Genomic DNA, 72,089 nt, shown 5'->3' on the forward strand with positions numbered 1-72,089 from the left:
GTTTCAAACAACAAAGTTTCAGGGAAAGTTKGTTCTGTACACATGAAAAAGCCACTGCAAGAGTTAATATCCCACCTGCCATACTCTGAGTGTTTAGCTGGGGTTTAGATGGTGTTAAATATCTGCTTGTTAGTTAATTCTCACCCACTAACAAACCTGAGGACTTTCAGTAAAATTTCAATTGATCAAGAGCATCAGAATCTGAGAAATCTAGAGTTCTTTGATGATGATTGATGATGAAGGTAGATTTATTAGATGCTGAAAAGTCATTACTGAAAGCAAGAAGTTGCAAAACCTTTTTCAACAACTAATGTTCTGATCCTCAGCCCTTTTCTTTGAAGAAAGTAGTCATGGCTTTCCTAYCATAGGACGAAACTTTTCACTTTCCTATGGAAGATACAAATGGAACAGGAAAGGGATGGATGGGAATAAAATTACATTCTGTCCTCCCAGCTGTCACTGACTTTCTTTTTTTTTCCAGGCAACTCTTTAAACACAAATGTCTTTTTGTTTTTTTGGGTTTTTTTTTTTTTTTTCTGAGAACTAAATTGATTACTTTTTATCTTGCCCTTGAGGGACATGAAAAACAATCGCTCAAAATCCTTTTCTTAAGGACCCTTTCCATGTTTAAGCTCCCTGCCAGTTTTCTCTTTTCCATACCAAACCAGCCRCTTCTTTCAAGTCTTCGCTTTGTGTCACACGTACACTTTTAAGTCTCACTCCGGGTGCTCTGGCCCTTAACAGGTGGTGGCCCATAGCAGGCTCAGTCGATCTCGGCGGTGCGAGCCCGGGCACAGGCGATACCTTTGGTGCCTCCAGAATCTGCTAYGACACCTCCAGGAGCTATCAATGAGGAATTCAAAGCTAGCTAAATGGCTTTGTACCTGCCCTTTAAGGGATGCTCTCCCCGTCTCCAGCTCCCGTGCCCAGCCCGGCCGCTCCCCACCACCTTTGTTCGGACCACGTTCCACATGTGTTTGGGCAGCCCCACGGCCCCGATCCCTCGGGTGCTCGGCACGGCGGAACGCTGCCTGTGAAAAGGGCGAGCGCTCCTCAACGACAGCACGGTGCGCACATTCGGCACGGGGCTCTGCCTTTCTTTCTTAAATCATTTTGYTCGGGGTCTTTCTGGTGAGCCCAAACAAGGCAAGCCGAAGCGCTGCCSTTCCCCGAGGGGCGGGGGAGCTCCTCACCTGCGCCCATCCCCGCGGCGGCGGGGCGGGGGCGCGGCGCGGCGCGGGGCGGGGCCGGCTCTACTCCGCTCCCTCCCGCGGGGGCTCGGGCATCTCCGCGCCGGGCGCTGCGAGCGGCAGCCGCGCCGGGATGGAGGGCGCGATCCTCGCCCGGGAGCTGGCGCACACCGCGCTGCTGCTGCTGAGCCTCTTCCCCGCAGGTGGGAGCCGCGGGCGCGGGCGGGCGCGGAGCCTGGCGGGGCCGGGGTCGGCACGGGCGGCGGCGGGGAAAACTTCGGCGCTGGCGGCCCCTGCCGCCCGTGGGTCGGGAGGCAGCCCYCCGTGTCCCCGGCGTCGCCCCGCGCTGCCCTTGTGGGACGCCCCGCCGGGGGAAATAAAGTCCTTTGTTTGCCGTACGCGGGTATCCGGGGCTGGGAGAGGGGCCGGCAGGGAGCCCCTCCACCCCCTCCSTCTCCCCGGCCGGGCTGTTTTGGCAATAAGCTGTGGTGATCAGTACAAAATGTCCCCGCGGTTAAGTGCTCGTTGAACAATGGGCAGGAACGAGCCGCCGCCGTCAGGTGTCCAGCGCTGTGCAGCGGGGTGCAGCCTCCCCGGGGTGGGGCAGGTGGGCTCGGTGCCCTGTGCGCCCGCCGGCGGGCCGGTGCCCCGGGACAGGGCTCGCCCCAGGACACGGCATCAGGGCCGGGCTGCTCCGGCACTGACGGTCCCTCGCGGTGTCCAGGAGGGCGATGGGTGCCTTTCGGGCCCTCGGGAGGTCAGCCTGTGCTAAAACTTTGGTTTGTCGTAGGTTCCCTTCCATTCCTTTATGAAAAGAGGTTTTTCTTGCCTGACCTTACAGYCCTGGAGCACAGGTCTAATGGTTTTGAATACTGCATCTGGCTGCCGCGCTGGGCAACTTCGCACATGGCTTTCGGAGCCGCCGTGTATCTCGCACGGTTTGTAGGCTTAGGAAGCGTTTGGGGGTGACCAGGGGAAGATACTGTGAGGAGTTCTGTGCTGAACCCGGGGAGGAATTTGGCCCTAGGCACCGAAGTCAGAAAGGAGGTAACGTGAGAAAAAGGTTATTTTGCTGCTTATGTGAGAACGAGCTGAGGATCGAGGGAAGCGATGCACAGCGATAGGTGTTTGACGTCTGCTGCCACCACCAGAGAGGAGCCTTGCAGAGCACTCTCTGTCAAACAGACGGGGAGGGCTCCTCCAGCCTCTGCCCATGGGAGCAAATACAGCTAAAACACCGGGAACTAACAATAGTGACAATTTACGCTTCTTCATTCTAGAGCACTTAACTTGAGGATGTGTTAATAGTTTTGTTTAGGTAACTTTTTGTGTTTGGTGCCTTTTGTTTATTGGTAATGTGAGAAAGTAGTATCTGGCAATTTGGCTATTTCGAAGTACCCCCATACAGCTGCAAAATGCTGTGGCCGCAGGAATGGGAAAGTCTCCTACCTATGAGTTATTCYTAGAAAGAAATTTAAAATATGTTGAAATGCTTAATACCTGCCAACTTTCTTTACTTCATGTATTTCTTGCATGCATTTTAAGGTTATCCTTTATCATATAGTTAGATTGTCCTTAAGGAAGTCTTGGGAAACAGGTCACACTGGCAGCATCTCCTAAAAGACAGAGGTGCAGGTTCCAGAGTACTGGAGAGGCAAGGGGGGAGCCTTTCTTATGGTCCTTCCTCTGATTCTGGGTTTATACASTTGTGGGAGACTTCACCTCTGGGACACATCAGACAAACACTTGCATGGAGAAAAACACACCATGTTGTAAGCAGAAATAACTTGCTGCAAAAGACAGCTGTCTTTGGGTATGCGTGTGCATCATCTGTGTGTCATACAGATGTAGGTGTATTCTGGGCTACTTTTGTGGTGCTGGAGGAGGTATCCAGAGTGATGGTTTGTGTCCTGGCAGCAGCATAGGAACATCAGAAGTGACAGGCAGGAGAGAGCTGATGTGCTGTTCTGGATTGCTTCGGAGCTAGTGTGACCCTGCGCTACTTTTGGTTTTGCCTCAGTGTAGACACTTGGCTGGAATGATCTCCCACAGTCCCTGTTGAGACCTACCTATCCTGTTTATCAGTGTACAAATTTACTTTCCTTGGCTGTTGGTCAAAACTCCTTCCTTTGGTTGCAAACTGGGAAGGAGGATGTAGAAAACAGCTTAATGTARCTTCTCAAAGGGTAAACCATTCATCTCTTCTGTCCACAGTCCCTTTTATGTTTTTCTTGCATCCTAACATCCTTCCACATTTCCTTCCATTTGRGTTTGCCTAGTCCTCATTTTGATGCAATATTCTGGAACCAACTTTTCTCCCTGGTTTTCCTTTCGTCCCTCGAGGCTCACTTTGTCCCCCACTATCCAGTACTCTGCCAGCATATCTTGCATTTCCATCCTGTGGTCATGGAAGACTGGACATGGTTCCTTTGAGCATCCATCAGTGCAACCTTTTTTTTTTCCAATCAGCTGCAGAGTAATAGGAGACTCTCCCTGTGCCCAGAGGGAAGAATGTCTGTTTTCATGATGCTCCCTGCTATCAGTCAGCCATGAGGGAGGAAGCTTAAAGGAGGAAGGTTGAATTTGATGAGGATTCTGATTGCTGTCATTCGGTCACTGCTTTGACCCCCCTCAAGCCATCTATACTGCTCTCTCCTTCTCCTTTTCCACCCTCCCCCGTGGGAGTGCAGAGTCTCCTGTGCAGAAATGTGGCCTGAGGCCACTGCCAGAGGCAGGATGGAAATGTCAAAGATTGCTCAATATTCAACTCTTTTTCTTTGCATTACCACTGGGAACCCTCTCCCAGCAAGTGCCTAAGTGATTTTTGTCCAGGCTTTATAATAAAGAATGTGTCAAATTTGGCAAGAAGTGAGACTCCCATTTGCATCCTGTTTAAATACCATTCATAGAGACTGAAGGCATTTCCATGTGCTTATTTTGCCAGAGAGAGCCTCTTGTCAACAGATGACTGCAGCTGTAGTGTTGTTGGGTTGTATTGGCTCTCTCTACGTTTTCCATCTCTCTTCAGCTCTCCCAGAAATCTCTCACTGATTGTCCAAACAGTAACACTTCTTTGCAGGTGCCTGAAATAATCAAAGGATCCTGAGTCACCTCCAGAAGGGATATGCTGCACCAGGACACAGGTGGAGTTGGAAGGGATATGTCTTTAGCACATGTAAACATGAGCTAGGACAGGTCTTGGGRGGAACATCTGTGTCCTATTCCAGTCAGTAGGAGTTCTCCTTGTGATGCTTGTCCTTTTTGCTTTCTGGTCTGTTCTGAGAGACTAATGGTATCTTTGTAGTCTTTGGATTTCTGTCTGAACTATAATTTTTTGTTACTGGAAGCTATTAGGAAGATTTTTGAGGCATATCTGGAGCTGTCAAACTAAATACAAAATACTAGGCATTTGTAGTTTGAAAGAAAGCTGCCTTCTAGTCTGAACAGGAAACAGTCTGATGGAATCTGAAGGTAAGGAACAACAAATTCTGGATAAAACAAGAACCACACAGAATCAAAGTTTCAACAACATATATGTTTATCTACAATACACAGGGACTGATATAATCTCRTATCAGTCAAGTAGAAGAGAGGCAGTAATTGCTCAAGGTTAAGCCACTTTTCAGCTTTTTTTCTCTGTCCACGAAGATGAAGGCCATTGCAGAGATCAAGTGTTACACATTGTCTTGGTCTATGGATGTGACACATGATTTTACAGATGTTGTTTTCTTTTTCGTCTAGTACAAACATCTTTCAGGATTTTGACTCATTTCCTTAAGTCTCTTTCAGCTGTTCAGAGAATGGCTGGAGGAARTGAGGTCTGATATCCTAATGAGTTGCATTTACTGTGAGTACCTTCTCACTTTAAGTATAATACTTTTTAAAAACTTCTGAATGTCTTTCTGACTGTTCCCATGTACAAGAAACAGCTTGCRGATGTTTCTGTCCTTTAGAAACTCAGCTTCCCTGGTTGAGACTCTTCAGCYGTAACAGAGCTTAAGGTGTTCATAGTAACCGTACGCGGGAGAGAAGAGCTGATGCTAAGGCATCTAATGAAAGTGTGTTACATCTTTTGGTCATTCATTAGAAGAACCTGAAGAGAATGCACMTAGGAATTATGAGATCTTGACATAAAAGGAATTTTAAAATTAATAATATTCTTCTATATTATTGTATTTTAGAGTATTGTGCTCAGCTTTTTCAGTGACTTTTAGGAAACTTAGATTTTTTTTGCCAGTAGGACCCTGTTTGACAGTGAATCCTGCAAACAGTCATAAATGGATGTAATTTTATGTGTGTGAGCAGTCTTCTTGGCTGCTTGCCAAACCTAATGACAACTGAAGTGTATTGTTTGTCCACTGGCCAAGATTGCTGCCGTTAGTGATAAAAGCGTAAGGAGAGTGTAAACATCTGTGTTCGAGGGGCGAATKTGACTCCTATTTTCTAGGGGATACCAATTAGAAAGCACACTAAATGTTATTCTCTCAGTGGATTTACTCTAGGGGATTATATTGATTTATTCTGAAAAAACAGGTTTTCAGATTTAATGGATTTTTAATGATATTTTTCATGCTACAAAAGGTTTTTTTTTTTCTTCCCAGCATGTAAGCTCTTGATTTTAACAAACAGGCATGTAAATAACAGAAAAGTTTCTAATGTTGCTACCATGCTACGCAACTTCTGGGGCACTCCATAATGATCATTCCTGGAAACTGAACTAAAATGAAGCATCACTAAATGAGCTACACGTTTTTTTGTCAGCAGGGGGGGCTTACTGCATTAAATGTCTATAATTTTAAATGTCATCTTGACAGTTGAATCTGTAATCATGGAGACCATGAAATATCTGATACGGAGAAGAATTCTGTGGTCAACTAGGCACTGACAGTTGTAAATCTAATTGATAAGGAGGATGCATGGGCTGATTTAAGTTAAGAAGAGATGAAAACTGTAGCAGGCAAATGTGAAAATCAGAGAGATGCATTTCTTACATGTTCTTTGGAAGCATGGCAAATGCCAGATTAGTCCTACATCTCCTGTCTTTTCCTATCAGTCACTGTGTTAAGCTAAGCAGTGCTCCTCTGCTCATGCTGCATCACCATGTTCCTCAGAAGGGATCAGAGGGCTGGAGCACATCTCCCATGAAGATGGGCTGAGAGAGCTGGGGTTCAGCCTGGAGAAGAGAATGCTTCCAGTACCAAAAGAGGGCCTGCTAGAAAGCTGGAGAAGGATTTTTTACAAAGACATGTAGTAAAGGAAAAGCAAGAATGGCCTTAAAATGAAAGTGGGGATATTTAGGTTGGATGTTAGGAAGAAATTCTTTACTCCGAAGGTGGTGAGACACAGGACCAGGTTACCCAGAGAAGCTGTGGGTGTCCCATCCCTGGAAGTGTTCAAYRCCAGGTAGGATTTGGCCCTGGGCCACTTGGTCTAGTGGAAGATGTCCCTATCCATGTCAAGGGGTTGGAACTAGATAATCTTTAACGTACCTTCCAAACCAAATCATTCCACGATTCTATGACATGGAGTGGATTTGTTTTACAGAAAGGCATTGTGCAAAAGCCACATAGGAAAAMGAAATTCAAGTTTGTTTTTATAACCTGTCATTCAGAGCCTGCATGCTTTGAAGGGGTGGAAAATCCCAGTGAGCTGTGTTATAGAAATGTTTTGGGTGTTTGCATACCTAGGCCATTCAGAACCAGATTCCTGCAGGCGGGTATCATGAGATTTAAAACTTGCACTTGGCTCTCCTACTTAATCTGTTTTTTGTTCAGGAGTTAATGGCTGCACTGATGTAACATGTTGAAGGTTTTTGTCCGCAGCCCTCAGGACTGGAAACTTCGTTCTTTTCTGAATGAAATCTGAGTTTCTCATGCATTCATCTTCCTTCTGCAGCTGGGTTTCTAAGAGACATGTCAAATCTTAGGAGACTCCCATAGAACTCTTGAGTAAGGCTGGAGTAGACCTGCAGAGATCTGCTCTGTCCCCAGCTCTTCCTTGTGGTCAGATGGAGCAGATCTCCCCATACAGACTTTTGTTCTAACCTGCTCTAAGGCAGATTTGTGCTGATGAGTCTACCACCTGTTTGTTTTTTTTTTTTTTTTTTTTTTTTTTAATAAATAGTTGTTAAAGGTCAAAAGCTTCTTCAGATACCTAATCTCCCTTGCTGGTTGCTTAATTCCATCCTTTTACTCCCCTGGTGTTTTGGACATAATGAGCTGCTGATCATCATCCTTTTTGTAAAAATATTTTATACATCAACAGTATAAAGCCTTTGGCTTCTCTCTTCTGTGATAAACCTTTACCAACATTTTCTTTTGGAGTATCTTTTGTAAATCGTCCTCTTGCTCTTAGCTCTCTCTGACTTATTTGCACTTCCTCCAGATATGATGTGTAAAATTGACATCTGACTGCAGATGAGAAATGCARTGCTCCCAGGTTAAATAAAATAGTTACCTCCCCTTGTACTATGTGCTTCAATTTCATTCAAGGCATTGTAAATCTGATTTTAATCATGATTTAAATCAGCCAGCAGTAAGCCTCATTTTAACTGTTTTGCATTTGTACTTAATCATTTTGCAAAGAAAGGTTTAACCTCCTTTATTACCAGTGAGATAGAGTTTTAATTAAATATAGCCTTTGCAGTTAATGTTATACTTACTTTGATTAATCACTCTGCCTGTATTTAAGCAATTATGTAGCTTGTTATATATACATTGATCCTGATTCTTCATGTGTATGTTTTAGTAAGAAAATAGAAAATGTTGACATTTCTCGTATTAGATAATTGATTTTTACTGATGATTTGCATTGATTACAATGAAGGAAACAAGAATTCTGAAGCGTTCTTCCGTTAGATAAAAAATAGTACCACATAGAAGCCAGCCAATTCAGAAGAAAAAACTCATTGAGAAATGTTTTGAAATAAAGAATTAATGCCTGAAAGGCCTATCTGTAGTCAAAACTGGTGGTTTCTAATCACTATGCTACAAAAATTTAGAACTAGTCCATCTCATTCTCTCTTTATTCTTAGAATGGCAATGGAAAGAAACATTCATGATTTTTTTCAACTCCAGATCAGTAGCTCCTCTTTGAATGGACTAGTTGCTTAACTGAGTGTTACTGAATGAACTGAAATTAAAAAAAAAGTATTTTCTCTGCACCTGCTAGGAAACTCCAGATGCCAAAGGCTGGTTTATTGCTGCAGCACAACCTGCCTAGAGGTGCTCAGGGACTGACTTCTATGAATCCAGTAGTTAGATTGTCTTTAAAATTTTGACAGCAAATATACAGCTTGAATAAGTTTTTGGTTTTTTTTAATGATTAGGGGAGCCATAAGTTTATATTTATGTTGTTGTATTTTCAAAATCCCGCAGTATTTTTACCTTTTAAAGGGAAAATGTGCATTATAAAAAAGCTGTATTTTTGCTTTTTCATGTGTTATTAAATATGCAGCTTAATAGGGTATATATGTGTATGTATATATATATATACCTTATATACAATTCCATGCTAGGACCTGATCCTCAGGCTTTCATTCTCTGCTGCTCAGTAGCTGGCCAGTTCACCTCTTCACTTTTGATGCTTGTTTGTTTGCTGTTTTCTGTGTCATGGAAGTGCTTTCTATGCCTGGATGAGCGTAACTTTTTAACTTTAAAAAGAAATTATATTAGCTTCCACAAAATAAAAGCTTCCTCCCAGTACTGTTCATTTTAACACAAGCTGTTAAAGTTTCCTATTCCATAGCACGTCTGACTTCCAGGTATTATGCATAAAACTGCTGACTTTGCAGTAGTATTAATATTATCATGTCTAGGATTCGAGGTATGCAGTACAATGAAGGAGGTCAAATGGAAGGACCATTTGTAAGTACACAGAAGTAAGCCCTGTGTTTCTGATCCCCTCCCATCAGCTAGATATATTCAGAAGAGATGCTGAAATGGGATTCCCTGTTTAGGCTGGCACTCGGGCTCTACTCACATTAAGTATTCCTCTGTGTATCTCTCTCCTGGAGCAGGAAGGAGGACTACTCTTCCATAAGCAGCTACCTATGTATAGCAACTTGCAATAAGGCTTATAAATAAACTAGAAAACAAAGTGCAATTTATAAGCAAAAACTACAAGTCTTCTGCTGGTACTGGAGATGAAGTCCAACAGCCAAGTTACTTATCTCATTGTCAGAAGACTGAGGAAATAAAACTGAATTGTCAGAAATATATCCAAGTCTCTGAATTCAAAGCACTTCTACCTAAGGCAACATCAGTGACAGGTGTTGCTGGGTGTTAGTGTGATTGTCTGAGGTGAAATTTTTCACCTGAGGGTGTTCTGAATAATGTGCCAATGAGTCCTCCAGAAACTGGCCTAGTCATAGCTTCASAAGACATGTGCAAAGATACTTGTCTAATATGCTGGATACCTCACTAGAAAACTGCTTATTAGATTGTCTGTAAAACAATGCTTTTACAAGAATTTTTTTACTAACATCTTCATAGAAAAGTTTGTGTGTTATTTAGACAAGGGAAGTCTAACTTATTGCAGGCTCATCAAAAATCTCTGAATAGGTATGCTTAATTTATAGGGACAAATATGGAAATATTCTAATACCTGCTTCTTAAATGGATCCTGTGCCATGTGCCTGCATGATGTGATGCAATGACTTGTATTCTGGTAACACAACTATATAAATTACCTTATTACCAAATTCAGCATTTTTCTCATTAATTTGTCAGCTCTTTCAGTGAAGGAAAAGGKAATATGAAGTATTATGGACATGAAAGATAGCTGTGTCTTTTCTGCAAAATTTGGTGAACATGTTAATCTGAAAGTCTTGTTTATTGCTGTAATCTTCTAGGCAAATGTACTGAACTAAATATCTAGAGAAAGTAAGAAGCAGTGCTCCTCTTTGTGGTATTTAATGTGGTCCATCATATGAGCAGTGATAACGTAATTATGCAATTATTGGTATATTTTCCCCTCTGGAGGCCTTATGTAGATGATTACCAGTGCACCTTTTAATGAAATTGCTACTATTTGATAAAATTACTGCCAAGACTTGAAATAATTAGAATTCCCATTGCCAAAAGTCTTACATCTCCTTCCTCAGTTGAGCCTTTTCCAAACAGGCATTAATTCAGATTGCAGAACGATTCTCTGTTCACCAGTTCTCTCATTTCTCTTCATTAAAACTACCTTTTCACTGCATTTCAAAAAACATGCTTTCAAGCCTATGTTGCTCATTACAGGGAACATTCGTTCAAAATGGAAGTTGAAAGACACTGCACCTTTTAATGTAAATGTCAGCAAAGAGAAGTGAGAAGAAAGAGCCATTAAAGGAATAGAAGGGGCGCRTGACAGCTGACTATGAATACACTGTGCATTAGTGTGCTTCTTCGTTCCTTCTAATCATTCTCCACACTTACTTTATAATTTGTTTATTTATGTGTCTAACAGCTGACAAAACTAACTGTGGGAACAGCTGGTTAATAAGTAATTTTGGAAATTAGAGGGGAGAAGGCAATAATTCAGTAAGAGTAAGGATCAGTCTAAATGTATAAATCTCAATTCTAATGAGTGTTGTGGCATACACTTGCTCTTTTTTTTGCAAATCTACTTGTGTCTGTACATGCATAAATATTTAGCTGTTCTCTGTATTTCTCTTAGAATAAGAATTATCAGGTAGTTATAAGCCCAGGCCATTCTAGTTAAAAAAAAAATAAAAAGTAACTGGGAGGTCAGTCATGCTTTGGGTTTGGTGTAACTCGTTAATACATTGCCTGTAGGTTCCTTCATGGTGGGAAATTTAGTTAAGGAGACCATAGTGCATCAATGTAATGAAGTTAATTAATCACCTCACGTAGGTTGTCACACATAGTGTTTCAAGATCAGTGACTGGACTGCTATAGTGCACGTGGTACTCTTTCAAAAAACAAACCCCAAAACAACAGAAAAGGCCCCAAAGCCACGACTTACTCAAAAAAAAAGAGGATTCAGGGAGTTGTCATACTCAGCCTTGGAAAGAAACATGGTGTTTGATCCTGCTGTAGCCATCTAGTATGTGTGTTAAACTAAAATTATATTTAGCTACATGTCTGCATTTGACAAATGCCTCTATCTGCAGAGTGAGAGATGCCTGTCAGAAAGGGCAAGCTGCTTGGCAGGCAGGAACAATAGCCCGTTTGCCTGGCTGGAGTTTCCTCACCGCAGCTAGGGAAATAAAGGCAGTGGGAAAGAGGAAGGTCCGTCTCTGTCTCTGAAAGGTGCTGTTGCTTTCCCCAGCCCCTGGCCTTGAGGTAGTGTTGCACTTGCATGCACAGGGCAGCTCTCACATTGTTTTGGAGGTCATGTGAGGAGTCTTCTCCGCTAAGCMTGCTTCTGAAGAGCTGAAACAAAGTGCTGTTAGCTACATCACTGATTGCTGTGACAAGACCCCCTGCAGGAGGATCTGCTGGCTTCCGCCCACAAGCCAGGGATTGTCCCAGGTGCTCATGCTTATCCTGTATGGAGATCCTGTGAGTGTCTCTCTTGGAGAGTAGGATGTACAGGAGCTAGAGAGCTGGCTGGATTTGTTTTCTTGCCACCTGTCTCTGATGCTGACTCTGGATTCACCACATCTTGTTTGGAGGTGTCATCACCTCTCTCCACATGTAGCTGAGTGTCCCGTCAGTCTCCTGAGCTGTTTTCTCTGCAAGTGGTAATCAAGTGCCTCATATTCTGTGAAGTGCCCTGCCAGGGCATGAGGTGTGTCATGAGGCAGGCCCGTGTAAGATCGGCCCCAGACTGTGGAGCTGAAAGCTTACCATGGTACATCACTGCAAAGGGAGCGTCTTACAGCCGAAGTCTCTGTGGTTCCCCACACTCATGCCTCCACAGATGATAAAGACAGCCTTTGTTCTAAAGTCCGGCCACTTCCTCTCTYGGGTTTGCCGTGGGTGAGAATCAGCTGGCTGGTTCCACACTTGCTCTTTGTGTAGGAGATCTCCATTTCTCCTTGATGCTGTTTGCAGATGGAGTCAGCTTGGCTGTGCCTTTGAATACTGTGCTGTTGAGCTCCTGCCTCCTGCTCTCCACAGTGCCCTTCCTCTGCCCCCTTCCCTTTCGGGATGAGGGGGCAAGCAGGGCTGGATGGGAAGACAGGAGTTGCCCTCATGCAGCTGGGTAAAAGTCAAAGCCCGCATTAATCCTCTCCACTGGTTTTCTGCTTAGTAACGTGTAGCTTCTGAGAATCCAAAACTTCAGAGCGAGTACAAGCTCATGAGCTCTGCGTTTCTGCTTGGGAAACATGGAATTGAAGAGTGTGTTGGTCAGCAGATAGCACCGACCCTGTGAGATGGGTTAGGAACAAACTGTTTAGTTCTGCAGGGAAACCAAATCAGCTTCGAGTTCAGTATGTGTCCAGTGACAGATAATTTTTCAGTCTCTGAAAATAAGTTGGGGCAGAGGAGACAAGGATTTGTGTCATTCAGATATGCTGAGAGTCCATGACACTTGCAGGGACAATCATGTCCTGGGTATTTTTTGGTCTATATCTTTGAGGAAGACATTAGTGTGGGTGTTGGTGTGGATGGTTTCTTTTGCAAAGTAAGAGGCTGTACTACCAGCCACCCTTCCCCCCACAGCCTGGCTSAATCGGGATCTGATGTAGCTTTCAGATCAAATAATTTAAAACTGACATTTGCCATTGCTAAACTTTTATCTAGCATAAGGGAGAGCGTCTGTTTWGTGAAGTGGAACAAAACAAGTAAGCATATAGCATCTCTCCTTTGAAAAAATCTGGGAGATTTTATACATCAGAGTAAATTCAAGTTGTTTCAGTGCAATAAACATGCAAGTTTGACACTTTACTTTTTTTCCTTGGGGCATGAAACAGCAGGACAAAGAAAATTTAATTGAAAGGATTTTACATTCATGTCCATCACAGCATATGTCAAGTGTCATAATGGCTTTAACAAATAAGAAACAGAGCTGGAAAAGTCATATTCTTCAGTTAGACCTGTGTGTAAATTCTCTAGAGAAGATTGAGCAGGCTTCTGGCKAGGACCTCTGCACCTGTGTATAGGAGATGTTTTTGCTTTTGCTCTTCTTTCAGACCTGCAGGGGACTTGTGTGTCTGAAACCATGTTCATTTTTTYCAGCAGTGCTGGGTATGCTGAAAGAGGATATTACTTCCCTGCAAGCCATCTCTTGCTGATATCCCTGGACCATTGCATCTACAATAGTGCCACTACTTTAACTGATAAAGCATATCTCTTGTTTCTGCTCTCTTATGTTGTTGTAGATGAGAAACCACGGTGACTGAGGTCTGTGTGATAGCCCTTGAAATTAAGCCAGTGCCCAGAATGCATAGGCACTGAAAAGAAAACAGTCTCTCCAATTGTATCCAATCCCCACAATCTTACCCAAAAGCTGTGGACATTKTGTCCCTTGAAGTTTAGCTCCTCTGTGCATTTATGATAGAAAAATGTTTTAGAAGACTGCTTTAGAAATCATGATTCAGGATCAGGTCATGGTCAGGTCATTGTTTTCGTTGTGCAGTGTTTGTACATGATGATGACAACTGTGAAGGATATGGACAACTGCAAGGGGAAAAAGCAGAAGCTCAGAAGAGCCTGCCATATTCTTTCAATGTGTCCCAGCATCTGGGGAGGCAGGGTGAGGGATACACCCTTGCTGAGCAGCAATGAACCTGTTGGCAGGGCWTTGCCAATCCCATGGACTTGGCAGAGTGGCTGGTACTGGATGTGAGCTGTGACTGTGAGGTTGTGACTGTACTGTGAAGCCATAGTGTGCCTCCATCCTGGGAAATGTTTGAGGCAACTTTAAAGTGAAAGGGTGTGGGATAAGGCACAGGGTTTTTTGTTYTATTTTTCTTTGGAAGTAATCTGTTGTGTTATAGAGCTGCCACAAACTTCTTGTTCCTTTTAATGTTTAGATAAGAGTTGAAAGAGGAAGTGGCCACAGAGAGACTAACCTGTTGGCTGAAGGTTATGCAGGAAATCTGTGGCAGAGCTGGGAATAAAATTCATAGTGTTTGACTCTTCATCTTATTCCACGGCAGTCCCACATCCTTTGTTTGCTCAGCAGCTGGAGATGGTTTCCAGTTGCTTCTGAGTGTAATGTGGACTTGCACCTGATGTGCTTTTCCTTGCTACAGCAGTGTTGTGCTAAGGCTGWAAAGTTTTAGCATAAACTGTGTTTTTTTCCCAGGATGGTTCACTTCTTAGCCAGAGCTTTTGTTGTTTGCACATCCCTTAATTGTTACAGGAACATTCTGCTGTCCTTAATCATATCCCTGCAATTTGACCTGCATTTCCTATCAGTATTATCTCGAGCTGTTTGATTTTCTAGTTCCTCCAGCCTGGTTTTCCAGATGTTCCTTCTGCAAGCAGAATTCACAACTGCTGTACTCCCCCTCTTTCCTCCCTCTCCCTTCATTTTTAGGGCTTAGGGAGCTGCTTGTAATATATTCATATATTCTTTTTTTCAGTTACACAGCCTTGCTCACAAGTGATCCCAGCATTGTAGTTTTTAACTCAAATATGTTATATTACAAGCAGAAGTTAGGGTGATGGAAGTGAATCTTTTCAGTTCTAGGACACAAATTTAGTACATCCAAAATGGAATCTGGGCTGTCCAACTCTGAGCTTAGCAGTTAATTTTATTTTTTTTAATGTTACCTATTAAATATTTGCCATTTACAGTATATTTTGTTAGCATATAATAACTACACCCTCTAGCTGCCCTTGAGAAAACTCTAGAGGGTCGTCCAGAACCCCAGTGYGGCACTCTGGCAGTGCAGTGTACGGGGACTGTTGGATGTGTTGCAGTGGGATCCACACGCTGTGAYTGACAGTGAGATCATCTGCCTCTCWCAAGACCACCGGACYCATGTGGGCAGATGTGTTTCCTCTCTTCTCCTTGTCCTGAGTTGTTCCCGAGGTCAGGTGGGCCTCACTGAGATGGGGACGCTCAGCTGAATAATGAAGTAGTTGTCCACCTCCTTTTCAAAGGTGTAAAGAGGTGGAGAGAGGGTGGAGGGATGTTCAGRTGTAGGGCAGATGCGTGGGTAAGGATTCATTTCAGTGGGGACATAGCAGTGGGTTCCTCCATCCCATTGCTCAGAAAGTTTACTGTCCTGCTAGTGACTAGGAAAGCCATGGTCCTGCCTGGGCTGAGCATAGAGCCCTGGGAGGAGACAGTGGGCACTTTATCCTGTGGGGTTTGGCGCTTAGAGATCCCTTACTATCTCTGGCATATATAATGCCAACACAACTGATTCCTGAATTACTAGTCTTAGTGTCATGGTTATGATTACATGGTTGATGTTAGTGGAGYCCCCAAGAGCAACAGGGGGCCTGGAAAGAGCCCCATCACTTGGGTGCTATACAAATGGAGCAGTCTCAGACATGAGTCTGAGAAAAGATGACGAGAGAGCAGATGGAGACATGCTGTCGGGATTAGTGCACCGGATTACAACTTGTTGGTTAAAATCTCAGATTTCTGTCACTTAATTATTCCTCCAAAAAGAAGATACAAAGTCATTCTCATCTTTCTAAACAGCATTTTAATTCTCTTTTTAAAGACAGATGATATTTTGATACATAATACGAAGTAAATCTAATAGTCATTTTGTTTACAACCGGTTGTCCTTACACTGTCATCATTTTCTTGAAGAGACTATTTTCAGAAGCCAAGAGAAAAAAACCCTTTACACTCTGGGAATCCTTTGCACAAGGCATTAATTCACTTTGCAAATTGTTTTGCTGAGAATTCAGACTGCACAAAAGGAACCATAGCAAAATCATCTTGAAACAAGAGTGATACTTCACCAGTGTGCTTGTTTCCTCTTCTTTTTTCTTTTTTTTCCAGCTCTGGTACATAATGTATTTCTTATTCCTTTGGAGAGGTCGTGCTCTGCTGTGTTGTGTACTATCTTTAGAAACTTTCCAATAACTTGCTAGATAGTCCTGATAATAAATGTTGCAAAAATTTGAACTCCTAACCTGAAAGGATAGGATGAGAGTTAGGGGAAAGAGTAGGTAAGAGTSTTAAATGTTCCATAAAAATATAAAATTATCTTTTTCTAATCTTTCTGGCAGTTATTTGTGGTGGGATACTTCTTGTATGTTCAGTCACGTAAGTTTACGTAGGGGATTAGTGGAACTCGGAAAATTTCTCGTAGTGCTGGAAAAACAGGTGCTGGTGAACTTGTCTGTTTGGTTTAGCAMTGGTAAATCTTCATCTGAGGGAGACAGGGAGGGACAAGGGCTTCCTCCAAAACCCAGACCACAAAGTAATTAGCCACTGCAGGTGGTCTGACCATCCTTTGCTTCCTTCTCTGTGGTGGATTTGCCAGGAAGAGGAGCAGTTACCTGACCTGGTCTTAATCCGGTGTATACCTTAAGAACAACTAAAGCTGTGAGATGAGTGAATTAAGTCTGGAGTGTATAACCTCATCCCACCTATTTATCCGATTGTTTTTCCTGAACGTCTGTTGTTATCTGTGTGGGGAGGGAAATACAGCCTCTGAACAGAGCTGCAGGGTGTGTTTTTGCATACAGGTGGGGTTGGTTTTTGAGAAATGTTTCCCCTGGCTCCAGTGTGGCTTCTGCATATCCAGTCCAATTGTGCAGTGCTGTGCGGTTCATCAGAGGGACATGCGTTGAGTATTTTTAGGACCATTGTCCTGGCCTTCGTGAGGGAAGGAGTTTGGTACTGCAGAACCTGTTAGCATTTACACACAACACAGCGATGTGCATGATTTGACAGACCATCCTCTTGTAGTGGGTCAATTATGATATTTACTTTACACTGCTGCCTCTACCGGGCCCATTTGCCTCTGCAAACCTGTGGGTGGTACCCTACACTTGACCTTCGCACACCCCTGTGCCCTAGGGTTGGATCTTGGGTGTGTTTGGGAAGGAGGAGAAGCCCCATGTCTTTCCTCAGGACTTTACAGGTGGGTTTGGTCGGGCAGTTTGGAGCCCACACTTAGCCCGTGTGTCATGGTTGGGCTGTATAAATACCCAGGAGGGAAGTGCAGGGAGCAGTGCAGCGAGCCAGGCTGGCTTGGCATTGCCTCAGGGGCAGGTAAATGAGGTTGTTGTCCATGTAGCTCTGGACTCTTGGAATGAAGCCACCTCTCCTGCAGCTGAGGCTGCTGCCTGAGGAGGGGGAGCACAGCACGGGCCAGCAGCCTGGTGTGCTCATCCCTGCTGCCCACATGGTGCCAGBGCTGGGAGCTGAGGCCAGGCCACAGCAGCTCATCCGCTCGTGCTGATGGAGGAGGGCTGCCCTGTGTCCTGGTGAGGGCACACGCTGGTGTTTGCTCCATGGTGAGGGCTGTGTGACCTGCCCAGGACTGTGCTCCTCCAGACAGTGGGCACTGGGGCCATCCCAGTGCAGCCACTTGTGCACCTCCCTGGCAGGGCCCAGGCTGAGACCTTGCCAGGTGCAGGCATGGAGTGCCACCAATGAAGGTTGTCTGCATTTTCTCCTTTCTCAACCTTCCCTGCTTTCTCAACCTTCCCTGACTCATCTGTGAAGTTAGTGCCAGAATGGCTTTACCAGACCACACTTTTGCTGTTTCATGCAGCTCATGTAATTTGTCCCTTCCCTGTGGAAAGCAGCAGAGAAGTCTTCCAAAGAAGGTCCCATGAAGGACCTGCATGGTTTTCGGGAACACTTCTCAGTGGTCTTTGCCCTCTGTCTTCTCACATGCCAAAAGTCCCTGGCTCTGACCTGAGGGGTTTGAAAATCAGAGGTCTTCTTGCCTCAGCCCTCTTGTYAGGCACCTCTTTGCCCGAGGCAAAGCATTTTTACAGCTTTCCTGCCTACCACACCACTGCTGGCTGGTCCTTATGCTTCTGAAACCTTGGACTTTCACTCTTCTKGTTTGAGCTACTGTACCACAGCTCAGACACACACCTGCACTTCGAGGTAGCAGACTTGAAACTAAAAGTTGGGTTTTTTCTGGCTTTTTCTGGCAATTTTTATTTCTAGGTTCGTTGTGTATGTGTTCAGTCATGGAAACATGCAGGATTAGTGGACCTCATGTGGAAAATTACTTGGTGACACTGGAAGAATGAGTGCCAGTTGAGTTTAACACTGAAAAATTCTAATTCCAAGGAGGGCTCCTTCCAGACTGCAGACAAAGTAATTAGGCTGTGCAGGTGGTCTGACCATCCTTTGCTTCCTTCTCTGCGGTGGATTTGTCAGGAAGAGGAGCAGTTACCTGACCTGGTCTTAATCYGGTGTATACCTTAAGAACAACTAAAGCTGTGAGATGAGTGAATTAAGTCTGGAGTGTATAACCTCATCCCACCTATTTATCCGATTGTTTTTCCTGAAYGTCTGTTGTTATCTGKGTGGGTAGGGAAATTCAGCCTCTGAACAGAGCTGCAGGGTGTGTTTTTGCATTGCAAGTAGTATTTTCATTGGCATGACTCTTCTACTACACACGGATGTTTTACACTCTTGTACAACTGTGTGACATGAGTGAACAGCATAGTTATTGTAGGCTAAGGATTACTTGTAGGACAGGAGAGCTACTCTGAAAGAGTGAAGGGTTTGTTGCTGCAAGATCACCTCAATATTTGTGTATGTTCTTCTGATGTTCAAGTAGGTCTGTAACAGTGAGCATTTCTGTGGATTTGTGACATGAACTCCATTTTTGTAGGCTCGCTAAGACTTTCAAATCAGGGGTGTACTTATTCTAACAGGAGAGCCAGAGAAGCCTGAATGTGTTTATTTCTCTGTGTAGACACTTGGRAAGTGGTTGGGAACTGTGAACTGGAGCTGCTAATTTTACGGAGCTTAATGCTGTGAGAACTTTTAAATGTTGTGTTATGGCACGTTCAGTGAAAAAGAAGCTAAATGGTCAATTAGAGCAGCTTTGGTGACTGGGCGATTGGTGCCTCAGTGAAACTAATTTGGTAGCGTCAGGATGGAAATGTGAAGAATATTTTGCATGAATCTTTTTTCTATGTAAGAAATGCTGAAYTGGCACTTCAGGTAATGAATTAAGCAAGTATGAAAAGTATGTACTGATGTCTTCATTAAAGTGGACACATCTAATTCAAGAGTATGAGTGGAGTATCTGAATACGTGAGAGAGCAGTCATAAAGATAACTGTTGAGCAAGGAAACTTTAGTTCTTGGCAACATACTGACTAAATGACAAAGAATGATTAAAAGTGCTGCCATGTAGGATCAGACTCATATGTTCTTGAATTTAATTTTTAAATAGCTTGGGTCTGTTCCCATTCAAAACTCAAAACATTGCAGAAAGTGGTGCATCTGAAACTTTAGTTTCAARAGGTTTTTTAGAGGCCATTTTCCGCTTGAGCTGGTTAGTTTCTCTGTGTGTGGAAGGTCTTATAAGCATAAAGGTGGCCAATACAGGTTAGTATTTTAAAGAAATAACTCCCAAAATACTTGCTGCACATACAGAACTGTAAATAATAGTTTTGCTGCAGAAAAAAAGAGTGTTGTATTGAGACATTATATTTTGTGCTTTTTTTTTTCCAGGTGGTTCACTGTCCCTTGTGGAGTCTACAGTGGTTTTGAATAAAGGGGAGGAATTAAGGCTGCCTTGCAATGAGGTGGGACCTGTGACTTGGAATTTCCAGAACTCGGACCCATCGGCAAAAGCCAGGAGTTCCAATGAGAAAGAGTGGTACACCAAAAATGCAACGGTCAGAGACACAGGCAGATACACATGCAGGAGCAAAGGGAGTATTATCTCCTCTGTTTATGTTTTTGTTAAAGGTAAATATCAATCAAGGCATTAATTTTGTTTTCTTCCCCAATCCCAAAATAATAGGACAATAAATGTTGGAGGAGGGAATGAATTTGAAGTATAGAGGGAGAAAGAGACGAAAGAAATCTTCCCTGTCCAGTAAGAAGAAAGCTCGCTCTCTGCTATGCTTGCAATGGCCTTTGTCAGCAGAGAAAAGTTCTGGATGGGTTCCTCTTTACATCCCCATTATATTGTGGTGAAGTTTATCTGAGCTCCTTTTCTAGACTCTACCTAAGTGACCTGAGTCTSTTGTATGAGTCAGTTGTACTGTACTGTGAAGAAACAAGAAATATGAAGAAATGTCTTTTTAATTCTACGCCATCCATCAGCATGGAGTCATGTAAGGTTTGRTCCCAAGCTTTTAATTTTCAGAGGYAGTTAGCCTAAAGGATTTGGTSTTTTGAGACTGTGCTCCCAGGCCTAAGCCAGCAAACAGCAATGATTCCTCTGCCTCCAGCTTCTGATCTACCTTGTGACTGATCAGAAATGTCTCAGACAGGAAAAAAAGTGCTTCTGCTCTGACACATTTCTCAATCCTTTATTACTCTTCTTGTGCAGTGTTGTCTTCAGATTTCTTCTCTCCTGATCCATGTCTGGATCAGCTGCCCCCGAGCTCACCATTTGCCATGCCTGGTATTCCCTTTTACTTTTCAAGGAAAACAGTTATTTCGCTTCTCTTTCACATAGCTCTGGTGGTCTTCCTTCCCTGTTGATGGAAAAAAGTACTATGGCATCCACTTTCTTGAAGACAGCGTTCTTTGACCAGTGGGGTTTGTTTCAGAGAGCCTCCTCTGAACCCTGCCAGTCCTTTGAGAATTACTGCAGGGTTGTTCTCCAAGACACAGAGATACCAGCACTGCACAGCAGAGATTTTTCCCAGCGAAGATACCTGGCATAGTGGCCACGCAGTWTAAAAGGTTCTCCTTTAACTTGTTCTGGGTTCTCCAGATAGCCATGCAGCTACCGTGGAAGAGTGCTCTTGACTTTCTGTTTTTCTCTGAGATTGACTAAAGAAAATCGGACATGTATCTTACCTATATTTGGCAAACAATGTTGACTTTACCTACCATGGTTTTTTTTTTTCCCTGAGGGTTATGGTAATTATCCCAGACAGCTATGACCAAAGAGATCTTTTTGCTTTCCATGAGTGACTGCTTCACCTCAGGATAACAGCCGGCASTCCTGAGCATGATTACCAAAGCATCAGGGAAGTTGTGTGGTCCTCATGCAASAAGTTGCTATCTTTTTTGTCTCAGTTGTGTGAAAAACGTGGAACCTTCACTTTGACAARTTCCTGGCAGTGAAATAAGTATGTTTGTGACCATCCTTTTATGCCAGGTGCCGTTTAATGACATCTTACATCCCCTGTAAGATGCTGCCATATGCTCTGCTGCTTGTGGGGTTGCCACAAACACCCCTTTATACTTTTCTTCTTGTAAAGCTGGGAGTGAAGAGAGAACACGACCAAGAACCTCGATCCAGCATAGTGACACATAAAATGGTGGCATATGTTGATATCTTAGGTTCTTCTGAATCAACTAAATCCAAATTTCTTCTGTTCCTGTGACTAGGAATGACACAGTCTTGACAGACTGCGGATCTGTACCTGTTTCACCTTTCTGTTTTGGCAGAAACTACCTGTGTTGTCTATAGAAGCAATTTTTTTCCTGATCCAAACAAGCCCAGTGAACATCAAGTTAGTTCAGATTCCTACATAAAAGAGTCTCTTGATTTTGATCTGAAGTCTTTTCAGATGGAAGCAGTGATAAGCACCACCATGTCTTGTGTGTGCCCAGAAGTCAAGTGCACCCCAAGATGTACATGGGGTAGAAAGCCGTGAAAGGAAGAACATGAGCATGAGCAGCCTTGTTTGTGTCTGGATCCCATATAGGAAGTCCTTTCRTGTCTTCTCACTGTGATATTCCCTTCTAGAGGGGCATCAAAGGTGCAGGGGGAAAACTTCAGCAATTCTGTTTGCTCCAGTCAAGGCCTTCCCTGCAATTTCAGCTGTTAGTGAAATAGGTATTTTGTTCCTTCTATTTTAAAAAAATGTCTATTTTTTTCAGTTGTGGGGAGCCATACTTTCTGCATAATGAAGGTATCTTGGCTCTGTCCATATTGTAGAAAAGGGGACTTAGGGGAAACCAATCAGTTAAGTCTGCTGACAGATATTTAGATGAGCTTTTAATCCATCCTCTTCTGCTCAGAAATGACAGCTAGTCATAGCATTTCTTTTAAGATGTCGGTGTGCAAAATGTTATGCTTTTGTTTAGTTCAGACATCCTTTACTTATTTTTTTCATGTCTTAGTTGTGTCCATGCTCTAATTCTAGACTGATGCTTCAAAGTATGTAGTTTGTGGAGCCTTCCTGGGTGATAGTATCAGATTCAGCTGAAGCCACACCCTTACTCTGTGCTAGAAACTAGCCAGTAATTTTTCTGTTGATGATGATGCAAACATCCCAGCCTTCATTTTCAGCCAGGTACTTCTTGTCTTAAGCCAAATGCACATTGTGCATCATCTTAATCAAATTCTCTTAGTCTTCCTTGTTAAGCCATGGTGTGTCGATCTCTAATCATTCGAGTTGTAAGCATGTTTGCAAAAAAGAAAAAACTTTTCCCTCTTTTGTTTTTCTAATTCATTCTACTTTGTAGAGAAGGCAGATGGAATCTGAAATAAGCTTTTACAGAGTGTTTGTCACCACACATTCCTTTATTTTTGTGTTTGCTAGCTTTTTAGCATTTCAAGGTCATGACCTATCATGGGCTTCAACTATGGTTATAAAAATGTTTAAAGTACTGTATKTTTGTATGGCTGTGGTTGGCTAAGATGAGATGCTATAGGAAAATTACCTTTTGAAAGATTGAGTGATGATTTTTCAATCAGATACATGGTATTTGTATGCCCAGTTTTTCTTCTAAGGAGGCTAAAAATAATCTCTGCTCTTAGGGAGGGGAGAGAAAGAGAGAAGTTGTTTGCTGCTTCCTCTGGTAACAATGTGTGTTCATTTAGATTATGTATTTTACAGAAGTGAAAACCATAATTTAGGTGCTTTTCAACTTCCATTTGCTCATAAATTTCTTCCAAATCCTCCCGTGGGCATGAAACCTTACAGCCCTGCCACTAGCTAAAAGCAAATTACTTCTAGTGGTCTGTGAAAATCTGTTTACTGTTGTGGGGATATTTTGGAGCTAAACAAGGCAAAAAAAAGCCTCCATCTCCAAATAAAAAAGYAGTAAGCTTATTTTTAGTGCACATGATTCTTTAGTGCATCTGGTATTGAACGCTACTGCAYGTCTCCTGTTGTGCTTCTCTTTTAGGACAAAATTTAATGTCTCCTGGTAAACATGAATTGGGCAATACTCAATTTTACTAGCTGAAAGTAAAACTGCCTTTGACAAGTGCCCAGTTATAGGATTACGTTCATCAGAAGTTCCCATGCCAGCTTCTCTGACAGATCTTTGTGTTTCTTCACAGATCCAAATGTGCTCTTTCTTGTTGATTCTCTGATCTATGGAAAAGAAGACAGTGACATCCTGCTCGTGTGCCCACTAACAGATCCAAATGTTACAAATTTCACACTGAAAAAATGTGATGGCAAACGTCTCCCCAAAAATATGACATTCGTTCCAAATCCCCAGAAAGGCATTGTTATAAAGAATGTACAGAGGTCATTTAAGGGCTGCTACCAGTGCTTGGCCAAGCACAATGGAGTTGAGAAGGTATCAGAGAAGATCTTCCTGAATGTGAGACCAGGTAACACAGGATTTCTGCCTTTTTGTAGAGAGCCTGATTTTACTCCTCACCTCCCAGGAGGTGTAGGGGAGGGCTGTGAAGCCTCACTGCTGACCAAATGAAAGTGGTGAGCTTTAAAAGCTTGTTTTGGGCAAATTAAGTCAGAGCACAGATTGATCTCATGACACTTAGACCTTGTGGCTATGCTGAGAAGGTATGGCCATGATGAGTTTTGTTTTCTGTTCCTGGTGATTTCCAKGTATTTTTTTCATCATTATAGGAAATGTGAGTTATGCTGTTAAACTGAGGGCAAAGCAGCACCTGAGGTTTGGACAAGTTTGTGCAAGCAAAATTATTTTGGTGCCTGACTCATGTGTCTGTTGCCCAGAAGTGACAGTAGAAGGAACTGATTGATGGCATTGAAGAAAAGGGATTTGGTGGAGGGGCAGAGCTTGTGGAAGGTCTTTGTCTCCRTATTTTTTAGTGAAGATGTCCACAACAGTAGCCATGTGCACAGATCATGATGGGGAATGCATTGTGGCTGAGCTGCTACATGCAGCACTACACTTGGCAAACCTGTGGGTGGTACCCTACACTTGACCTTCGCACACCCCTGTGCCCTAGGGTTGGATCTTGGGTGTGTTTGGGAAGGAGGAGAAGCCCCATGTCTTTCCTCAGGACTTTACAGGTGGGTTTGGTCGGGCAGTTTGGAGCCCACACTTAGCCCGTGTGTCATGGTTGGGCTGTATAAATACCCAGGAGGRAAGTGCAGGGAGCAGTGCAGCGAGCCAGGCTGGCTTGGCATTGCCTCAGGGGCAGGTAAATGAGGTTGTTGTCCATGTAGCTCTGGACTCTTGGAATGAAGCCACCTCTCCTGCAGCTGAGGCTGCTGCCTGAGGAGGGGGAGCACAGCACGGGCCAGCAGCCTGGTGTGCTCATCCCTGCTGCCCACATGGTGCCAGCGCTGGGAGCTGAGGCCAGGCCACAGCAGCTCATCCGCTCGTGCTGGTGGAGGAGGGCTGCCCTGTGTCCCGCTGAGGGCACACGCTGGTGTTTGCTCCATGGTGAGGGCTGTGTGACCTGCTCGTTCTCCTTGGTTGTGGGGCAAGACGTTGAACAGTGGGGGCCACGTCAGCTGTGGAGTTTGCTGTGGCAAGTTTAAGGAGTCTTTTCCTGATGATTTGGAAATTCTTACATAATGAACTTCAATCACGACTAAATGTCAATTAATGAGAAGAGAACAAAAGTTTAATAAGTATTTGCATCTCTGGCATTCTTCTTTGACAAACAAAAATCAAGTCCATTCCTGCTGTCTGTCTTGTTTGTACTTTAACAAGTGGGGTTTTTTCAACTGTTTCTTCCGTGCTGGCCAAAGAGAGAAACCGGCTGATTGATATAACTGATATTTCTCTGACGGGAGGATGCAGGCTGTAGTATTGGACTTCTTCATTTTATTACAGGATATAAGTCTGTGCTTCCTTGATTTGCTGGTGACTTCAGATGGAAGGCTTCTCCTCCTTCCCAACCACTGCCAGCAGTCCACTCATGGTGGGCAACCATAGGGGCTGAGGGCACCTCGGCAYTCTGCCCACATTCTCCATTAGGGAGGAAGTGTGCAGTAAGTAGAAGCATCTGCTGAAGTCCATCAGCAGCAGTGTCACTCCTGATATTGTAGTTATTATGCTGTAGTGTTCGGTCCTTACTGTGTTCAGCAGCTAAAACTCACTTTCTCGTTGGCTCAACATTTAAGATGCTTTGGTGGGTAATGTTTCTGTAGTGATAACCATGGCACTCAGACTCTTGGATGTGATCTTCTGCTGCAGAAAGACCGAAGAGGCATCCGTGAACAGGGAGCTGTGCAGGAGTACTCAGACACACATCAGCTACAATAGCTCAGGGAGTGTTTATGTACAGGCCTTCTTAAAACAATGAGGGGCTTTATGGACCTAAGGCTTTTTTTTGGATGTCAAGAGATGTTTCTGGGAGATGAGAACACAGAATGCCTTCTGCACTGGCTTCCTCCTGTCCCTTGGGTACTGCTGAGTGGTGAGGGGTTTTTTTGTGTGAGCCTTTATATCTGAAAAGGGCAAGCTTTTTCTTTGTTCTCTTCTGTAGCTACTTACAGCAACATGAGGAAAACATTATTGTTAAAGTACCAATGGCTGACAAGCATGTTGTTTTCCTAAGTTTTATACAGTTTACCTAAGACAGCTACAAAAGTTGTGTTAGAGGCAGGGAGAGACTCTGGAAGACCTTATCTGGTATGTGCTGAATTTGCAGTTTAAGTCATCCTGTGTAAAAGCCTGAGTGGGAAGTTAACTATAGTATAATAAAAGAGGAAAATTTGAAGAAAGCATGAAGAAAATAGAAAAACAAGCCATGAAGGGAATAGAGGAAGAGCTGAAGAGCTTTGTGGAGGCAGGAGATATGTAGTCCTCAGGTACACCTGACTGGTGACAAAAGACACCCTGAAGCAGAACTGTGATAGAGCAACCCCATGTCTACATGGCACCACCTACTTCTTCCGTGACAGCYGTGAACCATCACTGTAAGCAGAGGTTGTGATGCTTTCAGGTGCAGGTGTGCAGAAGTCCTTGAGCAGTACCTGTCCTTCCTAGGCTGCCCATCAGGGTCTTTTCAGGGACTTGTCAGACAGTACTTTTTGTTGGCTGTAATGCTTTGTAATTAAAATTTGCAGCTAGTGCTGGGCTGCTGTTCTTCAGTGACAGATCCTCACCATGTTTTCGGTTCCAGAGTGCTACTTTTTAATCACTGTCACAGAATCATCTCATTTATTGTTACATTGATTGTAACATTGCTCAAGTTTCTGCATTCAAGTTKCTATGCTCTGACAAGTCTTATCTAACTTTTAAGTGTCATTTGAAGTRAAGTTAAAACAGAAACGTGCTTGGTGTAAGGGAACAACTATGTAATATGCTAAAAAAAACTAAATACATCTCAGAGCCTTGATTTTATTGGAAAGTTAATTAATGACTGTTGATTTTTATCCCCTCTTGGAAGTGCTGAGTGTAATGAGAAGTAATATACTTCTAAATTGTTTTCCAGTTCACAAAACTCTTCCTGTCATCACCTTATCAAAAAGCTATGAGCTTCTCAAAGAAGGGGAAGAATTTGAAGTTACATGCGTAATCACAGATGTGGATAGCAGTGTACAAACTAGTTGGATTTCTCACAGAAGTGTGGTAAGTTCCTTTCACTGTACTTTGTGTGCCTCAGCACAGTACACAGACTCTCTGTAGACATTCACATGCTTTTTTTGGGTATCGATGCTGTGTTGATTTTGATTTGTTGTATTTATAAAGATCCAGTATCCCACAAACTGGTGAGAGGATAACTGTCCCATGTCCCAGGATGGCTGGGAGGAAGCACAGACTTCTCTTCCTGAAAAGAAATTAAAGTTGGGCTCTTCAATGTGAAATTTAGGTGACCTCTGTTGGGCTTCCTATATAAGGAAGCTTGGAGTGCCTGCACATCACATTGCAATCAATGGGAGCTGCAAATATCAACACATGGACTGCAAATTACATATTCTAGTTGTTATCATTAACAGTAAAATACCTGCTAATTAGCATGGGGTTGTGTGTGACAGGAATAGTAGTAAGCATTCGCAGGAATGATTAATTCATTTAAATTACATGGTGTGCCTCACTAACTGGAAAACCTCTGAAAAATGAACCMGTGAACTGGCTTCTGTCTGCCAGTGATAGTTGAAGTTACTGACTGGCATCACCAGATTAAATTATTGCGAGGCTCAGTAGTCCGGGAGAGTTTGTTACCAGCAGCRCAACTATTCTGCAGAAGATGGGCAGAGAGATCCCCTTCCCTGGTAAGTCAGTGTGCTGCCAGCTCTGTCTTTGAAATGAGCAGCAGACATTGGGCTGTTTTTGAGAATGCTTCTTGATCTTCTGGGTATACCCTGAAATTTAAATTATTAAAAGCCCTTGTGGAGATTTTTTTAGTAACTCCCACCATATACATTCCCRTGCTAATTGGCTGGTCTTTTACTGCTAATGGTAGTGATCAGAATACGTAATTCTCAGCCCGTGTGTATGGAAGAAAAGACTCCTGTGATATTTGGATAAATCACATCTCCTCAGACACATAAGGAAGAGGAATCCTGTTCCCTGGGGCTTGGCATGCCATGCTTGGCTAATGCACTGGCTCTGGCAAAGCTGTTCTTGCTGAGTGCTCCTAGTTCCAGAAACCCCACCTCGCAGTTCTGAACATTGAGAAGGCCTAACTGACASAAAGGTGGCATGGGACATGCAGATCTGCTTTTGGTCCTGTGCAAGCCCTTCATCTGAGAAATTAATTTCTTCTCTCATCCCCCTCCCTTTGCTGTGTTACAGATTGATGAAATTGAGAGCTTCCCTTCATTTTTTGTACTTTATGATTTTTTATTTAATGTGTAAAAGCCATGAGAAAAGTATTTTCCCCAAAAGTTTGACCTTTCTGTTCTTTCTAGTAAATAGTAGGAGCTGCTGTCTTTGAAATATGGACTATCAAATTAAATTTTGTATTGAAAGAGAACACACAAATTTCATATTTAAGTAGAGTCAGAATTACATTTTATCCTGRATAGGTGAAAGGAAAAAAAAACCAAAATACTTCTTACATGTATGACTGAAGTTATCAACATTTTGGAAAGTTAGGAGATGGGTTATTAGCAAGCACATCCATACTAAATATACTTCTCCTGTAATTATTATAAGTCAGAATGAATCAAAATTGCATTAAGAAACTTTAATTTGTCTAGAAGCTCTTGGAACGTCCAAGAATTGCAGTAGTTCAATTAGAAAATTGTAACAAATCCAGGTCTACATTTGGATTAATCAATGTAAGTTATATCAGTCTTTTCAACCATACCGAACATTCTCACAGACTCAAGTCAACACCTCAATGCATTTTTTTCCTTATGCATATGTGTAGAATCATGACATATTTAAGAGAATGAAGTTTCCAGTTGTCTTTAAGATTCATAAATTTAGATTGCTATGGACCAAGAATCAGAGCGGGTACCGGAGGAAGGATGCTGTGTATAGCCTCCTTCCAGCAGGGCCTGCAAGTAGGAGATGCTGTGGCCTTGGAACACAGAGCAACACAGTTAAAAGGAAGGCCCAGGACCTTGAATTCTCTCTTGTCATTTACTGAAAAGTGTTGAAATCAGTTGAGACAAGAGACTAGTAGAGAGTTCACTGAAYTTCAGGCATTACTGGAGTGGTGAACCACACTTCAGAGTTGCAGTGATTTCATACAAGAGCTGCAGCTTCTGAGCATTAGGAAAGGTCAGGAGCTAGTGGCCATTTTGCATCAAGCCCTACAGTTGAAAGTGCTGTTTGTCAAATGAAACCTTCAGCTGGTTTCTCACCTTCTCAGTATTGGAAATGTAGCCTGAATGAGTTGGGTCTGACCTTGAGTACAATTTACTTCTCATCATGTAATGGAGACATTTGAAGAACTTAGAGCTCTGGCTTTTTGGCTTGGGCTGGTCTTCTCCATTTGGCTCTCTTGGGGCAGGTGAGCACATCCCCAAACTCATCATACCCCCATTCCATATCCCCCCAYATTCTTGCCTTAGAGGGGAGCTTGTGGAGAAAAGAAAAAAAAAAGCATAARGGGTTGGTATAGGATTTAGGAGAGGACATTATCCCCCAAAGGCAGCTGATCACACACTTGTTTTTCATGGAGAGATTCTAGTGACAGGTTTGTCGTGCTGGCTTATTATTCCGGTTTAAAGTTATGAATATTAATATAGCAAAGTTATAATTACTTCTATTTTTAATTTATCTAGGAAAGATGATGCATACACAGTGTTTTAGATGTTAATTGTTTTTTACCGACAGATTGTTACAGGCAAAAGCAGAAATTTGGGTGATTATGGATACGAAAGGAAATTAACATTGAACATCCGTTCAGTGGGAGTTAATGATTCTGGAGAATTCACATGCCAAGCAGAAAACCCTTTTGGAAAAACCAATGCCACAGTAACCTTGAAAGCTCTAGGTAAATACTTCTTGTAGAAATCTTAACATTTCTAAGAGCAGGAGATGAGAAGTAAGAACACTGGGGAGTCTTCTCWTCCTCGTCTCTCCTTTTCCCCAAACCTCAGTGAGTAAAATTGCTTTTATTAAAGGTTGTTGCTGACTGGTACCGTATGGAATGGCTCATGAAGTGTTGTGGTGTGTATGACTACTTTAATTTCTATAACCCTTTGCTTGTTATTGGAAAGTGATACTAGAACAACCACCCAAGAGTGTTTCTGTCTCACTRGTTTGTCTCATCCTTCCTGGTGTAATCTAAAATTTAAACCAGTTTTAACAAAGCAAGTAATTTACCTTTGTCTGGTACTGTCCCTATGCTTGAGTAATTTGGCAGCACAAGCACAAAGCAGATCTTTAATACCTACCTTCCATGCATGGGAAATTTCACTGACAGTGTATCCATGTTTTGTTATGTAGAAGCTATATTTGTAYGTCTGTTTAAAATAATGCTGTGAACAACGTTGTGGTGCACACRGACAGCATGAAATTGTTCCGGAGGTCACCACCTTGTTGAACCCACTATCTATCACTTCTACGTGTTTTGGATCATGTCCTTAAATAGTGAGCAAACTCCCTTCCTCCTCCTGTTTAATAACAGATGCATTTAGAGTCTGCCATATATTAACTTGGCTGACACACAATGCCTTTTRAATTTGAAAGCTGCTGAAACCTGCTCATTTGATAAATGGAGTACAATTAAGGACATGCTGGTATAGTTAATAAGATCATTCTGGTCTGTGTAGTTGGCTACAACYGTTCTAGTTCCATACCATTCGAGGATGTAGTTACTGAGGGAAGTGTAGCCTTGAATCCTTTTTTTCCTTTTCAGTCTTTTTGGTTCCGCACACACACACTCTGGCAACACTGCTTGTTTTGCTTTCCCTCGTAATGTAAGAAAACAAAAGTGTTTGACCTGCGTGGGTCAGACCTTCAGCAAACCGGCAGAGGTTTGAGTGCCCTTAACCTTGCTGCGCAGGTCGAGGGGGTAGGGCTCACAATGACAGGGATGTTTTCCTCATTTTTTACAGGAGAGACTACATTCATATGTAAAAGAGTGAAACAGTGTGAAGTATGAAAGAAAATCTTTTCCCCAAGGGGATCARTGTGAAAGCTTTTATTATAAGAGGAGGGAAGCTCTTCACTGCAGAAATTCTTAGTACTACTACATATGCAAATGTAGCTTTAAAAAGGATTGACTTTGGAAAGTCTGGGGTTTAAAATAAAGCATGGAATTATACAAATTAAGAAATAAAGGTTTTATTTAGTAAAATGCAAAGTTTGTATTTAATAAAAAATGCAAGAGAAAAGGTGGAATCTCCTTTCTGAGATAGTTTTCTTTCTCTGCTGTCTCATATTTGACTTAAAATAAAATAAGCTCCAGCTTCTGGATACCTTTCATCATTTGTTGTCAAAGTGTCTGTATTTACCTGAACTGTGCCGGTCCCAGGGTTCTTGTAAGTGGTATGTGATGTGTACATAGAGAGAAATCTGGGATTGCATCTGACACTAAATCACTGTGGCTTTAACATTAGCCAAAAGTTTTACAAGAAATAATGTGTACTTTTTGTGAAATTCCTAATTACGTTTCTCTAGCAGTTAATTTATGTAACAATAGAAGGTACTAGAACTGCATTACAGGGATTGATAGCATCATAATAAAATTTTATTTGAAGGTTGTTTGGTGTGATTTTGAATATAGCTTGCATAGGGAATCCTGTGTTTATACAGAAAACTGAAAAAGGCACTGCAAAGGAAATGCTAACCTTCCGTTTCCAGATTGGAAACCTTTTCATCTTTTCTAATGATGGATAAGATTTTAGAGCATACCTGTCTGCTATGAATTTACGTCATCCTTTCTTCTTCAAAGCATCTGTCAAGCGCTCTGGCAGCTCCATATGCTTTCACCAAGCCCCGCTGGCTCTGGTTTTCCCAAGCTCGGGTGCCCAGCTGGCCACAGCAGTTTGATTACTAGAAAGTGGGAAGAAGCAGGGATATGAGATTGACTTTAGGTCTAAATTCAAGCTTTCAGTAAATGTGTTTCCTTGTAATGGCAATCTGCCTGTCAAACTGATAATTCCCTTATGAATTACTGTAATAGGACTGAAAAATTTGTCTTTTCAAAGTGAATCTTCTATCTGATGAGTTTATTAATGAAATTAAAACCACTACAGCAAGGATGTTGTTAGACATGATATTTTGGAATGGAACTGCGCAGTGATAAATGGTATCTGCCAAATAGAAGATTAGGACCCAGCARCAGATGTACAGAAATGCCTTGGTTTAAGACGATTGGTATCCAGGCTTGTGGATTTAGCACATTTTTCTCTAATTACAGCTTTTAATAGCTTCATTTGTAATGTTGTTCTTAATTACACTTGACAAAGAAACCTTAAATATTCTAGTATGCTGTCATAAATGATTTTAGCTTGCTTTTTTCTTAATGTTTCTTTCATACAGTTAGCAACTCAAATTTTCTGAACAATAGAAATACTTGAGTAGGACCAAACACGTGCTTGCATTTTTCCAAAAGCAAATAGAATGTATTTGTCACCAGAAGATGGAATTATTTGTGCTAAGGCATTCAAGGTTGCTCTATGTCTCATGCTACATATAGTTAGTAGCCTTGGTTTTGGCAGGTGAGGGTTCAAGTTCTGTTTTGCAGATAAGGTTTCCTGTTTCACAGTTGGATGTTTGATCTTGAAGCCATCTAAGTGTGGTTAGAGTACTCACAATCTTCTAAATGGCCCTGAAATTTTTTTTCTTCTCTTCTTATGACCATCAGCTAAAGGATTTGTCCGTTTGTTTGCAACAATGAATACCACCATAGATATAAATGCAGGACAAAATGGAAACTTAACAGTTGAATATGAGGCATATCCAAAACCGAAGGAAGAAGTCTGGATGTACATGAATGAAACATTACAGAATTCCTCAGACCATGACGTCAAGTTCAAGACTGTGGGCAATAACAGGTAAGATGCATGGCTGTAAGTGTTGATTTTACTTTGGAACAGCAGAGTAGAGTCTGCTCTGGAAAGAGGGAGGTGGGGATAGTGAGAAAGTGTTGACTATAAAATATGTTGTAGTATGTGTGGCTTGCCACAGTAACTGGTRCAAAGTCTGCTGACCTAGATCTGGCATAGCATCAAGCTCACCACACCATCTGAGGACCAGCTTGCTGTATACTCGTGACTCACCTACATTCTTGTCCAATGAGGAAAAATGAGATTTAAGGTTGTTTGTGTGCAGAAGCTCCCTCCACTGCCACAGCACACCCCAATGCTCTGGATAAAAACTCTATTAAAAAAAAAAAAAGCTTTTATTTCTGCTGGGCACTGTTTTCTCCTGATCCCTCATCTTCCAGAAATCCAGTGAAGCACCTAGAACATGTGGTCTAGGTTGTGAATCTGGGTTCCCTCCTCAGTGAGAAGAGGAGCAGGGATGATGTATGCATGGGGTCTGAGCATGGGTCTGAGCTGCCACCCAGGCACACATCAKGCTGTTAGAAGTGGCAAAACTTCTGGATGTTGGAAGTGCAAGGGCAGTCATAATGTAAGATAAGAGTGTTTGCATGGATGATGTCAGCAGAAAATTCCGTCCCTATTTTCTATGTAGCAATTGTGTGTTCAGAGCAAATTGTGTGTTCTAGTAATGCTTAMATTTTTTCTTTACAGTTACACAAGTGAACTTCACCTTACACGATTAAAAGGAACAGAAGGAGGCATTTACACATTTTTTGTGTCCAACTCTGATGCCAGCTCCTCTGTAACATTTAATGTCTATGTGAAAAGTAAGTAAAGTGAACAGTCTGAAATATTTCGTTATCACAGTCATTGTATTTTATACAACATAATGTATGCACAAGATGTCACAGYGTAGTTCAGCATATGAGAGGCTTTCTGAAGTGAAGCACATGCTGGAAAACTAAATGTCAAGATATAAAAGTGCAGAGTACTCACAGAAATCCACCTACCTTCCAGCATGACCTTACATTCTAGTGAATGTATTGCAGAGATTAACAGGGAGCATCTAGATTGTTTATACAGAAGAAAAACCTGTAGCACCTAAAACACAATTCAAAAATGAGTATGTATCATAAACGTTTTATAATTTGAGGTGGAACAGGATACACAGGGATTATAATTTGCATTTTTGGCAACCGAGTTAAGCTATTAATTGTCCTTAATTTGTTTGAGTTGGATGCAGAGTTTAAAAGCTTGTCAGGAGAACTATTCACATTTAGATGCCTTTTGGCATCTAAATACTTCTCTATAATAATATAAATCACCATTGTTTTTAGAGAAATCTGCATAGCTTTTCAAATGTGCATGCTGTCATCTCTGGGACATGCTTGTTAAGAAACAGCACTGGCCTCAGTTCCAAATAGCATTCTTYAAGACAAAAGCTAAACTTCAAAATTAATTCAGTGAAACCTTCAGAAAACCCTGTCCTTAGCAAAGCAATCCTCTTARAGCATTTCATGCTCTCAGCAGACAAATATTGGCTGCTGCTAAAGGCCAAGCTTAAGGAAAATTAAACTAAGAAGGGACTTTGAGCCCAGCAGGAGGAACTGTATCGGAAGTAAGTGACCATGCTGCAAATGCAGTTTTGTGTTGCTGCTATGCTTTAGCAGCAGTGTGTCCTTTTTCARGCATAGTTTTATGTAGAGCACTGCCATCACAAATGTATCAAGTCCCAGCCATTCATTCTTGAATTCGTCTCATTTATCATTGAAGACCAACATTTGTAGCATCTCTATTAGCAATGATATTGTTTGGATCTAGGAATGTCACTTGGGCTCCTTTCAGAACATGGCATTTCTTCCTTCATAAATGTGAATGTTGAATGTTGGCACTTGTATTACGCCTTTTCTGTTTCCTGGCTCTGATTTCTGACATAAGGGCAGTGGTGATCTCAGGTGTCCTTTGTCTCAGTGAATGAGTGTGGGTCACAGTCATGAGGGATAATTCTAGTATTAAAAAGATTAATGGAGCAAATTGTTGGGCCAGAAGTATAATTTCTATATAATTTCTTCTATGAAGGAATAGAAAAAAATTGCAGGTTGCTTACAGTGTGGGCACAAGAACTAAGGAAATACTATCTCACAGTTTTGGCATCATCAGATGTCAGTTCTCAATGCAGATCTCCATGTTGTTGCTTTTGAGGCATGTGCTACTTAATAAAAGCTGAAAATCCCTGTAGATCATGGTTGAGAAACCAGAAGGGGAAGAGAATGGAGAAGCAGAATGGACAGGGCAAAAGGRAGCATAGACATTTTCGTTCTCCTGAATGGCTTGTCCATACAACCAGCAGCATTCAAGTCTGTTTCCTTCTTGCTTAAACTGCTGGTCTCGTAAGTAGTAAGATCAGTCTTGGAGTGCTGTGAGGACACTTAAGCAGTGTCATAGGGCCCGYGTCTTCATGCACTGTGGCCCTGGGTGGACTGCAGCCATTGCTGAAGCAATGGATTTGATGCACTTGACTCAAAAAGTTTCTTCTGGCATTTTAACTAAGCTCCTGCAAACATTTTTTCATTCTGGATAAAGAGATGAATTGATTGGTCTTTCTAGAGGGTTGTTTTTAACAAAAATACCCTGTTTTCACTGGCTTGTAAAATGCTCATCATTTAGCTATGAAACACAAACTGCCTGACAATGTATCATATTATCTGACATAGCAGAATAACTKCCAAAGGTGAGTCATTGTGGGTGGGTCAGATCCTGACCTGATGGTGTGTCCTCACCTAACACTGTTGCTAGGGATTTTGCATAAATTGCTTAGATGTAGCTTGTGATGTTTACAAGGCTGGCTTGGGCATGTAATCAGCCGAAAGTAACCAAACAGGTAAAACAGGATTCATAATCAGGAGAGTGTCTTCATATAAACAAAAATCAATGCTGAAGCATTTGCTGAAAGTCATGAAAAACCCAGTGCAGAAATGCTTGCCTTGGATTTAAACATATTTAGCAATTACATATGCTAATCTGAAACAATACTAAATTGCTGTTAAATAGTGKAGTAATTATTAATAAATATATGGAGGGAACGAGCTCTAAAATTAGGAGCCAAAAAGAAAATACAGCTTGACAAGCAGCATGCTGTACTCAGTTACAACCAAGAAACTGCAGAAATCTCCAGAGTGACAAGGTATGGTGTATCTAGCAATTAGCAGAGGAATCTTCCAACTAGTAACTGAATTTAGTGCAAAATAATATCTCAGCTTAATTGTAGTCAACAAARTATTAACTGTGCAGTTGGGGCTCCTGCTGCAAAGAGAAAAYCTGTCATGGTATTACAGATCACATGAAACCAAATTCAGCTGKTTTTCTGCCATTGGACTATGCGGTGAACTATGAGGAGTCATCATGATAGTGTAAAAAAGATTTGTTCCAATCCAGAAAATGTATCTCCAGCAGGAAAAAACTCTCTTTGTCTGAGATGACTGACAATACCTATTAAGTGTTACTTTTTAGACATTTACTTAGTTAACAATGAAGAAATGGAAACTGGCARTAGCAAGCAATTAAATGCAGAATTTCATTATACAGAGCATTGAATTAAAATAGGAGTGACCGCTTATAAGTCGTCTTTGATACATCCAGAATCAAYATTAATAAAAGCTGAAAAGCGATTAATAAATCAGTGAAATTAGAAGTTTTAGACATTTAATGCCTGATTACAGAAGGTGGTATGCATATATGCTGAGCAGTGTAATGAAATGTTAAATATTTAAGGGGTTAAAGTTAGAAGAGTAAGCAGCATCTAGTCATTAAGAGTCTGTCTGATAGCAGGACGGGTAATTAGGCAGTGAAAGTCATAAAATCTAACACAGTAAAATCCCTTTTAAARAGAAGATGCATGGTGACAGCTTGGCATCTGCAAAAGCCATTCCATCTTTGCTCCAGCATCCCCTGGAGCACCTATACTGGGGGTTGAGGAAGATGCTTTGGCTGCCAGAAAGGGCTGSAGATGCTGACAGGCGTGCGTGGCCTGAGCTGGCAAAGGAGCAGCCAGTGGMGATGGCAGCAGCCAATTCAGTCCCCTTGAGTACTGGTGTAGGGATCCCTTTGCTGCCTCAARTGAAATGCATCCCTTAATATCTCTGGGCCAGGGAGGCTTGGGAGCCCTCAGTGCTGGTGGGGAGAAGCTGATCATGCTAATTGCCGCATCAAAGTGCTTCACCAGGCACAGGACAGGTAGAGCTGCTCTTAGGTCAGCACTTCTCAGAGGCTGCTGCAGCTCAGCTTCCCATGGCACCAAGGCTGGAGCACTCTGCCTGGGCTGCACAGCCTGTCATCTCCTTCCACTGTTGCAGGAGGTGTCCATGTGGGCTCTGGCCACAGACAGGCTTTTATTGCTTTAGGTTTTTACAGTGGAAAGAGCCTGACTAATGTGGGCATTTTCATTTCCCTCACTCAGCGTCAAATGTCACATGCAGACCAGCTCTGGCACAGTGTTTTTTTCCAGGGCTTAATGCACATAGGCATCTTGTATTTGACTTCTCAGTTCTCTCATTTCTTGGGTTACGTTGTGCTGTAATGATTCCTGAAACATAGCATATACCTAAACAAATAGCACATGGGTTGTAGTTCTGCTAATTACAATTTCACAATTCAGCCATTTTGATTGGAGTTTCAGAAATATGAGTTACATGTGTTCTGTGAGCACTGAGCCTGGGTGAGATGCTGTGTGCTCTCAGAAAGTTCCTCACCAAATGAGTAATGCTGAAAATCAGTCTCAACATTTTGCAACAATGTTTGGTTCTTGGTGTTTTGCATAAAACACAACATGCGGATTTAGAAATGAAAGAACATTCGGTTCCTGAAACATGAGTCACGAGGAGGTGGTATGTGATTGAGAATATACGTGTGCTTTATTGCCTCTAATTGAATCAGCGAGTAGAATATTCATTAAAAAMTCAGGCTGTGCAGTCTTCGTACAAGGGTTTCATCTGAAGTAAATCTGTTTTCCCACTACAGTCTATACAGCTTCGCTACTTTATAGAATTAAAGGTTCATCTTCTATTCCTCCAAAGCTGTATTAAYTGATAGTTGTAAGATAGTTAACAAGTTAAGGCTCTTAACTTGTATCCATCAGGTGAGCAGCATCATCGCAACATAGTCTTTTATAGTTTCTTTCATTAACTTCTGTTTGGATGATTTTGCAAGGAAGCTATAATTTTTAAGGGAMATAAGGTCACTAATTCCAGTTTCACCAGGAAAAACACTTTGGTGGTGCTCTTAGCTGAAGTCTGTAACATTGGACTAATGACTCTGAAGTCCACCTGACTGCAGTGGTTTCCTGCCATGCTTGAAACAGGGGATCCTAAACCGCTGCAGGACTAACTACTGTGCAGGATGTGGCAGAAGGCATCGGCTGGATGAACTGTTTTCTGAACTACCAGGCAATCACAAATTCTCATTTGGAAAGCTAACACATTCAGCCGAGTATTGGCTTCCTCTACATACAGTATTTCAGAGAATCAGGCAGTTGGGCATTTCAGTAGCAGTATCTTAGAGGGATGYATATCCTCTGTGGGAAGGTCTGCACTGGTTGCCTTGCATTGTAGTTCCTTTCCTGGCTGCGGTGGTATTGAATACACAGGGCAGATGTAAGAGGGATGTGGTTTGACAGATTTAGTACACTTTCAACTGTGAAGAAACTGTCCTTTTCAYGGGCTGGTAAAGTCATGCTGTGCAGGAATGGGAACTTCACTGTTGTTCCAAGCACACACTTCTTTGGGTTGTTTAAGCTTAACTTTGCTGGAACTTTCATCAACTCAAATACTGAGAGCGCAAGGTATTCATCTGACATCCAGCCCAAGCATTCATTGTAAGAACTAGTATTTTCACAGGTGTTCGATTTTCACGGGACACTAGTTCAGACCCAGACATCCTTGAGCACAAGCAAGTCTTGCTCACCTGAATGATTCCATGGATGATGAGSCACACAGGTTGCTAGGGTGAAGCACAAATGGCAGTGCAAATTCCGTGTTCCCCTAATGGATAACTGTTGCTTTTGTTTGTTGCAGCAAAACCTGAGATTCTCACTTTGGATATACTTAGCAATGGTATTCTCCAGTGCGTAGCAGCTGGATTCCCAGCCCCTACTATATACTGGTACTTTTGCCCAGGAACTGAGCAGAGGTGAGTTAAACAATAGTTTCCAAAGGTTCTTTCAGGTGCAACCACCCAATTGCTAATTAAAATTTAAGGACATGAAATTACTTGGTAATTGTTACATTCAAATGTTGCATTGTGGTTTTCATCATTTTTGGCATTGCATTATTTGCAATAACTTGTGAGAAGGCAGGCGTTTTTCTCCTTTGTATTCTGTCCTTGAAAGGGGAATAGCCAAGACTTTCTGCTGCATAAAAAGTCAAACTTCGTGCTGCAAGCTAGCTACAGTTTGTATCAGCTTGGCCCCAAATGACACATGTTCTGTATGCAATTTCACAGAATAGCAATCAGAGAATCACTTGCGAATGTGGCTGATATAATTTGTTTTATTGTGTAATGAAGTAATTTTCCCAGACATAATGTAATTAGATTTCTGTTCACATGAAACGTATGACAAGTAAACAAATCCAGAGTTGTTATGAATAAAGCCRGATGTTTTTAAAAACAGGTGTTTTTAAGAAGATTGTAGAGTTTTGCTGTGAAGTGAGCATTTGTGAAGCAAATTTTAAGATTTTGCTTGACTTCTCCCATGGTTATAGATCTCATACTAGCAAGTCATGGGTTTCCCTCCCCCCTGTTTTGTGTCTAAAATTGTTATTTTTAATTGTTATTAACCATTGTTATAAATGGCTTCAAATAATCAGTTTTTTAAAACCTTAAATGTGTGCTCATATAGTAAATATGTGACAGATGAAGGAGAAGCAATATCCTGAGAGGAAAGAACTGGCTGTTTTCTGACTACGTATAAGGTTGATGGTGTTTTATGTATATCATGGGGGGTTTTTTTTGCTGTAATAAGGTGATGCTTGGAGAACATTTTCAGGAGTGRGTAATAGACCACAGCTGCTTGACACTGAGGTTGGAGATGCATGTTGAATGGTATAAAAGAACAGTTGGGAAGTTAGAGACCTTTAGGTATGTCTAACCAGAAGCAAATGCAAAGACATTATGGTCTCCAGTTGGGCCAGGCTTGGTGTACGTGTCCATTTCTCCCACTGCATATGAGACCACRAGACACCATGAGTAGGCTCTTTCAGGGTTAAGATCTTCAGGCAGACCTGTATTGTTCCGTTTTCTTGGTGTGGCACTTCAGGTCACAATCCATGGTGATAACCATCAGTATTGCTTCTCCAGGTGTTTTGATTCACCRACAATATCCCCCATGGATGTCAAAATTGGTTACACAAATTCATCAGCACCATCTTTTGAACGAATCCTGGTTGAAAGCACCATTAACGCCAGCATGTTCAGGAGCACCGGCACCATTTGCTGTGAGGCCTCCAGCAATGGGGAAAGGAGCTCTGCTTTCTTCAACTTTGCTATTAAAGGTAACATCGGGGTGAATGAGATCATAAATCATGGGTGGTGTTTAGCTCTTTCTGTAAAAGGATTTTAAGTGGTTGTGCCATAARAAAGTTTATAGTACTATGGCTGAGCACATGAGAAGGTACTACATTGCATGTTCTGCCTGTCGAAGTGTTTTAGTTTTTCAGTGACTATTGTGGTACCATCTTTTTACAGCACCTGTTTTGCAGTAGGTTGCTRATTTTCTTCTGTCTGTGCAGCATGGGGGAAAGCCACCTACAGCTTTCCCTCTCTCTCTCTGTTTTCCTGTCATTGTCTGCTTTGACTGTTTAGGCCATCACTGCTTTTTTCAAAGAAAAATTGAATTTTATTTTAGGTTTTCACAATGTCTCAGGAAGAAGGCAGTCCCCATCTTGCCTGGAGCCTAAGTGTCCCGCTGCTATAAAAGAAGTAACAACAACATACTGCAAAAGGGCTTATGAGTTTTGTAGTGGTATTTGTAGGTTTGTGGGGGAGAAAAACCCACTAGAACATAGATTATTTGAAATGTGTTTGTAAAGCTGTGCTCTTCTTCGCAAAACCAAATGTTCTGCTTCTTTTTTTTTTCTGTTACACCCAGATATAACATGCAAACAAATGTGCCAGATTTGGGGCAGATGGGTTGTAGTGGAATGGTATTTCTTCACTACTCAGCACAGCCTCTCCTTSCAAAGACTGTGCTGTAGGGATCATACTTGGATGGGGGGCAAAGCGGAAGAGAAGAAATTGGGACTTCAAATAAAAGCTCCTTTCTGTAACCTAATTTGACTGAGATCATGCAAAGCCCTTGCACGAACTGATCTTAGTGCMAAACCTCCTGAATTAATGAAGATGAGATTCCAAAGGCATCAAACCGGATGGTTKCTGTGCTAGCTCTGTCTCCCACAGCTCATTGAGGAAAGACAGTCTGATACACCTGGTGCACATCTGGGAAAGTCAAAACCCCAAATTGTATTTCACAAAGAAAAATCAAGGAAAGGTTTTCAACTGCATTTTTGAAATTTAGTTTTTCTTGTTCATATTTAAGGAGAATTTTCTGTTTGTTTCCAGAGCAAATCCGTACCCATACTCTTTTCACCCCTTTACTAACTGCATTTGGAGTCGCTGCAGGACTGATGTGCATCATGGTCATGATCTTGGTGTACATATATTTGCAGGTAAAATAAGAAGCCACTTTGCCTGAGTTAAAAGAGCGTGTGAGCTACTTGTGGAATCTTCAGTAGTGACAGGCGTTCTCTTTGTTTTCCAGAAACCCAAGTACGAAGTTCAGTGGAAAGTTGTTGAAGAAATAAATGGAAACAACTATGTTTACATAGACCCAACGCAGCTTCCTTATGATCACAAATGGGAATTTCCTAGAAACCGTTTGAGTTTTGGTTAGTTTAGATTTATTTAACTTAATCTGCCAGGCGAAACCTTCAGGTCTCACATGAGACTTTGGTCAAACACAGCAGGGTTTTGTCAAAATGATGTGCACTAATGCAGATAGTGGTAATTGCTCATTCTTGCCTTGGGACAAAAAGCAAGCAGGCATGCCTACAATAGCCCCCCTGATACCATAAAATAAAACGTTGAGCCCTACAGAGGAAGTATTCAAAGTCGTTACAGAGTGTTCTGTTTGTTTGTTAGGTAAAACACTTGGTGCTGGAGCTTTTGGAAAAGTCGTTGAAGCCACTGCTTATGGTTTATTTAAGTCTGATGCTGCTATGACAGTAGCAGTGAAGATGTTGAAAAGTAAGTTGCTGTAGCATACTATACATTTTTTTCTCTCTTCCATCTGGTTGGTGTGTTGCATACTGAACACTGTGCTTTGCCTTGCAGCAAGTGCCCATTTAACGGAAAGAGAAGCCTTGATGTCAGAGCTTAAAGTGCTGAGTTACCTTGGAAACCACATTAATATTGTGAATCTGCTTGGAGCTTGCACTATTGGAGGTGGGRTTATCAGCAGATTATTGATTATTTCTGTTCCTTTTTTATTGCCAGGAGGATGAACCTTGTGAAGAAGAATCCAAGGTGCAGCTCTAAGTGTAGAAATCTTAAATACATTTCATGCTTAGACAGCTTGTAGATCATCATGATTATCACCTGTGATTTACTGAATCTAGATTTTAGACTCCTTGTAAAAACAGTAGTAAGACCACTGTAGCTCCGGCTAAATGGGAAGGTTGCTTTTATTCTCTTCCATGTGAACCATTGTGTGCTTTCTTCTTGAGASATGACAAAATGTACGGTATAAATTATTTCCTCCACCACACTGTTTCTCATTAATGAGAATTGGTTCCTTGTTGGTATGCAAGGTGAAGTCAACAGACCTGTCTTATCTTCCAGCCTTCTGTTTCAACTGCAGAGGTATCTGCTGAAGGTACAAACTCTTAAGCAGCAGAAAGTTGAGAAAAATAATTTTCCAAATAAAATATTGTACAACCCTAATGTTTCACATTTGGTATTGACTTCAAAAGTTTGTTTTCATACATACTAATAGCTACAAACTCCCCAAACTGTCAACAGAGTGATAGAGACCTGCATTTTTAATTTATGTGCATTTTAATGTGAAAGATGGTATTGYTTCTTACGCAGTTTTCAAAGAAAAGGAGCTTGTGAAAATTCATAGTTTTAGACAAAGGCAAAACATTCCTCACAATGACTTACAAATACGATTAAACAATTTTGTTTAAGCAGCCAAGTAGACTCACTGGTCTGAGTGTAYGTCTCTCTCAGTGAAAATAATGTGAGGTCTGTAAGAAAATCACGCCACAAACTCTGCTTTTGCTATTGTGAAAGCTATAGTTTTTACCTGCAGAAAAATGAAAATAACTGGTGAGGTTAGGRAATGATGGTACAGAGTAAACTTAGAGATGAAATAACACACAATGTAATTACCTATTCAAGGTCCATAGCTGGAGTCATGYGCTCAAAAGACATGCATTTGATCTATAAACATCCATGCTGAAGATGACTTGATTCCCTTTTCTGATTTCATTTTAATATTCTAAGACCTTGTGCAATGTAGTTTTCTGTCRTAGCAGGCTGTTCTGTTTGAATGATTTTTCCTATTATACTGCAGAATATAACATTCTACATCATTTCCAAAACATTACTAAAGGAGTGTGAAGCTCTACTGTAAACAGAAGTGAATCAAAAGGATTAATGTTTGAAGCTTGAATTACTCTTAATGTTTGGAACAAATAACTTCCTTCAGGAAGTGAGCAAAATCAAACAGATGTGTCTGGCCAAAAACATTATCACATGTAGAAAGAGAAAAAGACTTATTTGTTTTATTTTTGTACAATGCAGTGCTATTGAGGGGCAGAAAATTAATGGGGACACAGCTTTAGCTGGACCATAGTTGCTCATCTGTGAAAGGGAAGATGCTGGGTTACTTCTCTATAACTTTTCAAGTCTAGACAGTGCTAGGCAGTGTAATTTTTTAATAGTCCCGCCTGTGTACTTCACTGAATGGTAGCTTTATGTAAGGTTTTCTGCTTTAAAAACAATACTCAACAGCTTTCTAAACTTTACATGTATCTGCAGGTCCCACTCTGGTCATTACAGAATATTGCTGTTATGGTGATCTTTTAAATTTTCTGAGACGTAAACGAGATTCATTTATTTGTCCAAAACACGAAGAACATGCAGATGCAGCCATTTATGAGAACCTTTTGCATCAGTCAGAGCCTGCGGCGTAAGTATGACCTGCTGAAATGTGTTTTTAGAAGATTGGGAAGGAGCAGATATCAAAGTTTATTAGGGAGAAGAGGTGTGGAGAAATATTTCATGCAGCAGGCTTTGAAGATTCTGTGCTGCACAAGAAAACAGTTTAATTAAGAGGCTGTTTGTTCAGGGGGTGGTTTATTCTTACAGTGTCATTATATTCAGAGTGGATTGTATGCCGTCTCTGTTTTACTTCTGTATCAAATTTTCTGCAGTTATTTCATGCACCTCCTTGGCTCCAATCTTCGTACACATTTGTGTTTATTGTTATCGTTTCACTTTGGTAATGCTTATTTAGCAGCTTGGATGACAATTTTCCCAGTGTGGGGGTGTTAATATCCTGAGTTCTCCCAAGTTCCTGCCTTCAGAAATTACTCTTTTCAAAAACAAACCAGTGTCTTACAGTGTCAGAGGCGGGGCTGCCACAGACAGATCACTACATTTCGTGGTGAAACACCCTGTGTCATGACTATGAGATTGCTCTTGTGCTTAATTCATCTGTATATTTTTAACTGCTGTTTTATGTACCATCCAAGAGTTCTTTCCGAGAGCGTTTCCGAGCAGATTTCTTTCCATTTGCAAAGAGAGACAACTTACCAAACCTAGGGGCTGTTTCAATACCTGMCCATTCTAAATTTTAGTTCCTTTTATTGTCCCAGTGGGCCCATTACTTTGTGTTGGCAGTCATGAAAAGGACCAGGCAGGCCTAAGGAGTTGGAAAAGTTCTTTATCCCAGCAARGCATARTACTGRGGAAGCTGTCTGTGCCATGGCAATAAATGGGTAGCTGGTGATGCCCCGGAGAGGTTGGGACCACCGGGGTGGGGATTTGCTGTTGGAGGTGTGCCTTCTGTTCAGCAAACATATCTTGCTGTTTAGACACAGTTTGTAAATTATTAACAGCAGAGTATTTACCAAATTCTCATGTTAGTATTTACTGCTGCTGAATGTGTCGGATGTGTTTCTGGTGGTAACTAAAGCTAATGTTGATCTCATTGCTCCGTTCCATGTTAGTTCTGTGGCTGCATTTATTGTTCTTAAACTAAGTAGATGTTTCAGACTAAGTATATGAATTTTAATGGCAATGAAGTGAAAAATGCCAAAGTACATCCATCATTTCTAAAGGTGCCTGTCTATTTATAAACCATATAGTATGAAAATCTGTACATTTGAATTATATATAGCAATAAGAAAATTTAAACTTAAAAGAACGTAGCAGATGGCTGTCCCAAGCCTCAGCTGATTTTTTGAAATACATATGAATCCCCTATGGAACTTGGGAATTTCTGAATTTAACATTTTTTACAATTTGTCTTCTGCATTTCAATTGCCATTTGAGCTGCTGAAATATTCTGGTAGAAGTTGGCCTAAGCAGAAAAAGGAAGCACTAGCAGATCCTGTGAAACATCTGGATGATAATTTATAGAGAGTGAAGTCTATATAAACAGTCTTCATGTGAAAGGTTTTGTTTGCTCACCTGAGCCAAACTCCAAACTTTGAGGTGTACCATTAACTGTGCCAACAAACCCCTCTTTCTCTACAGACATTTCCTTATTTTTTTTCACACACTCATCAATTTCCAGTCAACTGATAATTTGTAAAGCAATTGTTCAGAAGGTTGTCCTGACGATGGCTTTTTGTTTGGATGACTTTTGAGACGTTTTTCACTAAACTATGTTTCTTTTGTTCTGCCTCCTCTACAGTGATGTTGCCAATGAGTACATGGACATGAAACCAGGAGTATCATATGCAGTCCCACCAAAGGCTGACAAAAAACGACCTGTGAAGTCTGGTAAGTTCAGTGACAAGGAATTCTGCTTGCTGGTGGGAGTGCAGGAAACATGGCTTCGTGGATTTGTTCAGTTTTATCATATTTGTCTTTCATGAATGGGGACACTTAAAACTCAATAATTGGTGTGAGAAGGCTCGAAAATTACAGTGTGCTAAGTTACAGTGTCTTGTATTTATTCACACTTAAKTATCAGGATTATTTTTTGCTTTTTGGTGATTATCTGTTTATGTGATTCTGGTACTTTATGTGAGACTGGTACTTACTCAAATCACTGTTTTGTTTAATGTCAAAACAACTCTGTTTCTACATAACTGCTCAATTTAAAAGCTGTTGTTGTTTATATTGTGTAGGATCCTACACTGATCAGGATGTTGGCCTTTCTATGCCGGAAGATGATGAACTTGCTTTAGATGTAGAAGATCTTCTAAGCTTTTCTTATCAGGTGGCAAAGGGCATGAGCTTCCTTGCCTCCAAAAATGTAAGTTAAGAATTTTTCAGAGATTGACAGTGTTTTAATRTGATCCATGTGTTTAAATGCTGAATATTTCTGTGTTCTTGTCACAAAGCACTGCAAACTGATAAGCTCCCTSTGAAGGGAGCTTTACCTACTGTTGGGAGTTGTATACTGTGCTTATTGGCCAAAAGTGATGTTTTACATCCCATAAAAGAGAAGTCGGTRTAAAACAGTGCTATTGTATATCCACTGTTCAGGCTAGTAGAAGCAATGCAAGAGGTATTTATTTGCATGAATTTTAAACAACGCTGCACTTGCAACTTCTGTCATGTAGAGTACTGCCTTAAACAGGGGAGATACTACATTGTGTGCTTTTTTTGTAAGCATGGCTTAATTCACAGGAGATGTCTTGATTTTTAAATTTCTGGAAAGATAAAACCAGCTGAGAGACCCACAAAGTATCTTCRTTGGCTGCACTGAGCATAACAGACATTCCCCTGGGTTTCATAGGAGAGGTATTGCATAACAGAAGGGCACTTATAAAGAATAGAAGTCTTAAGTGCAGCATAATTGGTATCTTCCTATGGTTGTTCTTACATTTTATTGCAATAATGCCATTTAACATGTAAACATTATAACTAATGTCGCTACTACAGGTGCACCTTAAATAAAGTGCAAAACCAWATGTAGGCAATTTAAGGGAAGGAAGGCAATCCTGGAGTCCCTTGTTACTATTGGGAAATGTGTCTCAAGCTCTGCTCCAAAGAAAGTACACATTAAAACTTGCTTTTGCACTTGTTTTTTTCTCCCACTGTTCCTTCTTCCAAACAAAACCATAAACTTCCCTYTAGTTTATTTTTCATCTATCAACACATTCAAAACAGGCCTGACATGCAAACATATCGTATTASAGATGATACACAGATTCACCTCACTCCTGCATCCTTCACTATTGTGGACATCCAGTGCTTAGCACACAAGTTCTCTATTCCTTCTGTTTTCCTAGAGAGTAGTCCCTGGATCCTGTGTGTATTATTCCTGGTGACCTTTTCTGTATGTGCAGACCTTTTCTCCTGTGCAGGAGTCGGGATAGGAGCTTGTTCTGGGAGGGTGACTGCCTTAAGCACATAGTCTTTCCATTTTTACAGACACTGTGGCATTGAATAGCAAAGGCAGTAAAGAMTGTAAAATCACCTCACCTTGAGGATGGGAAGTAAAGTGCAGTATTGCTTTGGCAGTGCTGATTTAACGTCTATATCACAGAATGAAACTGCAGTGCACTAATGTGTTACTGTGCTTGGTGCTCTTCAGTTGTTGTGTACTTACACTCCATTAGCTCTAGCAGTCAAATTAGTAAATGCGGAGAACTGTGGGCTGATGGGTGAGGTGCCTCAGATGGCCTCACATCCTCGAGGCAGGAGGGTCCATGTAGACCAGCAGCACAGAGTGCCCAGCTGCTCTTCTGCACCTTGGTTGTATGTCAGGGCTGTGCAGGAGTCGGGATAGGAGCTTGTTCTGGGAGGGTGACTGCCTTAAGCACACAGTGCCTTCATCACAAGACAGAGCTTCCTTCTTTGGACAAAGACTCTATTCATATTCAATGCAAACTGCACTGATTCTGGAGGAACAAGGCAGAGTCATACTGACTCTTGGCCATTTCTTCACCTTACTGCTTCAGTGCTGTATGTCAGCTTTACGTATGCAAAGCGCAGAATTTGTTGAACAAAGAGGTGAACCTATAGCCCACCAACACAGTAGCTGTCATTAAAAACAGTTCCTCGTGTAAGCATGCTAAAGGCASAGAGATTAAGTTCCTTGTGAAATCTGTAGTTACTTTCTGAGCTTGATTTTCATAACTTTTGGTATCTTAAGTAATTTTTTGGTAGGAAATTCAAAAAATTTCATATTTCAAGGAAAAAAAGAAAAATTTAACTGTCTATATGTGGCCTGGATGCAAAATACCATCAGTAAAGCGAAAGCTTAATRCTCTCCTTTCCAGATGGAAAAAAAATCATTTTGTTAGAGAATCACCTCCATTCACTGGCAAACACACATGAGTTCTACAGTTTTATACAAAGAAACACAACTGCCAGGAAAGTTCAGGCACCCGTCTGGAGCTGCAGTTACCAACATATACCCAATTCTCAAGTAAAAACTGGAATATAATGTGCAAAGTCACTGAACACGTGACTGTCTATTGAAAGATACTGGCATGTGAGAATTTCCAATATTTTAAAATACTTAAGTCTGCTTAAGCTCTCCTAGGTACTTAATAATTCAGCTTTTCCAGAGGAGGATTTCTGTAATGGGATTCAGTTTCTACATTTGTGTGCTTTGAAGTTTCCATAATTTCCCCTATTTTCAGATTTTCAGCACTTTTCTATCAACCACAATGGTTATTTAATAGAATTTTGGGATTATTTTGGAAAGAAACCACATTTTCTTTCTATTTTTCCTGCATTAGGAAAAAGCCAGTGATGATTTTGATTAAAAAAATCAGAAAAAAGTACATTAAATTTTAGCTGAAAATGTGAAACACTRCAAAATTCAGTGACTGCAAGTGGKTTTTTTTCCTAAAATAAAGGCATAGACAACCTTATTTATGTGGATTGATGTAATTATTGTAAAGATACTACATCAGAATGTTTAATCATCTAAGCTTATTAGTACATGGCTTCATTGTGATTTACAGCTTGCCTTAAAATGCATAATACAGTAATGTTATATAGCTAAGTAAACATATAACCAAGCAATAGCTTGTTTGGGATATTATCAACTAGTTTTGTTTGTTTGTCTGTTATYTAGTGCATTCATAGGGATTTGGCTGCAAGAAATATTCTTCTAACTCATGGTCGAATTACAAAAATCTGTGACTTTGGCCTGGCAAGAGATATAAGGAATGATTCAAATTATGTGGTCAAAGGAAATGTAAGTATATACGATACTTTATACTCTTGTTTTAAGGTAAGGGAGTTCCTGTTGTCCTGATATGCAAAGTCTTTCTTACTAGATGGAAATCTGGATTTTCCAGTTCTGGTATATACCCATGTTGGCTAGGAGGGGCAATATCTGACATAGATGTGTGTACTGACAAAATCCTTGGTATATACTTGTTATACTGGAAAACATGTCCTCATACCTGAATTTATGCTGTAGTGGAAGATATGTTTTTGCTGCACCAATTTAATGTCCAGTCCTTTTATTATATCAAAATGTACTCAAAAGTTACAGCTCTGTGAGTAATTGCAGGCTTTGTCATGGAAATAATCTGGTAGCCCAGTCCTAAATATAATTGTTTCGAAACTTTTTCCCTGGGCATTGCACTATTTGTCCATTATTGAAATAGTTTATTTTTTAAAAATCTRAATAATTGGGGGTTTGTACCCCATCCTTTTCTGATCACTCAGACAAGGAAAACTGAGTTCTGAAGTGTGATTTACTGATTGGAGCATCAATGGGAGGCAAAACCACCTTGGTTTTCTCAGGTTCCATATAGAGATCCTAACCTTGTATGTGTGACAAATACAGCTTTAGCTTGCAGCTATAGTTCAAACCCTGTAACAGGGTTGGAACAAGACACTTTATTTTGATGAGAAAAGTTTAAAACCTCCCACACAGAATAGTACCAATCTCATGAGTACCTATTAAACCTCTGGAGGGGTACAAAGGCACTTTGAAGTGATGCAATTACCTTGGCAGTACTTGCAGTCCCCGTGCTAGTGCAGTAAAAAGAGCCCTACTACAAAAGAAAATTGAGCTTGTCTGTGGTTAAGCTGGAGAAGTGTGTGTGAAGTATAGGTTTTTTGCATCTCAAACTGATTTATGCTGCCTGGCATAGTGTTTTACGTCTATGTCAGGTTCAGACAGCTGCTGCTCCTTCAGAGTACAAATGCTTTCACTTGCACTGTTTTGCAAGGCAGCCTTTGTGCCCAGGTGAGCCGAGGGCTCCATGCTCTTAATGACCAGAGACTGGTCATTAGTGAGGGACTTGACAACACATGACAAGCTTACCTGTCCTGGCTTTGGCAAACTCTGATGACAGAGAAGAAAAGAGAGGAAAAAAGAGAAAATCCCACACCTGAGCATATCTCACCAAAGGGGTTTGCCACTCAATTAACTTCAGTCAGTCCACAGCACCTCAGGTATCTGACATATCTCTGCTGCTGTGCTGTCACCCAGCAGGCCTTGAAATCTCAGGTTCTTACAACATCCTTAATTTAGTCTGTGCGACAGACAGTTTTATTGGTTTCCTTCAAAACAATATTAGTACCAGCCACTGGTTGCGTAGAAGTGGAGGTTGGGGAGCAATAGGAGCTGAAATAATTCATGAATGACTGCTGTGACAAAATATTGAGTAGCATTTAGTGGAACCAAGCTGCCTTCAGGCTCAGGGTCAGGTCGGGAGCTGCCTGATCAGTAAAGGCTCTGAAACTAGGAAGTTCAGACCAGCAGTTKAGGGGTGAAGTGTGCAATTGAATTTTATTTGCCTAGGTTGGAATGGTTTGGGTTGGAAGGGACCTTCTAAGAACATCTAGTCCAATGCCCCTGCCATGGGCAAGGACATCTTTCACTAGGTCAGCTTGCTTTGTGTGCCGTCCAACCCGACCCTGAACATCTCCAGTGTTGGAGATCTTGCCCAGATGAAGTATCCACCACTTCTCTGGGCTACCTGTTCCAGTGTCTCACATCCTCATTGTAATTTCTTTTTCCTTACTTCTAATCTAAGTCTGTCCCCTTTCAGTTTAAAACCACTGCTYCTTGTTCTGTCATCACAAGCCCCAGTTAAGTCTCTCTCCATCTTTCTTGTAAGTCCCCTTCATATATTGAAAAGCTGCAGTGAGATCTCCRTGGAACCTTCTCTTCTCCAGACTGAACAAACCCGGCTCTCCCAAACTTTCTTCATATGAGATGTGTTCAAGCGCTCTGATCATGGAAAGAAAGAGATCTGGTTTCTTCCAAAGCAGGAGAAATACTTAAAACAGAAGCCTGAGCAACTCCTGCAGTCARATGAAGAAAGGGCAAAGTAGGGAGAGAATGGTGGAATCAAATGCAAAGACTTTCTGTGTCCTTTCTTCTGCTCCAGTTAGCATTCATGAGGGTTGTGTCTATTCCCACACAAACTAAAGAAAAATCACAGATTTGTAGAATGGTTTTGGTTGTAAAAGACCTTTAAGATCATTGACCCCAGCCCATAACCCAGCACTACCAAGTCCACTAAAAGATGCCTTTAAACCCATCTGCATGTCTTTTAAATATGTCCAGGGATAGTGACTCCACCATTTCCCCCAAGCCTGTTCCAAAGCTTGACAACACTTTCGGTTAAGAATTTTTCCTCATATCCAATCCGAATGTCCCCTGGCATAACTCATGGCCATTTTCTGTGGCTCTGTCACTTCTTATGTGGGAGRAGAGACTGATGCCCACCTTCCCACAGCCTCCTTTTGGGCAGCTGCAGAGAGCGCTAAGGTCCACCCCCAGCCTCCTTTTCTTTGGGATAAACAACCCCAGCTCCTTGAGCTGCTCCCTGTAGGGCATTCTGTTCCAGACTCTTCACAACCTTCATTGCCCTTCTTTGGAAACACTCCATCACCTGAATGTCACTATTGTAATGAGGTGCCCAGAACTGCACACAGGATTTGAGGTGCTGAGCACAGGGAGATGATTCCTGGTCCTGCTGGCCACACTGCTGCTGATCCAGGCCAGGAAGCCATTGGCCTTCTTGGCCACCGGGACACACCCAGGCTCATGTTCATCTGTTGTCACCAGCTCCCCAGGTCCTTTTCTGCTGGGCAGCTTTCCAGCCACTCTGCCCCAGCCTGTGGCACTGCGTTGGGTCGTTGTGACACAAGGGCAGGACCCAGCGCTTGGYGTTATTGAGCTTCATACTATTGCCTTGGTTCATCAATCCAGTGTGTCCAGGTACCTCTGCAGAGCCTTCCTGCCCTCCAGCAGATCAACATTTCTGCCCAAAATATATATATTAATATATATTACTTTTATTTGAATACAGTTTTTCTACTGGTAGACTAAGGAGCTAATGCAGTTACATTGTCTGTTGATTAAAGCCTTGAAGCATCTCAATTATGTGAATCTCATCTGCGTGCCTGTGCCAGCCAGTCCACCCAAGTAGGCTTGTTTGCTTGCTTGAGGAACCATGCCATGGTCACTTACATATTTTCCTCTGACTTCCTGATATCTTTGATTAACTAGACAGAAGGAATCAAACAATATTTAGAAAATCAGAGTGCAACAAACTGTGTTAGCTTGATAGACCCACAGAAAGATGGATCCCTAGTGATACAGCACTTGGAGACCCTAAAATGCTAAAAGTTTCTTTTTTTTTTTTAATACTTCTTGATTTTGAAAGTATTTAATGCACATTAAAAAAGAAAAAGTTAATTTAAATGTGTCAGTTTCGTATGTCTTATGTCCATTGTCTTAATTAATTCCCTTTTCCCTGGAAAGGCTCGTCTTCCTGTGAAGTGGATGGCACCAGAAAGTATTTTCAATTGCGTCTACACCTTTGAGAGTGACGTCTGGTCTTACGGGATATTGCTTTGGGAGCTCTTTTCTTTAGGTATGCTCTTTCAAGATCAGTACTTCATATCTCTTTCATTTTGGGTTTACTGTAGATGCAAAAATCATGTTGCTCACCTTCTCTCTCAATAGGAAGCAGCCCCTATCCAGGGATACCTGTGGACTCCAAGTTCTATAAAATGATCAAAGAAGGATACAGGATGTTCAGCCCTGAGTGTGCACCGCCTGAAATGTAAGTTGAGCAGCCAGCACCTCTAATCATCCAAACATCAGTAAAGAAGGAAAGCTTCTGTTCTTGCACTAAGGCTCATTTCACTGCCCCATTGTCATTTTTTAAATTTCTTCTCATGTTTTAAATAATTCCTGTACTCTAAATAGCAGAATACACGCCTGTGTTGTTACAAGCAATGAAACAAGCACACTGATGCCTTGTGCCATCTGATCACTTTGTCATGGCACCTGCTCTCTGTCAATAAATTATTGACAGATCACAGAACATAATTAAACATTTTTACTTCAGATAAAGAAGTCAGTGAGATGTATCACCAGACTGCTGTATCACAGCATCTGCATTTGTGCTGTACTTCATGACAGCTAGAAGACTAGCTACTGGTCTTCTTTATGAGACATTCCTAATTCACTAGTTTGTAAATGGATTGACATTTAATAGGATGTGAAAGAAAACTGTGCCCAGAGCCTCCCATTAGTATTGAATTCTCTGTTGTCACAAACACGGGTGTTAGCAACACTGTTCTCTTTATAAAGTAATTTAAAGAAGATGGGACACTTTTGTTTCAAATAATAATGCAGGAGAGATAAGATTTCTTGATGAGCAGTACTTAATTTTGGTATCTTTACAGGTATGACATAATGAAGAGTTGCTGGGATGCTGATCCTTTACAGAGACCCACATTTAAACAAATCGTACAGATGATAGAGCAGCAGCTTTCAGATAATGCCCCCCGGGTAAGTTATGGATCAAGCAGTTTCAAGCAAGATGTTATACTAGAGCTGTGAGAAGCAATGAGCCCAGGCACTTCATTTCCAGTATTAGTTGCAGCATCAGTCTGGGTTATAGGAATGATGTCTGGGCTACTCACTTCTGCTTAGCTATTCCATTAGGCAGTAGCTATCTAAGCCCATACCCAAAATTTACTGACTGGAGAAGATTCTTTGCATTATTGATGCTTCTCACTCAGAATAGACCTGTCACAACAATTTTGATATTACCAAATACAATGGTACTGCATAAATTCATCTTATCCTAAACTATGAACAGTTCTGTTAATCTGGGAAACTTCAGAAATAAAGTGTAAGTAGCTTTTATTAGGAAAGCTGTTGGATGAAGGGGTGTGGCCTTCACTGCTCTTCTGCATCTTCTCATTTGCTTCTGCTAAYACCATTTAAATAACCTTGGAAGTATGTTGTGACAAACTGTATTTGCTGCACTTTCAACCATTGCCTAGTGAAAGCTTATTCTGAGCAGACAGCTGGATAAAACAGTCCAAAGAAAAACTGGAGGCACAGCACACACAAACTTGGATTTTCTCTCTCCATAACTATGCGTGTTACTAGGGTTTACAAAAGTTTAAAAGTTTTTAAACCTGGTTTAAAAATAAAACTTCCTTTTACCTTCTGGGTGCCTTGTTTGGGCAGAGAGTATGTGGCTTCCTGACAATTTGAGAAAAGAGGAAACTGAAAGCYGCTGGTGTTCGATTGCATCCTGTAGCAATTTTTGGCAGGTGCAGGCATTACTAAAACAAAAGCAGTAATCTGAAGGAATTATTAGTGAGGTTTCTGGGGGAGCTTAGTAATAACCTGAGCTGCTCTTTTTTGAGCTCAGTTAMAATACTGTGTTTTTAGTAACTGAGATTGAACTTCTTGATTCTTTAAAATAGCAGTTAAGCCCAAGACCTTTTGAAACTGTTTTGATTTTCATGGAAGCTCCTGAGCTGGAACCCTTCCACAGCAGTGTTTAGTACACAGTGGGAAAAGGCTAAGAAAGAATCTGTGAAGGGAGCAGTCTGCAGAGTATTGACACCAATCTTTGGTTTCTGCAGGTTTATGCCAACTTCTCAACTCCACCTTCCAGTCAAGGAAATGCTCCAGATCACTCGGTGAGGATTAACTCGGTGGGCAGCAGTGCTTCATCTACTCAGCCTCTCCTGGTACGCGAAGATGTTTGAGTGGCATGTGAAGAAGAGAAGATTAGATATTTAGCTGTTTGTATTGTGCAGGGGCTGAGAGAGAGACGATTTCAATAATTTCTCTTACTTCTACTCACTACTACCACTGTGTAGCTGAAACGTTGTTGTAATACTGTCCTTTCCATGCACTGTTACACATAAACTTAATCTGCTGAGCACGGTTACAGGCATCATTGCAGTGTTAATWGAAGCTGTATATATTTTGCTATATTGTGTGTATTTGCAGTAGAGAGCCAGATGCGAAGGAAAAAAAAACAACCAACAAAAGAAATCCTAAGCCAGGGTGTAGAATTAGATGACTGCAGATGAAACCAAATCTGCAGTGATTCTTTTCTGGATCTGTGCCTGGAATGCATAYAGTCATTTTCTAGTTAATCTTGTTTTTCTGAGTTTAAGAAATAAACAAATGTTAAGTTAATGGTTTTGTAAACCCCTGTCCACATCCAGCCAAGCCTGAGAAGCTTTCCCAGGCAGGTATCATATGTTGGAGGCCACTGAAGGTGCTGTATGTACCAGGAAAAAAGAGGTGAAGGGACCCTTCCCAAGTTGGTCTGCGCAGCTGGAAACCCTCCTGGGAGCTCTGGGGTTTGCACCAGAGAGAAGCGAGGAAGAGCATGGATTTTCATTTTTATTTCCCACCTATGCTGTTACCCTTGCAGACCAGTTGCATGGTTTCTATGGATATATGCACTAYTTCCCACCGGTGCATTCCCTGCCAGGATGAAGCTGCCCATTGCCGGATCCCACTGCACCATGGAGCCCAAACTGCTCCCATGCCCCCCTGCCTTGGGTGCCCAAAGATTTCGTTGTTTGCTTTGCTGATAGTTACATCTAAAAGTGTTCACCAAAGATAGGTGGGCCCTGCCAAGTGGGTCAAAAAAAAAGAAGGAAGGCTGCTTCCAGTAAACTTGTGTTTGGAGAAGAGGCCGTTGAACAAGTTATCTTATCTAAGCGAGAGCAGAGGCAAAAAATGCACTCCTGGGGGCCCTTTCTTTATCTTGTCGTACCCAGGTGAATCTTTCCCGCAGGCAGTCTTGGATAGTACTAACTGGAAAGGGCTATTTTCCCTCACCCTGAATTGTTTCTGTGGTGGTCCAGAGATGATAATGAGGAAGAGGCTAACTGGGAAGTGCCAAATTTATAAATGGCATAAAAGAGAATCCTTTCAGTCTTGTTTGACAGACACGAAGCTTTGGGGTCAGCATTTGTTGAGYCCAGGGTTGTGCTTAGAAGTGTTTTCTAACCCCCTTTCTTCCTGCCAGGAGCACTGCTGGTTCTTTTCTTTCTTTGTTTCTGACCCCTAGAAATAAGGCATTGAGAGAAGCATTTCTCAGAGGMAGAGTACTACTTGAGTACCTATTTATTTACAATGCACTTAAGCACTCTGTAACTTTTACTTTACCAGGATTTTGATTGAGTTTACATGCAATTCAAATGTGTAACTAACTGCCCAAATACAAGGTCATTGTAAATACACACACTGGTAGTTTATTTTTGGGTTACATTGAATACTGCGCTCCTTCTATGACTGTGCATTTGGTTTATTGTTACAGGAATCCGTCTTTCAGAGTTAAAATCAAAAATTAGCCATTTGCACTGAACTTAGGCTGTTGCACCTTTCCAAAGTTAGCCATTTGTTTGGATGCACTCTTAGGCATACTTCTTGTTGAGCATTTTCAGTTTAATGCTATAAAAGCTCTTTTGTAACGTGTTGGCTTTCRGAGCAACTGTAGACAAACTAGTTGTTATAGATGTCTCGGTACTTTACAGACACTTAGCTGAAAGAGGTTTGGGTTTTTTCGTTCTTGAAATTTATATTTTTATAATTTGGGGTGGGTTGAAACTTATTTTGCAACGGCTTGGTGTTTTGAATGGGTTTATGCATTGTTTTTGTAAATATGGAAATGTAGCAATAATGTCCTTTTGACTATTCTCAGTCCTTGAGTCTCAAAAGTATTTTTTTATATATATATATGCAAAAACTATATGTATAAATATGTAAGTGTTTGAAAGTTTATGAAACACTTATTGGTATGTTGCTCAGTTGTAGAATTGCAGTTAAGAAAAGTTCAAATAAATATGTAAATATGTATTCAAATGTTACAGATGTGTATTATGTTAAGATGGAATATTTTCATGTAAGTCTTATTAAATTCTTGGGTTGAAGCAAAATCTCAGTGTCTGGCCACACACAGRTCAAGTTTAGCATTCTGAAACACTTTTGCAAATACATGCCAGAAAATTTTACGTTTTATTTGCTATGTCAGTTCTTTACCTTGTGAATATGTGGGACAAAGACATGAAAATTTGGATGCAGCTTTGTTATGAAGAAAACTGCAGTTAGAAGATMAATCTTGCAGACTGTTGGTGCAGTCTATATGCCATGAATAGTATTTAAAATGAAGGTACCTCGGTGCTGTCAAGGGTATGGTGAGAGGTACCCAAAGGCTGCAGTGATGCTGAATAGTCCCCTTTCCTTAAGGAAATGGATGTGCTCTTGTCCCTTCCTGCAGGCTGCACAAGAGCTCTTGCTGGACTGGCYGAGTGCAGCACTGCAGCGGAGGCAGCAGGAGATCCCTAGGGCTGCTACAGTGAGAGGGGTCATAAAGGGAAAGCTTCTCTTGCTGAGCAGGTCTGGGAGACTAATTTAGTTACTCCAGGTTGAAATCTGTGACCCCTGCTCACACACTTGTTCTTCTGCTGCATGAGAGTTTGTCTGGTTGGTATGTGGTTTAATAGTAGGTATAGAACCTGTAAGTGTAAGTCTCTAGAATGACCCTGCTAAAACCCTTACTAACTCCTGAGACACAGACCTCAACTGTTTTGGCCCTTAAAACACTTCTCTTCTGTAAGCAGACAGCCTTGAAGAGCTCCCTTCCACAAAGGTCTTCACTCTGCTTGTTAAAACTAATTAAGGAAATTATAACCTAATTTTGTTGGGTTGTAATTATACCTCAGSAACCATGAGGTACAAACTTTGTCACAACTGGCACTGTTGTTGTTTTTAATAATGCTACAGAAGATACCAAGATGGTRTCTGATTTGGAACCATTTTTTGTGTGTTTTGTCCACCCTCACATTCAAGCAGAGTTCATACTGAGGGATTCCTGTAGCTGAATTGTACAAATAATTTGTGAATTCTCATTTAGCATAGCCAGAGGGCCTATTTCCTGTATTTATTTGGCTAGCACATCATTAATTTTATTTTTCTGAAATGTTATCTTCCTATTCTGAAACAACCTAGGATATTGCATCTCTGCTTTCTGGAAAAAAAATCTTGCTCCAATTTACAAGGCTTGCAGTGATTACCGCCTCCATTCCTGCTCATGGTCCAACAGCCCATTTCCCTCTGAATTATTTTATTGTGCCAGTTCTAAGCAATAACTTACATGGAAAAGCACATACTGACATTTATTATGTACTTGATCTTCCCTTCAAAGCATTATTGTACTCAGATACGAAGAGCAGCCAGCAGTGTGATATCAGCATGGACCTTGGGGCCATGGACTGTCATGGGCCAAGTGTCTGAATGGAGGGGCAGGAGACTGGTTCAGGCTCTTCACAGTGGTGCTCAGTGACAAGACCAGAGGCACTGCACACAAAAGGAAATGTGAAAGTTTCACTTAATATCGGGAAACTGTAAGCACTAGCACATACTGTCCCAGAAGTTATGGGGTCTCTATGCTTGGAGATAATCTAAAACCATTTGGACAAGGTCCTGGGCAATGGGCTTTAGATGTCCCTCCTTGAGCAGGGGAGTTGGACCAGGTGACCTGCCTTCCAACCTCAACCCTTCTGTGGTTTTGCAATCAGCCAAGGGCACGTTTGACAACCTCAGCTGTGACATGCACTTGGCCAGAAGTAGAAAAGAAAATTCCCCCCTTTATASTGAACATTAGAGAGTCTTGTCCTCTGTTCCCTTTACTAGCTAGAAAAGTAAATACTCGTAGGCTCTGTGGGAGAGAAAATATTATGGAAACACTGGGTTACCCATGGAGTTAGTCATCAGTATCGTCTGCATTGCCACCATCAGATTCTTTTGCTTCTGGTTCTTCACATCTCCACACAAGTCTTTGTGAAAGCAAATAGAAACAATATTCCTGGGCCAAGTCACTGGGGAATGATCATTCATACCCTGGACCAAAATGTTCACAGTGATCACTGGAGAAGTTGGACAACAGCGTCTTTAGTTCTAGTGTGTTGTAGGCTGAAACCCAAGAAAATGAAACATTTCCCTCTTCCTGAATATGGATTAAGAAACTTCCTAGTTTTCCTGTAGAGAGGTCYGAGTCTCAGTGGAGAAGGAACAGTTGCATAAATTTTTAAGCTTCTGGTTTAGAGCTGAAGTTGTAACAAAAATGTGATAATCTACTCTGCAGTTCAGTCATGGTTTCAATAAACTTCTCTAACTATGAGTAATGGTTAAAGAAGACCTTCAATTGCCATGTTTTCTGTGCACTAATTTCTTAGACGATTATGCTGTAACTAGTAATTTTCTGTCCAGAAATTGCTCTGAGGCTACGTTTCCTGAAAGATTGTCCATATGTCTTAAACTGATTATCGTTAACTCTTCTTGGTGAGGATAATTATCTATCAGTTGCCAGCCAGGCAGCAGAGATTATTTACTAGCAGCAACAGCTGCAGTCACTCGGTTTTTCTGTCCGTGCCCTAGAAATCATTTTAGCTAGGTTGTGACAGRCAGCAGAAACCAGTATACCCCAAAGGGCCGCTGGGCTTTGAGCGTGTGCTCCCCACTAAGCGGTGTCAGCAACATCAGATAAGGGCTTTGCATGGTACATTTAGCGTTATCCAGCCATCGGGTCACCACACGGGCAGGCACAGTGTGTAGTTTCCCTTCTAGACTAGCACAAATCAGTATGTAGCAGTTGTCCCCAGGACTTTCTGTAGCTGCAGAAAGTGCAAAATAAACTTTGGCTGTCCCAAAATTTGCAGATTTTGAGATGTAGGAGTKCTAGGGGCTGGCTGCACTTCTGTGAATTACACGTGTTTCTCACTAATTCAAGTACCATTTCTGAGCAGGGGGCCTTGCTCCTGTGGGTTTGGGTGGAGGTGATGTGGCCATCAGAAAGSGAGTCGGCACAGCACTCACTTGTTTTTGGTGACTGAAATGATATGCAATATTTGACTTGCCTGCACAGGGTTGGGGGAGAGCTGCTGAYGGGGTGCTAGGGCCAGGAGCAAGGCCAGGCACCGGGCTCCAGGCAGTGGAGTGCCATGATTGAGGCATGGACTCCACGTGAGCTTGTGAGATGTGAGGACATTTATTGCACAGTAGTAAATTCCTTATATACTGTAAATTAACCTGGAAGTAATTCTACACCACAGCACACTCCAATCAATTGCCTTGTCTCAGAACGTGTCCTTTCATGGTACTAGGTAAACAATACCTTTTATGGTAGCAGTGTTCTTTTAGAGAACTAGTAGTTACAAACTTTACTTGTGGCTTACCTACTTCACTTGTGATCAGTTATGTTTACTAATTCCAAGGCTTCTTCTGCAGCAAGGACAGGAGATAGGCTGACTTTCAGGGTCTGTCATTCTGTTGCTACCACTAGCAATATTCTGTAAGCCCACAGTGGAGCAGGCAGGTGGCAGGGCACTGCTCACCTTGAGTAAACAGAGCAGATCCAGCAGGCTGCTCAGACACTCCACAAGTGGTACCTCTAACCAAACCCCACAGGACACAGCTCATAACTGCCTTTATAGTCCACAGCTTCTCCCATGGTTTGACCACTGGTGGTGTGGGAAGTCTTCCCCTGGCAGTAGCCCAGTGCTGGAGGCTTTCCCTCCCCAGAATGGAAAACTCCCGCAGAGATAGAGCCCTTCCCTACTGCCCTAAGGGTGCCCACTGCAGAGAGAGCTCTTCTGCTCCCCTCCCGGGGGGCTGCCCAGCAACAGAGCCTTTCTGTGCATGTGCTGCACGTGCTGTCACTGCCAAGGTGTCTGTCCTTCTGGTACTTTTCCATTCCACAATCAAACACCAGATTCATAACCCACAGTTCATGAAATAAAACTAAACAATGTCGAGGCATTAATATTTTAAAATTAAATCAGTTCCTCACAGCAGTGCATTAAAAAAAGGGCAATTGCAACCTCACAGATGCTGGTTTTGGCATTTTCTCTTTTGATTTAAAATAGCAAAGCCGATTCAAACTTATTTATGAGATTAAAGCATTTCTGTATTTTCCCCTTGAGCCATTTTTCATTCAAAAGCTGTTTGCATTTTCCTTCTTTTGCTGGGACTAAGCATTAGCTAGTTACTTCCGGAAATTAGCACTATTTGAAATTTTCAGCATTCTTGTGTAACATGCTTTGGGTTTTAAGCCACTCTGGTGGATAGGATGTCYCTGAACCAAAGTACCCAGGGAAGGAATTCTCCTTGGACTAGAAACAACAGACCGAAAGTGGCAAATGCTGCACCAAAAGCAGTAAATAGCTGCACAGCCCCTGCTGTCTGAGGACAGCCTGGGGTTGCTGCTTTGCTGAGAGGGGCAGAAGTTCGACAAGCCTTGGGGCCTGGATACCAGCACATGGTCAAGCCTGGCTGCAGCAGACGAAGAAATATTGGCTTTTTCCCTTTGTAAGTCAGGCCTGTAAAGGTGTCCTCTTCAATCCTGGTGTTTGCAATGGGTTTGTTTTGAGGGAGGAGGGAGAAATTACTGGTTAGGTGTAATTTAATCTTAGCTGTTCAATCTGAGAAAACTGATACCTTCTCTTTTAATAATGAAAAKAAATGTTTGTAGAGGATGTTTTTCAGCATCCTTTGAACTAACGTTGATRAAATAAGTAGGATAAAATCAAATAGCTTCACTACAATTATTTATCTAATTTTTTAAGTTTTATTTTTTCTTTTAGAGCTTCTAGCATTTTGGAGCATGGAGAAAATACAAAAATACGAGTGGCACTGGTAAACCCTCCCAGGAAATTAATTGAACAAAAGGACTATAATTACTTTGCAGAAATTCCTAGTTAAGCTGCTGGAGACTTCAGAGGAGTGGGGCATTACCAGGGAATATTTGAGATTGGTAGTAGGGAGCTGCTGTTGAGATGTGGAGTTACAGGGAGGTAGCTCCAGCAAGTGTCAGARGAYATGGCTGATCAGTGCCTTGCTGCAYCCTGTYCAGCCATCGACTGTCAGCTCCTGAGAGATTTCCTGGCAATTCTCAGACCCTTTTGATTTTCACATGTAAGGTTACAGGAAAAAGAACCAAGCTGATTTTGGTCACTTGAGTGAACAAAGAAAACAAAATATTCTTTTTTTTTATAAGAAACACCATTCTTTCAAGTTTTCTCCATTGACTGCACAGAGTGTTGCCCTGTGCTGTGCCGTGTGGTTCCTTGTGGGATGCAAGGGTAGAACCAGGGCCACAAGAGTACTGGGATTCCACCACAGGGATGAACATCCCCACCAGCRTTCACCAGCCAGCTTCTCTGGGGAGCCACATATGGTGCTTCTAGGGTCAAGAAGAACATCTGCACTGTATCTCATAGGCTCCTTGCAAAGAAGCCACCAGCACTTGACAGGGGCCAGGAATTTCTCTAGCACTGAGAAGATTTAACCCAGAGGATTTGGTTTCCAGGTAGCCTCTGTTACTCTGTTATATGGTTAATCCCAGAGGAACCATGTTACCCGCTTCTTTACAGCGTCTGCCCCAAAGAGCTGGAATGAAAAAAAAAATGTATTTTAGGATCTTTCATCTGTGTTTGCTTTTTAATTTTTAAATTTTTTCATTGCTCCTTAAGAAAGTTGCCTTGCCACCCTCAACTCTTGCAGCATTCGATATTTTTGATTTTTCTGTGAAGGAGTACAGCAGTGGAGRGGATCCTGGTTTTAGGCAAACTGCTCAAGGCCTTTCTCTATCAGGAGGGAGGCTCAGCTCCCTCCTTGGATGTGTGAGTGTTGGTGTAAGGCTGTAGCTGCAGCCAGCACTGTCCCACAGACAAATGTGCTGCTGGGGCAGACAGCACTGACCCAAGCTCCTCTGGCCTCTTCTTTGAACAGCTTCAGGAACAAATGTCCTTTGAATCATCTTTGTAAAATATTGCTACAATTACGTCGGATCCTGAGGCCGTGTGATGGTCATGTGTGCTAATCACCACCCCAGCACTTTTCCAGTCACAACTAACAGATGGATCTGCCTCCTTGGGATCAGAGCAGCATCTCAGCTCTGCCCTGAGCAATGCCTGTGTCAATGACCATGTGACAGTGGTTTGGGCCTGATCTTGTCATTGTTCAAAGCAAAAAGCATTCCTCCTTCCCCCTGAATGGAAGGAGGAGAGGGAAGGGAGGGCTGAAAAAGAGCCATGTTTTGTAATGTTTTTCGTGGCAGACAATAATTCAGATTGAAAACATACTTAATTCCTTACACTTCACTCTTTGTTCAGAGTTAGAGAAAAATTAGGGTCTTGATAAAAGGTCTAAATATTTTGCATTATACTTTACAGAGTTGTTAGTAATGTAGTTACAAATGATGAAGAAAATACCTGGTAACCAGTCGGAAAGTAAGAATTTTGATGCTTTCATTTACCATCTAGTAACTGAACAGTCTGAGGAACCACTTAGATGACAAGAGAAATATTTTCAGAAATAAAATCACCAAGGGTGTTTTCTGGTCTGATGCCTGCAAGTCTTGCAGAGCAGCACATGTGGCTGGTGTCGCCAGCCCAGAGAGTGTGTGCAGATTCATCATCATTGCAAGATTTCTTCTTCTGATATCAAAAGCCTCTCTGAAGCAGAGCCTGACTTGTGCCCAGGCCCATGGATGTGCACARATTAGAGCTGTGGGTGAGTATCAGCACACCTTGCCTGCCCACCCAACCTTCTCCTTCTATCAGTGCAAGAACAGATAGGAAGAAGTTGTAGTTTTACACTCGAGTGCAGCCAGTTCTAGTGCAAAGATGGCACAGAGAGCCATGGGCCCTGCTTGTGCAACGCTGTGAGATCATTACAGTCATGTGATGAGCTATCTCGATTGTTTGGCACCCCAATTGTAATCTGTGGTTACATACRAGGCCAACCGCAGCAATACCTGCAAATATGGTTAAAGCTGATCTACAGCATATCAGCTGGAAAAGGAAATGTATCTGCTCCTTTGCACAAGGAACTTGAACAAAAACTGTTTGTTTCTTGTACGTGACAAAAAAGCAGCCTCTGGGGCCCAGTGGAATTTCTAGAAGACAGGCTAAAACCAGCTTTCCTACACTGAAGCATTATTATCCTCTGGGATGTCTCTTCCTCCAGTAAAAACTAAAGACGTCAGTCTTCAAGCAAATGGTTATTTTAAATTAAAAAGAGTAGTTTTYCCGGTGGTAGATTAAACATGAAATGCACACTGGCACACGTTTTTCTAAGTTCAAGTTCATGTCAAAATCTGGAATCACTCAATGCATTTGAGAAGTGGGAAGGAGAGGAGGCAGGGAAGCCAAACTTAGAGATATCAGAGCTGTCTGGCTGGTGGGGCTGAGCTGATCCTCTCAGGGAGCAGTTGTACCTGCTGTGAAATCCAGGGGAGCTGGAGGTCAYTCCTTCAGTGGGGAGACCAGGACAGACCTTTTGCAAACTCTCGTGAAATGGGAAGGCAACACAGCAGCAGTTTGCAGGAGTGAAGGGGCCCTGCAATATGGCTGAGTTGTAAGAGCTATACTGAGAATGGGGTGTCAAACCAAGCAAAGACCCCAAACATGGGGAGATTCAACCTCAAAGCTCATCAGCTACAGAGACTTCAGCTGCCTCCCTGGAAAATGAATTCTAGTATTTAGCATTGCAGTCTTGGACAGCAGCCACATCAGCTGCTTCAGGGGAGGTTGGAAACAAGTACCCAGCTTGGCACTGCACCACACCTTGGGAATTGCTGCCTCATGGSGGGGATGTATCTTCTTAACACAAAGCAGTGACCGATGTTTAGCACCCTGCACCACAAGGCTGGATATTCCTTCTAACTTTCTATCCTTCTATGCACTGGTTACTGATATATCAGTATAAGAATATCAGTGTCATGGTGAATATTTCTGATGAAACTCTTCCACTARATTTCTTTTTAAGAGCCCAAAAGTAATAAAAGCCTTCTTAAGAAGAAAATTAGTTGAATATTTTCCTGCTTCCCTGAGCAGTGTTGCGCAGACTTGATGCAGTTGGTAATGAGGTTCCAGGTCATTTCTTATTTTGGGTACCATCTGCTGCAATGGGAAATAACAACCAAGTGTATTTTATAAACACCATATGAATATGGTTCATTTTGTTCAATAATGTCCAAAACCTCTCTCCTAAGTATATGCTGAACTTGAAAAGACCATTCCTGAACATTCGTACAGTTTCAGGAAGTCTATCACATCCAAGCAGACAGACTCAATATAATTCTTTCGAAATATATGTTAGCATTTTACCCCAAGTGTAGAAAGTGGGCTGCACAGGGCTGCTGTGACAGCCAGCCCTAAGTCTATGCATTATGACTTATGCATATTATGCATATTATGGCATGACTATGCATGACAGACTAACCGTGGAGACTTTACAGGAAGAAATACTTTACAATTTGCATTAGTCTTTTACCTACCCTTTGTGCAGCATTTTTAGTCTTGCTGTCAAGGGGCCTTTTGTCATGAAAAAAGATCTGATTATTTTTGAGAAGTCTGTCAATGAAACTATTTTACCAAATGCCTGCAGATGCAACTTGCTAAACTGTTTGCTTCTGAGGATACTCACTGGTACTAGGATAACTCCTGCCAAAGCATCTTCTCCATTACATCCTTAGCAGTGCTTCCCAGCACCCACCTGTAGTCCTTGTGCAGCTGCTCCTCTCCTCCGTGCCTGCCACAGAAGTATGTGGGAAGAAGTATATAGAAAGGATAAAAGTAGACAGGCTAAATGTGTGGAAGAAATAGATTCTGTGCTATTTTGTYCACGCAGTCTGAACAAGCTCCTGAGACAGTCTGGCACAGACACCATCCACCTCCCTYGGGAAGCACTCCACAGGGTTGATGGCACCCAGCTCTACTGCCTGAAGGAGTTGCTCCGAGGACAGGGAGACAGAGCAATTTGAGGTAATTGCACAGCTGATTTTGGCTGGAAGGAAAAAAAAAATCTTCCTGCCAGAGAAATAGTTTAACTACTGGAGCAACATAGTATGTACCTTCCAGTTTTGTTTGTTCTGCAGCTGCAATTAATTTATTCCTTTGTAAAATTCCAGATCATGAATAATGAAATATATTAAATAAAAGCAGGTCTAATACTGATGATTGTGCCATTCCATTAAGGGTCGTATCGAAACAGAAGTAGATCCCATTATGTTTTGCTTAAAGAAGGTTTCAGTCCATGCTTAGGCACCACACAAACCAGCATCTGGTCCTCCAGCAGGTAGGATTTTGTACTACATGGCATGAGGAACCAGCTGAAATGAGTAAGTTAACTTATTAGCTTAACTCTTGCCTCCTGGTTTGCTCCCTAGTCTGCATTAACCTGTTGTAAAGAGCAGCCTGTGGCTCTGATAGGAGGCAGATCATTCCAGTAATATTTTTTAACCATATTAATTGTATTCTAAGATTCAAAATCCGATAGTTAATGACTACAAAATTACCCCTTAAATTAGGAGGTTAATAGCCCTGTAGATTGTCTCTACTTTTTCTTTCATTTAAGCTTCTCTCCCAGGATTTAGCATTATTATTGAAATCTTTCCCACGTGCCCAGTGGACTGTGCAGAGGCAGCACAAGGAGGAGGCAATGCCACCAGGCTGGGACAGATGCCCACAGGGGCAGGGCTGACAGTGTCTCCTCATTGCCTCCCATGTGAAATGTTCAGTGTCATTTCTGAGCTTTGACCTCTTCCACCTGCTCAGCACAGATTCTCTTTTCGATGCTCTTATCTTTAGTCTGCATGCCATGACCAACCATACCTTATGGGAAGTTTTCTTCTCCTTTCCCACTCCAAGTTCCTGTTTAGAAACAGATCTGAAGTAGTCTATCACTAACCAGATTGGCCACTTCTTTCTTCCATTTTCCTCTTCACTGCAACATAGCTTTGCATTCATTACAATGTCTTATTTACAAAATTAACCCTAGAAAAGATCATTCTCCCTCTTTTAGTCTCAGACATTACTTCATCTAATTGCAGCACCCTGAATGAGGATCTGATATGTGGGATTGGGTAGAAGGGAGCCCATTTACACTGCTGGCTATATCTTGCCACAACTTTCTTCCCAAGCACTAAATTGCCTCCTACCTCAGGCCTGGTCATAGTGAAAATGTGCTTGAACATTTGAGAAGACAACTAGAAGACAATGTACCCATATCTATGCAAAAAATAAAGCACTTCATTGTTCAATGAAAAGCATCTTGCAAAACCAAGAATAGGAGTTCTCAGAATTCAATTTAAAAAAAAATGCCTGTAGTGGGAGGTTCAGGTGACACACCAGCCATGCTGTCCCTTGACATGAGAGTGGATGCCCTCTCTGCCTGGGCTTTGCCCACCTGCAGCATGCTCTCCAGGRTGGTCTTGCTGCCTGGCACCACACCAGAGCTGGGAAAGAAAGCTCCTTCTGCAGAGAGCTTTGCTCTTGAGTTTGAAGAGCAAAAAGATACCTTATGCACTTAGCAAGAGAGCTGGTCTGCACAGATCTGTGAACTGGGACCTTCACCAAACCTTGTTCATATTGGTAATGACAAACAAATTAGGACGGAAAAGTGAATAGGTTGAGATAAAGGATAATGATCACTTGCTAATTACCACCATGGGCAAAGAGGACTCGATGTGACACCTAGAGACATGATTTAGGGGTGATCCTGGCAGTGCTGGGTTAATAGTTGGACTAGATGATCTTGAAGGTCTTTTTCAAGCRAAATGACTTTATGAACCTATGAAGTTGGTGGAAACAGTCAGCTCAAAATTTCCTTTTCTTCATAACTTTTACTCTTTTAGTATTTTTTTTACTACGTTTTTATCCCTAGATGTATATTTGGATTGGCTCCATTTTGGAGTCCAGGTTTTGCATAGTCTCTTACTTTCCAAAGCATTATCCAAACAGGTTTTAAAATGCATTTGAGCCTAGCCAAGATCACAACTTTTGTTTATTAACTTTTATTTAGTCGTTTATTAACTCATATGTATTTACTTACCTTTATTTATGTATCTGTTTATTCATTTAATGAAATAGGCACATACTTAAAAAAAACTTACATAAAATACCATTATGTCGGGGCATGGAAGCAGAATCAGCATTTAAAAACCAGGTTTGAAAGACAGCACATGTTTTTGCATGTTTGCATGTACGAATGCGTACTCTTCRGGTGCAGAATTCGTCTGGTTTGGCAGGGTGTGATGCTAATTGCAGTGTGCTGAATTCTTTGAACATGGGCTCTGTGTGTGGATTTCCCCCTCCTGAGTATAAGACCATTTAGGCTGCATGTATTTTTAAAGTAAAATTAGATATCTGTGGAAGGTTTACAGTAATTCACTCTCAATTTAGGGTTGTTTTTTGAACCAGAACAAATAGCTGAGCATCTGTTGCCCTGAAAATGTTACAAAATGCAGTCACCAGGCAAAAATCAAGCATCTCTGAAAATGATTATTTTGGCTACATAATCAAGCAAGCAATTACTGCATTATCTGCAAAGTATGATCATACATTATTAATACATTTTCAGAGAAAAAGGTTTCAGTAAATGCAGTTTTTCTGGCTTTTATGTTACTCAAGACTCAGACGTAATTCTAGCTGATTGAAAATACTTCATGGCTTGTCATTTCCCAGTTTAAGGTGCAGTTTGGTTGGACATGAGAGACAGTAAGGAAGGAGCAGGAATAACAGAAGGATATGGACGTTTGTGTGAGTGATTACAGACATCCTTCCTATGTGTCATGCATATCCAAAGCCAGAGAGCCAATTTTCCAGTGGAAAAGGATTTACTGAATGYGAACAGTATAGTGTGCTGTGCTATATAAAGGACATTGTATTTACATGTTCAGATGTACAACCAGGCAAGCATTTTTCACTGAGCACCAGAGTTTCATGTCATACAGAGAGTACATTTTCAGAGCTGGGAGAAGAGCCTGAGAGAGATGCTCACTGACCTTTGATGTTCTAGGCTGCTATTACTTCACAAACTAATTCCCATCTTCAAAAGCATCTTAAAGTGGGATTAATTTCAGTTAATTTTGGCTGTCTGAATGTTAGGCATCTTAGCCAATCTCCCACCCCAGTTTATTTTTGCAACCAACAGAGACTGTTTCACCTGTCTTGGATGCTTACCCTGGGACAGGATGAATCACTCGGCTTACAAAGATGGCATTTATACTKCTGAAGATGTGGGAGGTGAATCCTTTAAACATTAACAGTTTCAGTCAGTTTGTAAATGACTTCTGGAAAYGGAAATTAGTTTTCCAATTGACTCGGGAAAGTGAGTGTTGCCTCAGCCCTGACACCACCCAGCAGTACAGTCTTCTTACTCAGCTGCACGCCATAACCTAATGTCACCACCCAGAACAGAAAGGTTCACAGCCTGGTTTTGGACAGATTCTCTCTGTATCCCGCTTCCTTTTATAAGAGATGGCTAAAAGTGTATCCTAAAATGTCACCAGGAAATACTTGTGCCTTATGGACAAATATCCCAGATTGCTTGGGGATTCATCCATTAAGATTGCTTTAAAGAAAATATGACCAAGACTTATCTGGGAAAGATCTGCTCACAACTTGTGCTAGTGCCAAAAAGACTTCTAGAAGGAAGTTAGTATAGAGGGTATGTGTGTGTCTGTGTGTGTGTGTGTGTGTGTGTGTGTGTGTGTGAGAGAGAGAGAGAGAGAAAGTTTGTGAAAACATTGGCAGTCAGGCATCACAATAATTAGTTACACAAATTACCACTAATGGGTGGCAGCAACAAACACCATGGGATAAATTCATCCTTGGCATGAAGAGGAGTAATTAATCCTAAATGCACCCTTGTGATATAGGTAAGTATTCTKATTACCCCAGTTTGACAGAGGCAGAGAGGTGATGTTTTGCCCTTGGCAATTCGGCTTTCCAGAAGGCTGACTGACATAATTTATGGTGGAGGATTACGCTATTCTCTTTAGATGACATTTCTTGTAACATTGCAACACTATCCCATAAAGAGATGCATGGGGTAGCAGAGATTTTGGAAAGCTGATTTTCAGCTAGAAAATTCAGCAAGCAGGTTCACATTGAGGTGATCTGGAAAACCTCTGAACACACTACACGGCAGAGTTTGTGCTGGCACAAACACATCAGTAAGGAAAGCTTGCTTTTCAGCAATGCAAACTTTCTGAGTGTCTTTTTTCCTTTGAAAATTCACACTTTGGGTACGTAAACAACACCTCTGCTCAGCTTTTRAGGTTTTCTATAAAGCAGTCCCTGACTGGGCTATAGGCTTTCCCCTGCAGCACATGAACCAATCATCCCAATGCAGTGCTAGAGCCTGTTCCCTTCCCCAGTTTATTTGCTGGTAAAACTTGATGACCGTCAGCTCACAGAGTGCTGTGGCACATTGGTAAATCTCCCAAGCACAGGAACATTTCAAAGTCACGCCTTCAAAGATGTGCTATCCATAGCATGAGGAGACTTYAACCATATACCATATGTTTAGCATATAAAGGTTTCAACACATAGCAAGTTACAGCTGGACAGACAGATTGTATGTTGAATTTCCCCCATACTGTTCTGTAAAGCCCACAAGCTATTTGCATTTGCTGTGTGTTTTCACTCTGTGCAAATAATTTTGATAATAAAAATCAAAATCTGCTAGGTCACAGAAATCTATGTTTCTTGACTGAGAATGAAGCTTTGGAACAAACAACAACAAGCAATCTAGATTGGTGGGAATTCAAGGAATACTTTTGGTATATGTTTCTAATGCTAGGATGTTGGGTAAAAAATAGCATCTTACTACAAGACAAAAACACAATCAGACTGAATTGCTGCTGCACAATGTTTACTTAATTACACAGGAAAAGAAATTAAAGACATCTATATTTCTTGTTCATAGTTCAGCTTTTAATATTTCTGAGCCAATGAGTTTATCCCTTAAATTTTGAACTTCCTTAAATTTTAAAATTACTTAAAATGTTAAAATTACAAAWTTCTGGTTTCTTTTCTCAGAGAACTTTGAGACCATTCTGGAACTCTCAGAGGCCAAAATTCTTAGAATACTTTCTTAATTTGAAACTCCAGGTACAGGACACCAGTTTTTTGAAATGATGTGCATTAGTAGAAAATGTCATACCAAAAATTATTTAAGAGACACACCAAGAGACAGATCATCACAACATTCTTATGATTACATTCCCTTATTCCCTTCTGTGAGGGAAGGGAATAAGGCAATGTGACACACCAATTGCCTCCACGTAAAAGGCAAAAACATTTCAAGCAAGTCTTTGTAGAAATCTTAGGAGCKGTAAGCATTTAGGTAAGTAATAAAATATATATTTTTTTAAGTGCCCTTTTAAATATATAGGTATCCTAACAACCTAAATAAACCCTGGCATTTTACATTTGGACAAATGCCCATCTGTGTCTAAAAACATCTCCCCTGCCTTCTAGGCTCTCCTGTCTCCCCAGAAGGGCAGGGCACTGTGAGGCACAAATTCAGACTCGCAGATTAGCGATGAACAAGTGCCAGGGACTCTCGAAGGTGCTGCCTGCCGGGTCCCTCCCTGTGACATACATGGCTCCGAGCAGGAGTGCCTGGGCTGGCCACAGTGTCCTGTGAGGAGCAAGGCAGGCAGTGTGTCCAGAGACCATGTCAAGTTTCACAGATAAAGCTATCCCTCAAACTTCTCCTTAAATGAGCTGCAAATCAGGCTTTATGTGCCAAGATTGAGCACCTGGCAGAAAGTCAGATTTTTCTCATCTTCAACTGGGGTGTCACTGCCAGCTGCTTTCCAGGGCAAAGGAAAAGAGCCCYGAGAGCCTGAGCAACAAAAGGTAGGCCAGCTTCAGCTTCTGTGATCCCCTCCCTGAGCTCCATTTAATCATAGGGAATGGAACCACTAGACTGTCATTTCTGTCCCTGAGTCTCTGTGGTCCATATGGGGGACATTTTTCAGTCTTCAATATAAAAG

The 72,089-nt window shown here is 41.6% G+C and overlaps 1 protein-coding gene across 1 annotated transcript; it reads left to right on the plus strand.

Annotated features, from left to right (window-relative positions):
* Positions 1-1,269: 1,269 nt before the first annotated feature.
* Positions 1,270-57,246, plus strand: KIT (KIT proto-oncogene, receptor tyrosine kinase). The gene is made up of 21 exons (XM_057366817.1): positions 1,270-1,393; positions 19,715-19,954; positions 23,463-23,741; positions 26,787-26,923; positions 29,585-29,744; positions 32,565-32,754; positions 33,457-33,572; positions 38,814-38,928; positions 40,096-40,289; positions 41,356-41,462; positions 41,555-41,681; positions 41,935-42,039; positions 42,127-42,237; positions 43,837-43,987; positions 45,719-45,807; positions 46,158-46,285; positions 49,067-49,189; positions 52,727-52,838; positions 52,931-53,030; positions 53,659-53,764; positions 54,859-57,246. The coding sequence occupies exons 1-21, from the start codon at positions 1,324-1,326 to the stop codon at positions 54,982-54,984; spliced, it is 2,886 nt and encodes a 961-aa protein (XP_057222800.1). The 5' UTR covers positions 1,270-1,323; the 3' UTR covers positions 54,985-57,246.
* Positions 57,247-72,089: the final 14,843 nt, after the last annotated feature.

This window comes from Malurus melanocephalus, unplaced genomic scaffold, assembly GCF_030028575.1.
Source record: "Malurus melanocephalus ecotype Western Australia unplaced genomic scaffold, MMel_1.1 scaffold_71, whole genome shotgun sequence".
In the NCBI taxonomy this organism is placed as follows: Eukaryota; Metazoa; Chordata; class Aves; order Passeriformes; family Maluridae; genus Malurus; species Malurus melanocephalus.